The sequence below is a fragment of the Aquarana catesbeiana genome, linkage group LG03 (assembly GCF_042186555.1).
Source record: "Aquarana catesbeiana isolate 2022-GZ linkage group LG03, ASM4218655v1, whole genome shotgun sequence".
In the NCBI taxonomy this organism is placed as follows: Eukaryota; Metazoa; Chordata; class Amphibia; order Anura; family Ranidae; genus Aquarana; species Aquarana catesbeiana.
In genome coordinates this window covers 699,715,475-699,787,563 of record NC_133326.1, presented here as the reverse complement: position 1 = coordinate 699,787,563, position 72,089 = coordinate 699,715,475, and the positions used below count along the sequence as shown (strand labels likewise).

General features: G+C 44.2%; 3 protein-coding genes across 3 annotated transcripts in view; all 3 read right to left on the bottom strand.

Annotated features, from left to right (window-relative positions):
* The window catches only part of LOC141134862 (C-reactive protein-like), a 12,562-nt gene extending 11,980 nt beyond the window's left edge, over positions 1-582 (bottom strand). Inside the window, exon 1 of the mRNA XM_073624296.1 lies at positions 491-582. The gene's annotated coding sequence lies outside the window, so the exon portion shown is untranslated. The remainder of the gene's footprint in view (positions 1-490) is intronic.
* A 37,133-nt stretch (positions 583-37,715) lies between these two features.
* Positions 37,716-38,926, bottom strand: LOC141134861 (olfactory receptor 5AR1-like). The gene has a single exon (XM_073624295.1). It carries the CDS (start codon positions 38,924-38,926, stop codon positions 37,997-37,999), a length of 930 nt encoding a protein of 309 aa, XP_073480396.1. The 3' UTR covers positions 37,716-37,996.
* Positions 38,927-70,220: 31,294 nt separating this feature from the next.
* On the bottom strand, positions 70,221-71,186 carry LOC141134325 (olfactory receptor 5AP2-like). Its single transcript, XM_073623898.1, has one exon. The coding sequence runs from the start codon at positions 71,184-71,186 to the stop codon at positions 70,221-70,223; it is 966 nt and encodes a 321-aa protein (XP_073479999.1).
* Positions 71,187-72,089: the final 903 nt, after the last annotated feature.

Genomic DNA, 72,089 nt, shown 5'->3' with positions numbered 1-72,089 from the left:
TACTGCCCGCTGTCATCCCCTCCACACTCCTCTCCTGTACATACTGCTCACTGTCATCCCTCTACACCCCTCTCCTGTACATACTGCTCACTGTCATCCCTCCACACTCCTCTCCCATACATACTGCCCACTGTCATTCCCTCCACACTCCTCTCCTGTACATACTGCTAACTGTCATCCCTCTACACTCCTCTCCTGTACATACTGCACACTGTCATCCCTCCACACTCCTCTTCTGTACATACTGCTCACTGTTATCCCTCCACACTCCTCTCCTGTACATACTGCACACTGTTATCCCTCCACACTCCTCTCCTGTACATACTGCCCACTGTCATACCCTCCACACTCCTCTCCTGTACATGCTGCCCACTGTCATTCCCTCTACACTCCTTTCCTATACACACTGCCCACTGTCATACCCTCCACACTCCTCTCCTGTACATACTGCCCATCCTTAATGAATATACATCAAATCTTTGTTATATACCTGCTCTTCTTTATGTGTCAGTCCTCCAATCTGTTCTTTCTCTCCCGACCTTTTCAGAACTCTGCATGTCCTCAGAACACGTTATCTGTTTTTATATGGTAGGTTTGATAGAAACATTGCTCATAAGGAGAGAAGTTATTGCCCGGCCATCAGTTAATCAAATACAATAAACTTTTACTGTGCCATTTATGTCTGCTTTATGATCCCAATATTTTTCTATTACAGTTCTTTTTTTTATATGTAAGCAGAATATTGACGCCTAAAGTGAATGTTTGCATTTTCCTTTAGCAAAGTTTTGTTCCTTTTTTGATGCAATGTGAAACATGCAGAAAAAAAAATTACATTTTTTAGAGATGAAAGGGGCAAATATGCCGGGTTAGCCCCCCCATATCAAAATTTTTGAAAAAATCTTATGCAGTTTGTTAGATCTTTGTTAGATCAGGTTAGATCAATCATTGTTTGCGTTAGATCTCACACAGAAGAAGCAATATTAACAGTTATTTGCTGGGGGGGGCTAACCCGTCATCAGCCCCCCCCTATCAAAAAATTTACCAAACAGTTAGCTATTTTGGAAGCTATTTGTTAGATCCGGTAAGATCAAGTGGTTTTAACGTTAGATCTCACATACTTGGAGACTTATTAAGTGATTAATGAGGGGGGGCTGGCCCCCCCTTATCAAATTTTATGGCCAAAAATCATTCGGGCTAATAGATATTCATTAGATCCGGTAAGATCAAGTGGTTTTAACGTTAGATCTTACATCATTTCAGAGATATTCCACATCAAAATAGAGATATTAGGTGGTACATATGGACGGGTTAGCCTCCCCTTATCAAATTTTCTGGCCAAAAATCATTCAGGCTAATAGATATTTGTTAGATCCGGTAAGATCAAGTGGTTTTAATATTAGATCTCACATCATTTCAGAGATATTCCCCATCAAAATAGAGATATTAGGTCGTATATATGGACGGGTTAGCCCCCACACATGCAATTTTCTGGCCAAAAATCATTCAGGCTAATAGATATTCGTTAGATCCGGTAAGATCAAGTGGTTTTAACGTTAGATCTCACATCATTTCAGAGATTTTCCACATCAAAATAGAGATATTAGGTGGTACATAAGGACAGGTTACCCCCCCCCACATGCATAAGGAGAGAAGTTATTGCCCGGCCATCAGTTAATCAAATACAATAAACTTTTACTGTGCCATTTATGTCTGCTTTATGATCCCAATATTTTTCTATTACAGTTCTTTTTTTATATGTAAGCAGAATATTGACGCCTAAAGTAAATGTTTGCATTTTCCTTTAGCAAAGTTTTGTTCCTTTTTTGATGCAATGTGAAACATGCAGAAAAAAAAATTACATTTTTTAGAGATGAAAGGGGCAAATATGCCGGGTTAGCCCCCCCATATCAAAATTTTTGAAAAAATCTCATGCAGTTTGTTAGATCTTTGTTAGATCAGGTTAGATCAACCGTTGTTTGCGTTAGATCTCACACAGAAGAAGCAATTCTAACAGTTATTTGCTGGGGGGGCTAACCCATCATCAGCCCCTCCTTATCAAAAAATTGACCAAACAGTTAGCTATTTTGGAAGCTATTTGTAAGATCAAGTGGTTTTAACGTTAGATCTCACATAATTAGAGACTTATTAAGTGATTAATGAGTGGGGCTGGCCCCCCCTTATCAAATTTTCTGGCCAAAAATAATTTAGGCTAATAGATATTTGTTAGATCCGGTAGGATCAAGTGGTTTTAACATTAGATCTCACATCATTTCAGAGATATTCCACATAAAAATAGAGATATTAGGTGGTACATAAGGACAGGTTACCCCCCCACATGCATTTTTCTGACCAAAAATCATTCAGGCTAATAGCTATTCATTAGATCCGGTAAGATCAAGTGGTTTTAACTTTAGATCTCACATAATTTCAGAGATATAGCACAAAAAAATAGAGATATTAGGTGGTACATATGGACGGGTTAGCCCTCCTTATCAAATTTTCTGGCCAAAAATCATTCAGGCTAATAGATATTCATTAGATCCGGTAAGATTAAGTGGTTTTAACGTTAGAGCTCACATAATTTCAGAGATATTCCATATAAAAATAGAGATATTAGGTGGTACAGAAGGTACATCCATCTTCAACTGTCTTTGGATGGTCTCTGGAACCTTCTTTGGGTGGTTCTTCAGCGGGTGCCTGTAGTCTCTCCTCACACCTCCGTTCACCTCCCTGCCTCATGGTGATCTCTCCTCAGACCAACAAGTTTAAGTCTTTAGCTAGCCCCCCCTTCTTGCAAAGAAGGCTGGGCTTGGTAGTTCCACCCCCTGTAGAAATCAGTGGGGCTGTAATGTGATAAGACTTCAATTCCTGTGGCCCTCTGCTGCTGCTTGATTGGCTCCCTCTTCCTGCCAATAGGGACACAGGAAGAGGAGAGGGAGGGGGAGAAATCCCCCACAGGGACTGACAGACGTGCTCTCCCTCAGTGAGTGCCTGTGCCAGTGTCAATTTAGTCGTTAGCAGGAATAGCGGGAGGTGCGGGACCACGGGTGATAGAGTAGCCCCCGCTACACACTCCCCCCACCAAAGAACCTTTGGTCCGCTAAAGGAGGTAAAGAGTCTATGACCTGTTGCATGCTTTTGATACAAACACGGAAAAAAAAAACAGGTTAGTGTGCACAGGAAACCATACAATTTACATCTGCATAAAACCCTGGCAGAGGAACATCCCACCAATTAGCATAGGAGGGGAGGTTGTCCTGCCTACAGGCCACCTTAACTGGAATGGCCCAGCTAGATATGCCAATGGGGTGAGTGTCAGAAACCAAGAAATCAGGCCAAGACAGAAGTACAGTTAAATCACACTTGTTTAGTAATAAAAGTAAAAATAACAAACATAGTCAAAACATAGCCAAAGTTCAGTAACCGGAATGGATAGTCAGCCAAACCAGAAGTCAGGGATCAATGTAGTGAATCAGCAAGCAGAATCTGGGGCCAGAAGGGATGTCAGCAAAGCAAGTCTTGAACAGGATCGCAGGAGATTTTTTCTGTGATGTTGACCAAGGCGAAGGCAGAAATCCTCTGGACTGGACGGCTCAAGTAGGCAGGACTGACGAGCAGGATATCATCAACAGCTGAGTAACTGTGGAGAGATAGGAGTTGGCAATTAGCCGACAGCTGAGCGGCCAGCTCAGAGAAGGAAGGGCTGAGCCCAGCCCTGACAGTGAGTTGGGATTGTCCACCACCAAATCTGTGGTGGAAGGATCAGTTACTTCTAGAGTCCTTTTTGCAATGAGCACGACCTCCTCAAAGCTTTAACCCAAAGTATCATATGTTAGTCTTTTGGGTGGATGAATAACCCTTCGCTCTCGCTGTTCTTTAGGTTCTGGGGTTACAGGCACACTGGTCTCTTCTTCTTCCTGCATATCAGCTTCCTCAATGAAGGATGGAAAGTCTTAGGGGTCTGTTGTCAGCAGGGAAGATTGAGGGTCTTCCAACTATTCAAAAGGTAGACTTTGAGGAACAAACTCAGGAGCCTCTGGCCTGAGAGTCACCTCAGTCACCTTCGGAGGAGAAGAAGGGGGGGTGGCAGGCCCTGGCATTTGAGATGGCTACAGGCAATCTTTCTCTTCATCCTCGCTGTTTTCATCTTCAGCAAGGGGTACAGAGTGAGATCTAGTCACTAGCCGGGATCTTTGAGGGGCCGTGGGTGTGGACTGTAAATCTGGCTGCGGTGTCACATGAACTGCTTCTGACAGAGGCAACATATGATTGTGATGCCAAGTCTTCAGAGGGCCTATGCTTCCCTCTGGCCGGATTTGATATACTGGGTGTCCTGGCAGATGCTTGCAAACGACATAGGGCTGCGACTTTCAGCGGTTAGCCAACTTGTGCTTTCCAGGGACACCCAGGTTTCTCAACAGTACCTTGTCATCCGGCTGTAGGTCCTGCACTCGTACCCTGAGGTCAAAGTTTATTTTGTTTCTCTGTCCTCGGGCATATGAGGCATCTTAAGCCTTATCATAGGTGGTTTTCAGACGTCTCTGCGGGCGATCCACATACCCTCTGTGGGAAGTTGCTGAGGTATGGTCGAGGCATGTGCCGAAGGCCAAGTCTACTGGCAGCCGGGCCTACGGTTCGAACATCAAACTATAGGGAGAGTAACCTGTGGCATCATTGGCGGTGCTGTTATAAGCATGCACAATAGCCACTATATGCTTGATACAGTGCTTCTTTTGTTCTGAATTTAGAGTTCCAAGCATATCCAGGAGGGTTTGGTTGAATCTCTCTGGTTGAGGGTCTCCTTGAGGATGATACGGGGTGGTTTTAGACTTCCTGGTGCCCAACAGGTCTAAAAGTCTCTTGATGAGACTACTCTTGAAATCTCTCCCTTGGTCAGAGTGGATGCGTTGGGACAGACCATAGTGCACAAAGAATTTCTCAGTGAAGATCTTGGCCACCATGGATGCTTGTTGGTCCCTCGTGGAAAATGCCTGGGCATACCGAGTGAAATGGTCAGTCACTACCAGGATATTTTCCTGCCCGCTCAGATCAGGCTCCAAGCGCAGAATGTCAATGCACACCAGCTCCATGGGTTCCTGACTCTGAAGATGGTCCATTGGGGCAGCTCGGTGAGGCAAAGTCTTCCTTTGGATACATCTGATGCAGGAGTGGCAATAGTCCTCAACTTCAGCCTGCATGCAGGGCCAGCAAAACCGGTCCCTTACCAGGTGAAAAGTCATCTTGGGCCCTAGGTGGCCATGGTTGTTGTGTAGGGCAGTTAATACTGTCTCCGTGTGTTTTTCAGGTAGGAATAGCTGCCATTTTTCTTCAGAATCGTCAGAGGGGCCCCATCGGTAGACCAACCCTCTGTGCACTTGAAACCTATCCCACTCTCGGTGCAGCAGATGGGTTTCCTTTGGGGAGTCAGTGAGGAGAAAGTCAGGGCATTGGCTTTCCAAGGCCTTCAATGCCAAGCTACAGGAGGGTCCTCCAACTGGTCACTCTGCAGGTCTTTGACAGCTTGGGCAGACCTTCATCCCCGACTTGAGCGACATTGCAATAACATCTGGGGACACCAGTGGCTGACACTCCAACCTCTTCAGGCCTGGATCCTACTCCAGATTGATGTTCTGCTCCTTGACATAAGGCTTGTACCCTTCAGGTGTCAGCTGAGCCTATTCTTCTGGAGGGTCTCTGGAACAATGGGGCCTTCTTGACAAAGCATCCAAGTCTTGTTTCCCGACCCTGGTCGATACTTCAGGCTGAAAATAAACCTTGATAGAGCAGCCAACCATCTGTGACCCGTGGCGTCCAACTTGGTGGTAGTGAGGATGTAGGTGAGAGCATTGCTGTTGGTCTTGATCACAAACTCTGCTTCATACAGGTAATCCCTCAGCTTATCCACCGCCGCCCACTTCAAGGCCAGGAACTCAAGTTTGTGCAAGTTCCGACTCACGTAGGCAACAGGCCGTAGATGGCAGTCATGCTCTTGATATAGTACCCCACCTAACACATCTCTACTGGCCTCAAAGTGTAGCTCATATGGCTTAGTTGGATCTGCATAGGCCACGACTGGAGCGGCTGTTAGGCTTCACTTCAGCTGCCTAAAACCTCTTCACACTTCGGAGTCCATTGTTCCTGAATGGACTCTCTGGGTTTTCTGGGCCCTCCAGCTGGTCTGACAGGCTACCCCAGACCAGGGTCAGCGTCTTAGCGAACCCTGGGACTCTCGGATGATACCTGCCCTCTTCAACTCTGCCAGTTGTTCATGCAGATCCTCCAAGTCCCCTAAAGGAATCCATCAAACTCTTTCCCTGAACGGCTTATGCACTCGAAGAGATGGATCTGGTATTGGGCACTTTTGCACACCCCACATGAAATTCACTCTTGAAGAATGTAGCCTGCCATCTCAGGAGCTGAATCTTGGCCCTTTCTTTCCATTCAGGCAAAAGGGGAGTATTCTTCGGATAGAGCTCCTCCACACAGATCCCATCCTTTGCTCCCCCCATCAAATCAGACGGCGGGACTGGGGTGGCCAAATTCACTTGTCCCAGCAACATCTGAGCTGGCATCTTCACTGGTGAGGCTGTTATGTTGCGGACACTAACCAAGATCTTCCCGTGACTTCTTTACAACCCTTTCTCACACTGGTCCAAGCGCCAGATCTTTCCCTTCTGTTTTTGTACCATGTGCTGGTAGGCTTGTCTCAGCATGGGGTGCACACTTGTAGTTGAAGTGCCCGGCTCCAGAACAAGAGGTGTCAACAGCATTCTGACAAGATCAGTATTGGTCCCTATGATGAGAGAACTCTTACTGGCCCCTGGTGGGCGAGGACAGACCACTGCCTGAGTTTCAAAAGTCTCGACTTTCCCAGCCATGGAGGGATCGAAGGTCAGCTTGACCGGTAGATAGCCATCATAGGGGAAGTTCTGAGTCACAATGCCCCATATCTGCAGCTCTTCCAACTTCAGCCATGGAGGGATCGAAGGTCAGCTTGACCGGTAGATAGCCATCATAGGGGAAGTTCTAAGTCACAATGCCCCATATCTGCAGCTCTTCCAACTTCTGCAAAGGCAGGTGCTTGAGGTGCCTGTCATAGAAGTCTCTGTAGAGAAGGGTCACTTAAGCTCCAGTATCCAGAAGGGCCTTGGTGTAGACTCCCTATACTTGGATGGGAACAACAGGAGAAGGTCCCACCAGCTTGTCAGGGAGCATGGAGGAAGTGGTGGCCCTGGCCTGTTTGGTGGTTTGTATCCACGCTCCTCTCTGCAAGGTTCTGATCGGGCTTAAGTCTGCGCTAAGTTCTGGGAGTCTTGTGTGCACTGACTCTCCGACACCAGGCAGCATTTGTCAAAAGAAACAGGACACTGGGTTGGAGGCTGCTTGGAGGCAACAACGGGGGGCCCTCTGCAAGGGTTTGGACTTTCGTTGCTGTCTCTTCGTGTCATTGGTTTTGAGCCAGCTACCGTAGATGGGCACCCGGTTGGCTCCTTCACCAGAGCCCTCCGAAGTTTCCCTCTGGCTTCTGGCACTGTGCTTCAGGCTTCACTGGGCTTGGACACACCTGTCGATTAATGTCCCACATAATTTCAGCATACCTCGGTATGCTCAATGGCACTCCTCACTGGTACACGTGAAAATGCTCATCACCGGCTCCGATATAGACACTAGTATGGATATCCGTGCATCGCTATCAAATATCCATAATATCCCTGTAATTATGGATAATCAAACATTAAAATCACCTGATCTTACCAAATCTAATGAATATCAATTAGCCGGGGTGATTTTTTTGCCAGAAAATTTGATAAGAGGAGGCCAGCCCCCCTCATTAATCACTTAATAAATCTCTAATTATGTGAGATCTAATCTCATCCTTATGTACTACCACCTAATATCTCTAACGTTAAAACCACTTGATCTTACCGGATCTAACGAATATCTATTAGCCTGAATGATTTTTGGCCAGACTTAATAAGTCTATAATTATGTGAGATCTAACGTTAAAACCACTTGATCTTACCGGATCTAACAAATAGCTTCCAAAATAGCTAACTGTTTGGTCAATTTTTTGATAAGGGTGGGCTGATGTTGGGTTAGCCCCCCAGCAAATAACTGCTAATATTGTTTCTTCTGTGTGAGATCTAACGCAAACAACGGTTGATCTAACCTGATCTAACAAAGATCTAACAAACTGCATAAGATTTTTTTCAAAAATTTTGATATGGGGGCTAACCTGGCAGAGGTCAAATTCGCCTATATTACAAATTCACATTCGCTGGAAACTAGCAAATTTTTGCCCACACTCATAATTTTCAGCATATCTTTATTTTCCAGTCCTGTTCTATAAAAAAAAGGGGGGCTGAGAGCAGCCATAGTGTCAATGTATTGGAAGCTGCATAGGGAGTGTCACAAACATGGTACCAGCCGTCAGGCTAAGATGGGTTGTCTGGCTAATCCGCATGCTCATAGGTTCAAGGAAGGAAGGGTGACCTCTGGAAGTCGCACATCTATAGTGTCCTGCTGCGGTGAATGGAGTGGCAACCTCAGCCTGGACTCTGACCAGGCCACGCCCCAACCCATTTCACTCCCCCCCCCCCCCCGAACATAGCCATGCTCATAGGAGTAGGCGTGCACAGTTTTATGAGCATAGAACACGGACTGCACATGTATCATTGCCACTACTGCCAAGTAGCCTGTTTACAGCCTAAAAGTTTTGAGAATGACACAAATATTAATTTTCACAAAGTTTTTTGTTTCAGTGTTTTTAGATCTTTCTGTCAGATGGGTCACTATGGTATACTGAAATATAATTACAAATATTTCATAAGTGTCAAAAGCTTTTACTGACAAAAGCTTTTACTGATAAATTACATTTATGCAAAGAGGCAATATTTACACTGTTGACCCTTCTTTTTCAAGACCTCTGCAATTCGCCCTGGCATGCTGTCAATCAACTTCTGGGCCACATCCTGACTGATGGCAGCTCATTCTTGCATTATCAATGCTTGAAGCTTGTCAGAATGTGTGTTTTTTTTCACCCACCTCTTGAGGTTTTATCCAAGTTCTCAATGGGATTAAGGTCTGGTGGGGGGGGTTACCTGGCCAAGGACCCAAAATTTCGATGTTTTGTTCCCCAAGCCACTTTGTTATCAATTTTTCCTTATGGCAAGGTGCTCCATCATGCTAGAAAAGGCATTGTTCCTCACCAAACTGGATGATTGAGAGAAGTTGTTCTTGGAGGATGTTTTTGTACCACTCTTTATTCATGGCTGTGTTTTTAGGTAATATTGTGAGTGAGCACACTCCCTTGTTTGAGAAGCAACCCCGCACATGAATGGCCTCAGGTTGCTTTGCTGTTAGCATGATGCAGGACTGATGATACTGCTCACCTGTTCTTCTCCGGACAAGGTTTTTTACAGATGTCCCAAAGAATCGGAAAAGGGGATTCATCAGAGAAAATGACTTTACCCCAGTCCTCAGCAGTCCAATCCCTGTACCTTTTCCAGAATATCAGTCTGTCCCGGATGTTTTCCTGGAGAGAAGTGGCTTCTTTGCTGCCCTTCTTAACACCAGGCCATCCTCCAAAAGTCATCTCCTCACTGTGCATGCAGATGTACTCACACCTGCCTGCTGCCGTTCCTGAGTAAGTTCTGCGCTGGTGGTGCCCCGATCCCGCAGCCGAATCCACCGTAGGAGACGGTCCTGACGCTTGCTGGACTTTCTTTGGCGCCCTGAAGCCTTCTTCACAAATGCAGTGGGAATTTTTTTTATGGGATTAAGTTCATTTTCATGGCAAAGAGGGACTTTGCAATTAATTGCAATTGATCTGATCCCTATTCATAACATTCTGGAGTAAATGTAAATTGCCACAATAAAAAATGAGGCAGCAGACTTTGTGAAAATTAATATTTGTGTCATTCTCAAAACTTTCGGCCACAGCTGTAAACTGAATACTGCACTAGTTCTTTTCTGCATGGTCCTGAGCCTGGTTCCTCTTGATGTGCATCTTTGATCCTGTTACTGATCTGGCTTCCTCTCTGACCTTGCACCAGGGATGGATTTAGCCTGTCTGATGTGGGGGGTGCAATAAAAAATGTCAGGGGGCAGAGGATGGGAGGTCAGAAGAGCAGTTGTACAGGGCATCAGCAGGGCAGAAGTTTGTAAGGCAGTGTACAGAGGCTATGTTTTTTTAGGGCAGTGTACAGGGGTCCCCAAGGGAGAGGACAGGAGGTAGCAGGGCAGTGTACAGGGAGTCAGCAGGGCAAAGGATTAAAGGTAAAACAAAAGAAGAAGCGCCTCTAAGTGCAGTAGGACTGGTAAATTGAATATACCCCAATTAAGGACTACAGTTTCAACGTAGATGGTGGTCCGGGGCATCAGGTGGAAGAGAAGACAAGAGAGACTGTGGAATATCTCACTGTGAAGCCCCAGGGAAGAGGAGAAAGGCGGCCTCTGTCCCCATCGATCCGGTGGATAGCAATGTGGAATGCAGTGCTGGGAGCCACGTGCTGCGGAATGGCGTCAGCAGGACCAAAAAGCAATGTGGTATGTTTTGGAGCATGCGCTGTACTGTTTTGGAATAAGTGCGCATCCATCATCCCGCCACATTCCGCTCCCAGCTCTGTGCTCCACACTACAGACATCGTCCCGCCGCATGCTGCTCCCAGCGCTGCGCTTCAGGCTGCTGACATCATTCAGCCGCACACTGCTCCCAGCACTGCGCTCCACACTGCTGATGTCATCTCGCCGCATGCCGCTCTCAGTGCTGCGCTCCATGCTGCTATACACTCCTCATCTCTGGGGCTTCACAGTGGGATATCCCGAAGTCTCTATTGGCTTCTCTTCCACCTGGCTTCCCAGACCACCATCAATAATGAGATGTTTTTTATGTACCATGTGAGTAGCCCTTAATTGGGGTATATTACATTTACCAGTCCTACTGCACTTAGAGGCACTTCACCTTTTGTTTTATCGTCCATGTCTCTAGAGCTAGCTTCAGTACTTGGATTAGTCTGCCCGAGTGTTGGACTTTTTGGACTCTATTAACCTCCTTTTAATCAATTGCTGCTTTTACATGTGATAATCAGCCTCAGTGCCTACCACCTCCCTTTTTCTCCTTGTTTTCAAAGGATGGACACGAGCTGAGGGCAGGGTAAGCAGGATGGAGGACAGGGGTCAGTGTTGGCAGGGCAGATGACAGGGTCACTGCTGGAGAAGCAGAGGTCAAGGATAACCACTGGCAGGACAGAGGACAGGGGTCACCATTGGCAGGCCAGAAGACAGGGGTCACCAGGGGAGAGGCAGAGAACAGGGAACACTGCTGGCAGGGAAGAGGACAGGGATCACTGCTGAAGAGGCAGAGGACATGGATCACCAACTTTCAGACACTCGGGGGGTTATTTACTAAAGGAAAATCCACTTTGCAGTGCAAGTGCACTTGGAAGTAAGGTCAATGTAGATCCGAGGGGGACATGCCAGGAAAATAAAAAACAGCATTTTAGCTTACACAGGATTGGATGATAAAATCAGCAGAGCTTCCACTCATTTCAGATCTACCCCTTAGATTTAGAGCCACTGCACTTCCAAGTGCACTTTCAGTGCACTTTCAAGTGCACTTGTGGTGCAAAGTGGATTTGCCTTTTGTAAATAACCCCCTTTGTTTGTGATATTTACAGGATCTCACAAAAGTAAGTACACCCCTCACATTTTATATTTTATTATATTTTTTCATGTGACAACACTGAAGAAATTACACTTTGCTACAATGTAAAGTAGTGAGTGTACAGCTTGTATAACAGTGTCAATTTGCTGTCCCCTCAAAACAACTCAACACGCAGCTATTAATATAAGTAAAGTCTAAACCGCTGGCAACAAAAGCGAGTACACCCCTAAGTGTCCAAATTGGGCCCAAAGTGTCCATATTTTGTGTGGCCACCATTATTTTCCAGCACTGCCTTAACCCTCTTGGGCATGGAGTTCACCAGAGCTTCACAGGTTGCCACTGGAGTCCTCTTCCACTCCTCCATGACGACATCACGGAGCTGGTGGATGTTAGAGACCTTGCGCTCCTCCGCCTTCCGTTTGAGGATGCCCCACAGGTGCTCAAAAGGGTTTAGTTCTGGAGACATGCTTGGCCAGTCCATCACCATTACCCTCTGCTTCTTTAGCAAGGCAGTGGTCATCTTGGAGGTGTGTTTGGGGTCGTTACCATGTTGGAATATTGCCCTGCGGCCCAGTCTCCGGCGGGAGGGGATCATGCTTGGCTTCAGTATGTCACAGTACATGTTGACATTCATGGTTCCCTCAATGAACTGTAGCTCCCCAGTGCCGGTAGTACTTATGCAGCCCCAGACCATGACACTGCCACCACCATGTTTGACTGTAGGCAAGACACACTTGTCTTTGTACTCCTCCCCTGGGTGCCGACACACGCTTGACACCATCTGAACCAAATACATTTATCTTGGTCTCATCAGACCACAGGACATGAGAATGGGCAAAAAAACTGCGCTCTAAAGAAGAAAAAAGGGGAGGACAATAAGCAGCAGCATACGTTGTGACAAACAACTGTGAATAAAGGTAAAAAATGCAGCGCTAAACAGTGTTATAGCTGGGAAACTAAAACATATGTGAGTCCATATAAACATGAAAATAGAAAATGTGATAACACAACATGAGTCCAAATAAAACAATGGTGAATGAATAGAGTATTAACTCATGTCCATACATTAAAGACAGGACGGAAATGAATAGTTGGAGCCCCAAAGGACTGATGGATAGATGTAGATCCGTGAGGTTAGGTTGACATCAATGATGATAAACTTCAAATGAATGAATAAAGGTGGATACTCTTACCAAAAAAGGTGGACTCCCCTGCCAGCGACATGGAGTCATTCAGGCAATGAGCCCCACGGGGCTGGAAAGGGAATCCGGAATGTAGAAACACCAAAGATGAACTTCAAGCAACAGGAACTCCCAGGAACAGGAGATAGGTGCCAAAGATGGAAATTTCCAGATGTTGAATGGTATACCAGCAGTGGTCATCCAAAGGGAAGATGTTCTTATCCAGAGATTATGTAAAAGAAAAAATTACCGCTTCCGCATAGTGTAGGTAAAAAACAGGAGGATTTTTATTGCTAAAAAGCCATAAACAATAAAATGGTGATCACAAAGTTACAAACTGAAACAGCATTGAGGAGGGGTACCGCCCGACGCGTTTCGACCCAATGGTCTTCAACTGGGGCATGGACCCCCTGCTCCACACTGCTCATATTTATAAATAATGATAGATACATAATTGATAAGGAAGGTGGTCAAATCTCATCTCATTGGATTAGCAGCAACCTGTTACACCGGAAGTGAATAGCCCAATTGAGGGCATAATTAAAGACAAGCAGGTCTGCTCTCCAATGAATGAAAGGCCGGAAGGGAGCTATTCCTTGGGATCTTCCGCCCGCATGTCAAACAAAGGACATGACGTAGCGGTAAGCAGCACGCCAAAGAGTGTGTCCTATCAGGTGATCAGGGAGGAGGCGGCGTCACGTGACCGCGCGTCAGAGCTACGAGCGCGCTGACGTCAATATGTAAACAAAGGAAGCCACGTGGAGCCATCCGGCTCATCACATCCGCCTCTGAGTCACCTGATCCTGAAGGACAATTTCTCTGAGCGGCTGAGGAGACAGACAACGCAGTACATTGCACATCTGTCATACAGTAGTTCAAATAAATAAATCTCTGACCGTAAGGGGAAACTAAATACAGAATCATAAATATCTGCAACAAAATAATCGCTCAATAAATATTAGACAATCATATGAAGCAAAATAACTCGAATTAGTTCCTAATATGAAACATAAACAATGCAAAAGAAGATCCAGCAAAAATTCCATCAATACTGGATATTCCATACACAGTATGTATTGTATAAATGGCGGGCCCGTTGCCTGAAACCATATTCCTAATGGGACATATATTATCAGACATGAATAGTCAAATGAGTGTAAGCTAATGTGTATGATGAATAAGAAAGTTTTGTATAGGGCACTTTGGGACAAGTTCAACCATTTCTGGCCGACTATGGCTTGTGGTTTCAGTAATCCATGTCCTTAGTCTGCTTGTCTTCAGCAAACTGTTTGCGGGCTTTCTTGTGCATCATCTTTAGAAGAGGCTTCCTTCTGGGACAACAGCCATGCAGACCAATTTGATGCAGTGTGTGGTGTATGGTCTGAGCACTGACAGGCTGACCCCCACCCCTTTAACCTCTGCAGCAATGCTGGCAGCACTCATATGTCAATTTCCCAAAGACAACCTCTGGATATGACACTGAGCACGTACACTCAACCTCTTTGGTCGACCATGGCGAGGCCTGTACTGAATGGAATCTGTCTGTTAAACTGCTGTATGGTCTTGGCCACCGTGCTGCAGCTCAGTTTCAGGGTCTTGTCAATCTTCTTATAGCCTAGGCCATCTTTATGTAGAGCAACAATTATTTTTCAGATCCTCAGAGAGTTCTTTGCCATTAGGTGCCATGTTGAACTTCCAGGGACCAGTCTGAGAGTGAAAGCGATATTTAACACACCTGCTCCCCATTCACACCTGAGACCTTGTAACACTAACGAGACACAGGACACCAGGGAGGGAAATTAATAGCTGTGTGTTGTTATTTTGAGGGGACAACAAATTTACACTTTTATACAAGCTGTACACTCACTAATTTACATTGTAGCTAAATGTCATTTCTTCAGTGTTGACATGAAAAGATATAATAAAGTATTTACAAAAATGTGAGGGGTGTAGTCACTTTTGTGAGATACTGTATGTATGTATATATATATATATATATATATATATATATATATATATATGTAGCAGTGTAGTTGCCACTAGTAACAAACATTCACCAAATCACCCTGCTGCCAGACCTTCATATCACCTCAGAGACAATGAACAGTCATTTGCTTTGTTTTGTTTTGTTTTTTGTTTATTGGGGGGTATAACTTGGTTGGAGAAAGGGCTATATGGGATGCCCATAGATCAAATACTTTGCCATCATATTTATAGATCAGAACATAGTTTGAGCCTGATGAAATGATGCGCATGTAGAACAACTACAGTCTTTTCCCTGCATCAACATGCAGACTATTGCTCCTCCTCTGCGTAACTCCTGCAGACTATTGCTTCCAGAAACTCCTTATCAATGACCGTGTAAAGATAAAGACTTTACTATTACCATTACCATGTAAGGGTGAAGTTAACAAAAATCCTTCCCTCCTGCACTAAACTTATACTATAGCACATTAAGTTCTTGTCACATCTTCTCCAATGTGCAAAAGATCCCACTCTGAATAGTCAATTATGCTGACTCTGATAGGTTGCTGCTACTAGGCCAGAGGCCTGCAGTACCTCACCCCAGAGGCCTAGTCGTTTAATAGCATGCGTTGAATGGTGGACTACTGTTTCCAGCCATCCCAGCTTGCAAATCCTGCGCCCTCAGGCCACATCGATTTGACACTATTCCCCAGTCTCTCCTCTGATCCAGGACTCCTCATCAATGACCGTGTAATGATGAGGACTTCACCAATGACCGTGTAAAGGTGAAGTTCCCTCACAGACTTCCTGGCATGTCTCCACATCTAGCCCTCCACTGTGGTACACTCACCGACCTTTCTCTGCCCTGAGTCCATGATTGAGAACTTAAGCGGACCGTACATTCCGATAGCTTCACCTGCCCCTCTACTCCAGGAGTTTCTCATCAATGACCGTGTAAAGGTGAAGTTCCCACACAGTTCTCCCCGGGCCTCCTCCTGTGATCAGCACACATTCTCCACTTCTCTCAGCTGACAACTCCCCTCAGTGCCCTGTTACCTCAGCTTATATAGGAGGTCCGCCCCCTGCCAATTCCAGTTGGGTATTGGTCAGGGCTCTCACATGAGCTGCCTGCCACTCCCATCCTAGGCCCTGCCCCTCTTCCAGAACATTCTCCTTGGAAGCAGGGGAGGCGTCTCAGAACTAGAGCACAGGTGGTCACACCCACTGCTACACTAACCACTCCCTGCCCTCAGATCAAAACAGACAGGCCTAGCATAGGCCTGCCTAAATATACCTATGCTGACAGTTTCCCTAGCAAAAATCTTATGCTAGCATAGGATTCTATGGTAGCAAAAATCCTATGGTAGAGGGTACTACACACGTACTTACCATTTGGGGATGGGAAGGTGGGCTTGTGCCGCATGCAACGGTTTTTATTAACTCTAACTATGTGACACAAGCCCACCTTCCCATCCCCAAATGGTAAGTACTTCGCCATATGTATGGAGATGTACTTTCAAAACCTTTAAAATATCATGAAATGATCTATTATGTTTTGTATATTGTAAAAAATCCTTAATGGAACGTTTTGATGTATCTCTTTAGAATTTAAAATCCCCCCGAAGAAGACCAGAAGAGGAAAAAGGGTCGAAATGCATTGGGGTATTCATGGGGATTCATATGGATAGTATTGATACAATGTAACTGTTCAAGTAGAACTTTTTAATGAATTGATTGCCATGGGAGATGGTCCTTTGTTGTTGCTCGTGTCGACTACTGGAAATTTTATGTGATATTGATTGTATCTATGTAATGCATTCTATGTCTGAATTAAATAATATTTTTACTAACATGGTTTCAGAAATATTTTGCTGCTTAAAACCCCCCTGGGGAAACTTTTCCACTAATTTTGAAATGCTTTTTGGGGTGTGCAGCTGTGCCAACTCCTGCATGTGTTACTTCACTTTGCAGAGCCTAATATTCCATTACCAGGTATCATCCTGAAATAAGGAAACATATAATGTATGAGTGTTACTCCATTTCTTTGCTGTTACTATCACTCTGTAAATAGTCATCAAAACTAAATCCTTGTGAACACATTCATTAAAAAAAGTGTAGCCACAATGTTTGTCCAAGAAGTGACTCTAATATCCTAAGGAAAATTAAATCCCATATGGCATGCACTCCCCATTTCCCCTAGAAGGAAGTTGGCTAAAAGTATGGTGTGGAACAAGAACTCCAAACAATTAATCTAATCTCTAATATATACAGTTATTTTAAATAATAGGCACCCATAAAACAAATTCACTATCCAACCACGGAGTGGCTTTCCTGTACAATTGTGTTGTAAGTAACCTTTCATCAGTGAGGCTGATCGACAGATCCCAAAAACTACTTTCTGGGCATCCTCAATAAATGTCATTTTTCAGTTATTTGCTTTTAAAACCTGAATACATTTCTTTATCTCTCTTACAGTCCCTGTCCAAAAGAAGAGGAAGAGCAGATCCTTGTTATACCTGTGCCAAATATTTGTTGTTTCCAGTCCCCAGAGGCAGATTTGCATATGCTGGAGCACATGTAGTGCCCATAGCAGAACCCTGTTTCTGTTAGAAATGGGAAAACACAAACATGAACTCATTATAAGTAAGCAAAAATATACTGTTGGGAATGCTCAAATAGAGATCTTCAATGTCCCACACTGCTGCCATGGCACCCAAGACGTTGGAGGACCTCTAAGATCTACATCTATACATCCATACATCCATAGTCGGGTCAGAAGATTGGAGCACAACAACGAAGAGTTGAAAGCCAGAGCAGAGGTTTTTTTTCCAAATATGTAATACACTTGATAGTCAATGTGTTTTGGGTCCCTTGCATTGCCCCCTTCATCAGTGCGTAAAGGGATCTAGTAAAGTCTTTAGTGCCCATCAGAAGCTTTGGAGTATCTCAAAGCCTCCCCTTGCACCCCAACCAAGTTCAACAAGCATTAAAGCATAAAAATACACTCCTTGTCTGGTCACTGAGTAGTGAGACTGCTCGAGTGGTTGTGTGCCTGGCTGTTTGTGCACCGGAATGGCAAGAGAATCTGGGGCAAATCAGTTGGACCTGTGGGAGGTCTGTGCTACATACAAAAAAAAAAGGTGGAATGTAGTTGGATAAAAGGTGATGGAACTTTGGTTTAGTATTGTCTAAGGAAGCGTGGGGTGGATTAAGCCTTGTTTTTTGAAGAGTGGGATTAGAAGATGTCATTTTTTTAAGTGGGCATGCAGGAATGAGCTTCATGGTTTCCCACCACATTGCAACCATCAAACTGCAGACCCAGTGTTGGGGGCTTCATACCTCATAAATCTCAACAAAACCATCGGTTTTACCTATCTGTCAGAAGAAGCCCTCGTTCCGGTCAGGTCGTTTCTCACGCATTCCCCGCGGAATGGCGTTCCGGCGCATGCGCGTTCGTGGCTCGGCGCTACGGCGCTCGCGCATGCGCATTGGTGCACACCCAACGTGATTCCCTGGGCGGCCTATAAAAGGCGCTCAGAGAATCACCCAAGTTGCTGGTTTGTCTCAGCTTCCTGTGTTACCTGAACCTGTATCCTGTATCTCTGCTTGACTACCCGTTGTGACCCGGATTTGCCTTTGGACTTCTCTTTGCCTCTCTCCTGGACCTGACCTCGGCCTGTTTATCGGATTCCCACCAATCTCCTGTGTTTGACCCTCGGCCTGTTACCTGGACTGTCTCCTGTCTCCTAGCCTGACCTTATTGCTTGTACCTGGACTCTATTTATCTTGTCATCCTACCTTGCAGATCCTGCAGTGCCATAGCACCATCCCGGTGTTTGATCCTCAGCCTGGTTCTGGACTTTCCACCTGTGGTCTCCGGCTGCACCTTGTCTACTAGTACCTGCACAGCGGCTCTTCCCTGCCAAAGACTCCACAAGCAAGTCATCCGCAGTCCATTGGGGAGCCTGTGCCTCTTCATGCCGTTCCCTCCCTGTACCAACTCCAGGGGGCGAGCTGCGCTTAGTCGCAAAGGCGAAACTGCTCTCGGCATCTCGGCCTCGGTGAGTACTATCAGTGACACTATCCCTGAAAAAATTATATGACACAGGCACCCTGGAGTCCAACAGCCTGCCTATGTGATTACCTTGGGTGATACAAAGCCTTTTTAATACACAGTGACAGGGTACCATATTGCTTTTACTCAAGGTTGGATTTAACATTAGGAACTGTAGGCTTTTGCCTATAGGTAGTAAAGAGGCATTTTTTCCTGCAGTTTTTTTTTTTAACCATAATGTTCTGCCTTTCCTTTGAATTTAGGTCAGTTGGCTTAGAAGGTCCAGTAAGGGGCCTTTGGGATAAGCTATCCCCCTCACTATGAAAGGATGATGTCAAAGCAGTCATAACGACAATGTGCTCTATCTGTAGCATCTAAAGCATAGGGAGCACTGCTAATACAATGCATAAGGAGAGAATTATTTAAGGCTCATAAGCACTATTAGGTCTGTTAAAGTAGATGTAAAACCTTATTGAAGGTCACTTAGGTAGAAAAATGCTGTGTATCTTGGAGAATTTAGGGGTGGGGGAGGGAAAGGTTTTACACCCAAATGCTGCTGTTAAGCTGCAACCTTTTTACAGGTGGTCCTTGTCCACATGCACTACAGGGATAACAGTCTTCATGTGTTTTTTTCACAGGGCATATTTCCTAGCTTTTGCTGGCTGCAATTGTTTTTCCACAGGCCTTTTTCTTTTTAAGTGGACCTTCCATGTAAATGGAAGGTCTTTTCTTTTGAAAGCCCACCGCCCTCAAGTCAAATCATCTACAAAAGTGATTTAAAAAAAAGTTTTTACTAAAAAAAAATAGAAAGAATACTTACTAGACATGTGCACTGCCAAAAATATGTTTGTTTTTGTTTCATTCGTTTTTTGTTTTTTTTTCTTTTTACGGGTCATTAGTTATGATCGCAATTCGTAAATTTGAAAATTCGTAAATTCAAAAAAATTTGTAAATTCGAAATTGGAAAATCCGAAAATCTGAAATAATAACTAACTCATAATAACTTAACTTTTATTAACTATTAAATTATAGGTATGGAATTTCCTTTCAAATTTGGCTGTTAGTGAACGTAACGAATACGAATTTATCCAAAGTTATGAATTATCCGAAATAATGAATGCTGCATCTAAACAGATGGAATGGAATGAATTAATAATAATAAATAACAATAATATTAAAAAGGCATTATTATTATTATTTGTTATTAATTTGTTCCGTTCCATTTGTTTAGATGCGGCATTCATTATTTTGGATAATTCGTAACTTTGGATAAATTCATATTCTTTACATTCACTAACAGCTAAATTTGAAAGGAAATTCCAATACCTATAATTAAATAGTTAGCAATAGTTAAGTTATTATTAGCTAGTTATTACTTAAGATTTTAGAATTTTTGGGTTTTCAGATTTTAGAATTTCCAATTCCGAATTTCCAATTTTTTTCGAATTTACCATATTTTTCGAATTTATGAATATTCGGAAAAGTTCGTTAAACGTGTTTTTGTTAATTCTGATATTTCTGAATTAACGAATTTGACAAAATTTGTTGAAAAACAAATTCAGAACGAAAACGAATTGCACATGTCTAATACTTACCTCATCTTTGGTTTCTGACATTTCTGGGAGTCTCAAGTGACTTTCCCATGTCTCATTAACTGGGCACTCAAAATCCTTTGAGAATGCACTCAAAGGAGCGGCATGTCCTTTGGGATTTATAGCATCCAGATGTAGCACCCTCCTAGCATAGGATACCTACCAAATTACATTTTTTGCTCCTTTTGTAATCAAGGAAGCAGTGATTGTTTGCTCTGATCTGTTCAGGGTTTCACAGACTGGGAATTTGATTGTTTCCCCTGCCTCTGGGAGAAGCTTCCAGACCATAGAGAGGAAAAGTCAAATTACTAGCCTTCATATTTATCATGGCCTAACCAATCCCTGTAGAAGTGTGCCCAGATGGGCAGATTTATCAGCTTTCCAGGTGACTGGAAAGCTGATAAATAGTCTGACAGCCTGAAGAGTATTGTCTTTCCCCAGAAAGGAGAGTTCCAAGCTCAAGGGGGCTGTTGCCCCTGAAGCAGCTTATGGGCTGTGCTGTTATTCTGTAAGGTCTCAGTGGTGGTGGGGCTGGGATTTGGAGCTGATCTGGAACTGATTGCAGGACTTCACCAAAAGGGTGCTGTCTCACTCACTGGGCTGTGTAAGGAGGAAGCTGGAAACTGGAAGCTGTCCTGGGGACTTGTGAGTAAAGACCACATAGTGATTCCTTTGACTGTGTAGTATCCCGGAGACTGCACTGGGTACCGGCATTTATGCATAGGTGCAAGGTAAACAGATGCCAAAAACTTGATCATGGTCTTCAGCTGTGAAGCCTTAGACTGTTGAGAGACAAGCCTCATGGTCTTCAGCTATGAGGCACTAGACTGCCCAGCATCCAGAATTATTTAAGGTAAAGATTGTCCTCTAATTGCTCACTAGCAATCATTTTGGAGTATTCCATGACCTAACCTCTCTCCTGTTACAAGTTTCTACAAGCAATAAATCTAAGAAAGACAAAACCTAGACTGTTTATTAGAGCCGGAGTTAATGGACTGCTGCTTAGGTGACTGGCGGCCTCTATACTGTTTGGGGAAGGAACAGTTAATATCAGCGGCCCCTATGGGGGTAGCGCTACACAGCTATTCCAGGATGCAGCTGTAAGGTGTGATGACATACCCTTTGTCTCCTGGTGGCATTCGGAGCAAGGGGTCACGGTAATTATGTTTTGTATTTATTTTCAGGGATATAGGGTTTTTTAATAGATTTTTTTTGTGGGAGGTCTGCTTTAAATGGTGACAACAGTGGAATATGCCTGGACTCTGTGTATCAGTATAGAAGCGTATAATATTTTGGGAGAGCATGTGACAGCTATTTACGAGGAAGACAGCAGCAAAGCACTTCAATTTGGGGCCTTAAGAAATATTCTAGCTCCCGGTGTACTGGACCTGCCTATTAAAGGGACACTTCCACCTTTTTTAACTGGCTTCTACTCGTGTGGTAGGTGTTTGGCTTGTAAGACTACAAAAGGAAGTAATGTTAAAAAGCGTAAAGATTTATTGGCCACAGCCACAGGAAGAATCCATAAGATAAAATAATTCATCACATGTTCATCAGAGGGGGTTGTTTATGTGTTGGAGTGCCCGTGCAAGCTCCAGTATGTGAGACGTAATTTGGGACCACTGCTGGTTAGGGTACAAAAACAAATAAACAACATTAAATAAAGAAAGAAATATCATAGTGTTCCCAAACATTTCAGAGAGAAGTGTTTGAAATTCTGGGGGGGTGGAAAAAGTGAAACAACATTGGAGAGGGGGGAAATACATCAGAGGTCTTAGTCAGCGTGAGTCTTTCTGGGTGTATGAGACTAAGGTCTTGGCACCCAGGGGTCTCAATGTTGACTCTGACCTGAATTGCTTCATCAGAAACAGTTGATGGTAGCAAAGTAATGATCCCCCTGATGGCAGTGGAATTTATTAATATTAATAAGAATGACTGTATATATTCCCTGCCATAGGTAGAAATTAGGGATGAGCACCCCCCGGTTCGGTTTGCGGCAGATCATGCAAACAGGCAAAAAATTTGTGCAAACTCGAACGTGAAAAATCAAAAGTGCTAATTTTAAAGGCTAATATGCAAGTTATTGTCATAAAAAGTGTTTGGGGACGCAGGTCCTACCACAGTGGACATGCATCAATGCAAAAAAAAGTTTTTAAAACGGCCGTTTTTTCTGGAGTAGTGATTTTAATAATGCTTAAAGTGAAACAATAAAAGTTTAATATTCCTTTAAATATCATACCTAGGGGGTGTCTATAGTATGCCTGTAAAGTGGTGCTTTTTTCCAGTGTTTAGAACAGTCCCTGCACAAAATTACATTCCTAAAGGAATAAAAGTAATTTAAAACTGCTTCTTGCGGTTGTAATGTAATGTCGGGTCCCGGCAATATAGATGAAAATCATTGAAAAAAACAGCATGGGTTCCTCCCCCCAGCCCATTACCAGGCCCTTTGGGTCTGGTATGGATATTAAGGGGAACCCCGCACCCAAATTACAAAATAAAGGCGTGGGGCCCCCAGGCCCTATATACTCTGAACAACAGTATACAGGCGGTCCCCGGGTTACAAACAAGATAGGGACTGTAGGTTTGTTCTGAAGTTGAATCTGTTTGTAATTTGGAACAGGTACATTTTTAAAGTGTAGCTCCAGCCAAAAAATCTATTTTTAAGCTTTTTGGATAACATAGGGAAGGGTTATCACCTCTGTAACATTTCTTTTGCTGTCTGTGCCCCTGTTCAGAAGATTTCACCTCACTTTCTGTCCCAATGACAATTGGATTTTGAAAATTTTGGGTTATTAGGGAAACTAGGATTGGTGATAAAGCATCAATGGAGACACCTTTTTCCCATATTAACTCTTACAGGAGAAAATTTTCCCTTCCTAGGGGTAGATTTCCTCTCACTTCCTGTTGTCTCCCTCCGTTTGTAAGTAGGAGTCGTTTGTAAGACGGATGTTTGAAAATAGGGGACCGCCTGTATATATTATACGGCCTGCCCTATATACTCTGCGGAAAATTAGGTCTTAGGTGTTGGTGGTACCCGAACACTGTAAGCCCTCACAGTTACTCTTGGTGGGCGCAGGAAAGGGCCCTGCTGTGAAATATTAAATCAAGAATTGTAATTACATGCCCCTGTTAAACAGGGGCAGAAAAATTGGGCCTTAGGTGGTGGTGGTGGCACAACACTGTAAAGCCTCACAGATACTTTTGTTGAGCGCAGGAACGGGCCCTGCTGTGAAATATTAGATCAAAAATTGTAATTACGCGCCCCTGTTAAACAGGGCAGAAAAATTGGGCCTTAAGCAGTGGTGGTGCTGCCACAACACCGTAACCCTTCAAGGATTCTCTTGTTGAGCGCAGGAACGGGCCCTGCTGTGAAATATTAGAGCAAAAATTGTAATTACATGCCCCTGTTAAATAGGGGCAGAAAAATTGGGCCTTAAGCGGTGGTGGTGGTGGCACAACACTGTAAAGCCTCACAGATACTTTTGTTGAGCGCAGGAACGGGCCCTGCTGTGAAATATTAGATCAAAAATTGTAATTACGCGCCCCTGTTAAACAGGGGCAGAAAAATTGGGCCTTAGGCAGTGGTGGTGGTGCTGGTGGCACAACACTGTAAAGCCTCACAGATACTTTTGTTGAGCGCAGGAACGGGCCCTGCTGTGAAATATTGGATCAAATATTGTAATTACACAGCCTTGTTAAACAGGGGCAGAAAAATTGGGCCTTAGGCAGTGGTGGTGGTGCCACAACACTGCAACCCCTCACAGATACTCTTGTTGAGCACAGGAATGAGCCCTGCTGTTAAATATTTGATAAAAAATTGTAATTACACGCCCCTGTTAAACAGGGGAAGAAAAATTGGGCCTTAGGCAGTGGTGGTGGTGCCCTGAACCAAACTTATTCTTAGAAGCTATCATCATGAAGATTGAGGAGGAATAGGATAGTGACTCAGCATAATAGGATAGTCACTCAGCATATGCAGTCTTCAAGGGATCCCACAACCATAGAAAAATCAATCGGTAACATCAACATCAGGTACTTGGTAGTTGGTGATCCAAGACTGATTCATTTTTATGAATGTGAGCCGATCAACAGAGTCTGTGGACAGGTGAACTCTGTGATCGGTTACAAAGCCTCCAGCAGCACTTAATGTGCGTTCCGAAAGAACGCTGGATGCAGGACAGGCCAGTAGCTTAATTGCATATTGAGCAAGCTCTGGCCAGTGGTCTATCCTCAAGACCCAGTAACCCAGTGGATGTTCTATTGGAAAGGTCTCCAAGTCTGATCTTGCCCCTAGATATTCCTGCACCATGTAATTCAGACGCTGGCAATGGTTGCTGGAACCGATCAGACCTTGGCGCTGAGGACTGAAGAATTGACTGAAGGCAACGGTCAGCCGGCCACCTTCTCCACCGCTCTTTCTGTGACTGAACGAAACCTCAGCAACACGTTGTCCAGCACCAGGAAATTGTAACCTCCCAGGCTCTAGAAACGCATTGCAAAAACCTTTCTGCAAGGCCTCCCGAAGATGTTTCATCCTCTGCTCCCTCTGCGAAGGCTGGATAAGTTCTGCAACCTTACCCTTATAACGTGGATTAAGAAGTGTTGCCAGACAGTAATGATCCCTCTCCTTGATACCACGAATCCTAGGGTCCTTTTGCAGGCTTTGCAGGATCAGGGAGGTCATGCAGCGTAGGTTTGCAGAGGCATTCGATCTTGAGTCCTCTGGGTCACTAAGGATCACATGATCCTCAACCACCTCCTCCCAGCCACGTAGAACTCCATGGGTTTCTGGGGACTGAAAACGATCCCTTGAAGACTGCTGCTGTTGCTGAGTGTTATCCCCCACCTCCATACTGACACAATCCTCCTCCTCCTCCTCTTCATCTTCCTGTGTGATCGGCGGGCCCGCAGGAATACTATCTGGATAAAGGGGGCCTTGAGAGGTAAGGAAATCCTCCTCTTCCTCCCGCTGTTCTGCCTCAAGTACCCTATCCATTATTCCATGAAGCGTGTGCTCCAACAGGAAGACAAGAGGGACAGTACCACTGATGCATGCACTGTCACTGCTCACCATCTTTGTGGCCTCCTCAAGTGGTGACAGGACAGTGCATGCATCCTTCATCAGTAGCCACTGGCGTGGCGGAAAAAAGCCACGCTCCCCTGACCCTGTCCTGGTGCTCATTGATGGCCCTCTGCTGCATGTGCAGCAGCTGCAGCATTGCCAATGTTGAGATCCACCTGGTGGGCATGTCACAAATGAGGAGGTTCTTGGGCAGGTTGCATTCTCTTTGAATGTCAGCCAGCCGAGCATTGGCATTATATGACCGTCGGAAATGACCACAGACTTTCCTGGCCTGCCTCAGGACATCCTGTAAGCCCGGGTAGCTGCTCAAGAACTGCTGTACCACCAAATTTAGGATCTGAGCCAAACAGGGAACATGGGTCAAGTGTCCCTGTCGGAGGGCGGAGAGGAGGTTGGTGCCATTGTCGCATACAACCATTCCTGGCTGAAGCTGGCGTGGCGTCAACCACCTCTGAGCCTGCCCCTACAGAGCTGACAGAATCTCTGCCCCAGTGTGGCTCCTGTGCCCTAAGCATACCAACTCAAGCACCACATGGCATATTTTTGCCTGAGTGCTTGCGTAGCCCCTTGAACGCCTACGGAGCACCGCTGGTTCAGAGGACAAATCTGCAGAGGAAGAGGCCATAGAGGAAGAAAAAGAGGAGGGGGTGGAGAAGAGAGCTCTGGCAGAATCACCACTACTAGCATTTTGGAGGCGTGGTGGCGGAACAGGCTCCAGTAATACTGAACCCTGTCCTGCATCCTTCCCAGCTGCCAGCAGAGTTACCCAGTGCGCCATGAAAGAAAGGTAACATCCCTGTCCATGCCTGCTGGACCATGAGTCAGCGGTAATATGCACCTTACCGCTGTCCAACGAGGCCAAGACATTGCTTTCCACATGCTGGTAGAGAGCCGGAATGGCCTTCCATGAAAAGATATGGTGTTTGGGAACCTGCCACTAAGGTACCACACATGCCACAAATTCACGACGGGGGCAGAGTCTACCAGCTGAAAAGGCAGCAGTTGCAGTGCTAGTAATTTAGCCAAGCTAGCATTCAGACGCTGAGCATGTGGATGGCTTGGACCGAATTTTTTTTGACGGTTTAGCAACTTGGGTAGGGAAATTTGCCTGCTAAAATAGGATGTTGGTGTACCGCTAGCATATTGGCCGCAAGTACTTGGGACACCTAATTCTATATCTTCATTCCTCTCAGTGCAGGTTTCTGAGAGGACTGGAGGTATAGTGGGGTTGGAGATCCCAGCTGATGAGGAGCAAGGAGAGGTCCGCCTTGTTCTTTGATGTGGGTCTTTTAAGTGCTGTTGCCAACGCACTGCATGGGAGGTCATGATATGTCTGGTCAAGCATGTGGTGCCCAAGTGGCTGCTGTTTTGGCGACGCTTGATACGCTTCAGACATATGTTGCAAACAGCAACGGTGCGATTTACTGCACATGTGTCAAAAAAGGCCCGCACCAAAGAACTTATGTGGGGAGTCAGCAGTTCCCTGCACCTGCTTAGCTCTGCAGTGTGATGCAATAGGGTGGCTGTCCTTAAGCTGCCCCCTGGAGGGCATCCTGCCTCGTTGGAGATGTGCCTCCTCCTCCTCTCTTCTATCAGGCACCCAACTAGAGTCAGTGACCTCATCATCCCCTCCCTCCTCATCACTGGAGCAGTATGCTGCAGCTGGGAGAACATGATTGCCAGTTTCTTGACCTTTTTGGGCACCCCCTCTCTCTAGGCTCACGTTACTCCCTTCCTCAACCTGGGTACCATCATCAGAGCCTTCAAATCGCTGCACATCCTCCTGCAGCATGTACCCGACACTGTGGTCAAATAGTTCGGGGGACTCCTCTGTGCATGATGGTGGGGCTAGGGAAGGACTGACTGTTGACATGGAGCCAATGGAATAGGCTGCTTTGGCAGCTGCATTGGCAGGCAAACTACTGTGAGCTTGGTGGACAGAGGATGAGGAGGATGAGGATGGCTTTGTTATCCATTTCACCAACTCTTCTGCATGTTGTGGCTCAATAACACGGCCATCTGCAGGAAAAAATGGACAAGCATGCCCCAAGGCCACATGCTGAGGATGCACCGTGTTCAGGACCAGCACTTGTCCACTGTAGACGCAGAGCCTGCTTGCCCTCTTTTAGTGGCCTGTGGGTGTCTGCCTCTCCTTGGTGGCTTTCCGGACATGCTGTAAATTTTGTTTAGCAAAACCACACTACACTGTATTGTGTACTGTGTACACCACCAGAAAAGTAGTAGCAACTGCACTATGGGTGCACGGTACTGTGTACACCAACAAAAGTGAAATAACAACTATGGATGTTCTGTATGTATTGTGTACTGTGTACACCACTGGAAAAGTAGTAGTAACTGCACTAGGGGTGCACAGTACTGTGTACACCAACAAAAGTGTAATAACTATGTGTGAACTGTATGTATTGTGTACACCACCAGAAAAGTAGTAGCAACTGCACTAGGGGTGAACGGTATTGTGTACACCACCAGAAGTCTAATAGCAACTATGGGTGCACTGTATGTATTGTGTACTGTATACACCACCAGAAAAGTAGTAGCAACTGCACTAGGGGTGCACAGCACTGTGTACACCAACAGACGTGTAATAACTATGGGTGAACTATATGTATTATGTACACCACCACAACACTGTAAGTCCTCACTCGCTTTTGGTGGGCACAGAAACGGGCCCTGCTGTGAAATATTAGATCAAGAATTGTAATTACATGCCCCTGTTGAACAGGGGCTGAAAAATTGGGCCTTTGGTGGTGGTGCTGGTGCCACAACACTGTAAGTCCTCACTCGCTCTTGGTGGGCGCAGAAATGGGTCCTGCTGTGAAATATTAGATCAAGAATTGTAATTACATGAAAAATTGGGCCTTAGGCACTGGTGCCACAACACTGCAACCCCTCACAGATACTCTAGTTGGAACGCAGGAACGAGCCCTGCTGCAAAGTATTGCATCAAAAATTGTAATTACACGCCCCTGTTAAACAGGGGCTGAAAAATTGGGCCTTAGGCACTGGTGCTGGTGCCACAACACTGCAACCCCTCACAGAAACTCTAGTTGGAATGCAGGAACGAGCCCTGCTGTAAAGTATTGCATCAAAAATTGTAATTACACGCCCCTGTTAAATAGGGGCTGAAAAATTGGGCCTTAGGCACTGGTGGCGGCGCCCAGAACCAAAAATGTTCTTACAAGCTATCAGCGTGATCATTGAGGAGGAAGAGGATAATTACTCAGGATAGTCACTCAGCATCAGCATAGGTAGTCTTTGAAGGGATCTGAGATTTCAAAAAAAATTATTCGGTTACATCAGCATCAGGTGCTTGGTAGCTGGTGGTGATCCAAGACTGATTCATCTTTATGAAGGTCAGTCGATCGACCGAGTCGGTGGACAGACGCACCCTGTGTTCGGTTACAAGCCTCCAGCAGCACTGGACAGGCCAGAAGCTCAATTGCATACTGTGCAAGCTCTGGCCAGTGATCCATCCTCAAGACCCAGTAACCCAGAGGATTTTCGGTGGGAAAGGTGTCCAAGTCAGATCTTGCCCCTAGGTATTCCTGCACCATGTAAAACAGACGCTGGCGATGGTTGCTGGAAACGATCATACCTTGGGGCTGTGGACTAAAAAATTGTCTTAATGCATCGGTCAGACGGCCACCTTCTCCACTGCTCCTTCTTTGACTGACCGAAGCCTCAGCAACACGTTGTCCAGAAACAGGAGTTTGTAACCTCCTAGTCTCTGGGAATGCATTGCACAGACCTTTCTGCAAGGCCTCCTGAAGATGTTTCATCCTCTGCAAGATAAGGACCGCAACGTTACCCTTGTAACGTGGATCATGGAGGGTTGCCAGCCAGTATTGGTCCTTCTCTTTGATACCACGAATACGAGGATCCTTACGCAGGCTTTGCAGGATCAGGGAGGCCATGCAGCGTAGGTTTGCTGAGGCATTCGGTCCAGAGTCCTCTGGGTCACTAAGGACGACATGGTCTGCAGCCACCTCCTCCCAGCCACGTACAAGTCCATGTGTTTCTTGGGACTGATCCCTTAAAGACTGCTGCTGATGCTGAGTGCCAGGCTCCACCTCCATACTGACACAATCCTCCTCCTCCTCGTCCTCTTCCTGTGTGATCGGTAGGCACGCAGGAACACTGTCTGGATAAAGGGGGCCTTGAGAGCTAAGGAAGTCCTCCTCTTCCTGCCTCTGTTCTGCCTCAAGTGCCCTGTCCATTATTCCATGCAGCGTGTGCTCCAACAGGTGGACAAGGGGGACAGTGTCACTGATGCATGCACTGTCACTGCTCACCATCCTCGTGGCCTCCTCAAATGGTGACAGGACAGTGCATGCATCCCCTGACCCTGTCCTGGTGCCATAGTCGTACAGGTACTCATTGATGGCCCTCTGCTGCGTGTGCAGCCGCTGCAGCATGGCCAACGTTGCGTTCCACCTGGTGGGCATGTCACAGATTAGGCGGTTCTTGGGCACTGGCACTGGCATTATATGACCGGCGGAAATGCACAGACTTTCCTGGCCTGCCTCAGGACATCCTGTAAGCCTGGGTACCTGCCCAAGAACCGCTGCACCACCAAGTTAAGGACGTAAGCCAAACAGGGCACATGGGTCATTTGTCCCTGTCGGAGGGCAGAGAGGAGGTTGGTGCCATTGTCGCAAACCATCATTCCTGCCTTAAGTTGGCGTGGCGTCAACCACCTCTAAACCTGCCCCTGCAGAGCTGACAGAACCTCTGCCCCAGTGTGGCTCCTGTCCCCCAAGCACACCAGCTCAAGCACCGCATGGCATCTTTTGGCCTGCATACTTGCGTAGCCCCTTGAACGCCTACGGAGCACCGCTGGTTCCGAGGACAAATCACAGGAAGAGGCCATGGAGGAAGAAGAAGAGGAAGGGGTGGAGGAGAGAGGTGTGTCACAATCATTAGTAGTGGCATTTTGGAGGCGTGGTGGCGGAACAACCTCCAACACTACTGTACCTTGTCCTGCATCCTTCCCAGTTGCCAGCAGAGTCTCCCAATGCGCGGTGAAACTTAGGTAACCTCCCTGTTCATGCCTGCTGGACCATGAGTCAGCGGTAATATGCACCTTACCACTGACCGCCCTGTCCAGCGAGGCATGGACATTGCCTTCCACATGCCGGTAGAGAGCCAGAATCGCCTTCCGTGAGAAAAAGTGGCGTTTGGGTACCTGCCACTGAGGAACTGCACATTCCACAAACTCATGGAAGGGGGCAGAGTCTACCAGCTGAAAAGGCAGCAGTTGAAGTGCTAGCAATTTTGCCAAGCTAGCATTCAACCGCTAGGCATGTGGATGGCTGGGAGCGAACTTCTTTCGGCGGTGCAGCAGCTGGGGCAGGGAAATTTGCCTGGTACAATCTGACGTCGGTGTACCGAAAGCAGATTGCCCACAAGTACTTGGCTGTGACACACCTAATTCTACACCTTCATTCCTCTCAGTGCAGGTCTCAAAGAGGACTGAAGGTATAGTGGGGTTGGAGATCTCAGCTGATGAGGAGCAAGGAGAGGTCCTCTTTGTTCTTTGGTGTGGGTCTTTTAGATACGCTTGCCAACGAACTGCATGGCATGTCAACATATGTCTGGTCAAGCATGTGGTGCCCAAGCAGGAGATGTTTTGGCCACGCGAGATGCGCTTGAAACATATGTTGCAAATAGCAGTGGTGCGATCTGATGCACTCGTCTCAAAAAAGGCCCACACCAAAGAACTTTTCGAATAACGGGCAGAGACTGCAGCGCCCTGCACATGCGGAGCTTTGGGGTGTGATGCAGTCAGTGTGCTGCCCTTAGGCTGGCCCCTGGAGGGCATCCTGCCTCGTTGGTGATGTGCCTCCTCCTCCTCTCTCCTATCAGGCACCCATGTTGAGTCAGTGACCTCATCATCCCCTCCCTCCTCATCACTGGAGCAAACCTGGCAGTATGCTGCAGCAGGGGGAGCATGACTGCCAGATTGCTATCCTTCTTGGGCACCCCCTCTGTCCGTGCTCACGTTACTACCTTCATCTAGCTCAGTATCATCATCAGAGCCTTCCAAACGCTGGGCATCCTCCTGGAGCATGTACCCAACAATGTGGTCAAACAGTTCGAGGAACTCCTCAGGAGGACATGGTGGGGATAGGGAAGGAGTCACTGATGACATTGAGCCGAGGGAAGAGGCCGCTGCTTTGCCAAAGTACCCTGAGCATGGGTGAGAGAAGATGAGGAGGATGAGGACGGCTTGGTCATCCACTGGACCAAGTCTTCGACATGTTGCGGCTCAACACGACCAGCTGCCGAAAAAAAGGCCAAGCGTGTCCCACGGCCACATGCTGATAAGGATGCACTGTCTCCACGACCAGCACTGTTGCCTCTAGACACAGAGCCTGCTTGCCCTCTTTTATTGGCTTGTGACTGTCTGCCTCTCCTTGTTGGCCTTCCAGACATACTAATGGCCTGTAGCTGCACTAAGCTGGGATATATATATATATATATATATATATATATATATATATATATATATATATATATATATATATATATATATATATATATATATACACTGATACTGCAGCTAGCAAAATCAACTGCCTGCCTGTAGTATGAGAACACCACCAACCTTCTACAGGTAGCTTTAGCTGAACACTGTGCAGAGCTCGCAAAAAACTAACTTGCAGCTTATTTAGCTGCCTGCGGTAGTGATAAGATCAGGAAAACACCACCAACCTTCTACAGGTAGCTTTAGGTGAACACTGTGCAGAGCTCACCAAAAAATAACTTGTAGCTTATTTAGCTGCCTGCGGTAGTGATAGGATCAGGAAAACACCACCAACCTTCTACAGGTAGCTTTAGGTGAACACTGTGCAGAGCTTGCCAAAAAATTACTTGTAGCTTATTTAGCTGCCTGTGGTAGTAATAGGATCAGGAAAACACCACCAACCTTCTACAGGTAGCTTTAGGTGAACACTGTGCAGAGGTCTCACTACACTAAACTTGTAGTTTTAGCTGAACACTGTGAGGAGGTCGCACTATACTAACTTGTAGCTTTAGCTGAACACTGTGCAAAGGTCTCACTACACTAACTTGTAGTTTTAGCTGAACACTGTGAGGAGGACGCACTACACTAACTTTTGCTTTAGCTGAACACTGTGCAGAGGTCTCACTACACTAACTTGTAGTTTTAGCTGAACACTGTGAGGAGGACGCACTACACTAACTTGTAGCTTTAGCTGAACACTGTGCAGAGGTCTCACTACACTAACTTGTAGTTTTAGCTGAACACTGTGAGGAGGACGCACTACCCTAACTTGTAGCTTTAGCTGAACACTGTGCAGAGGTCACACTAAACTAACTTGTAGCTTTAGCTGAACACTGTGAGGAGGACGCACTACCCTAACTTGTAGCTTTAGCTGAACACTGTGCACTACACTAACTTGTAGTTTTAGCTGAACACTGTGCAGAGGTCACACTAAACTAACTTGTAGCTTTAACTGAACACTGTGAGGAGGACGCACTACACTAACTGTAAATAGTCTAGCTGCCTGACTGTGGTACTAATAGGATCAAAAGAACACCAGCAATTTTCTTCAGGTAGCTGTAAATACTGTAACAAGACAAGCCTGCCTGTCCGTAGGAAGATAACAGGAACGGATCTAGCTAAACTGAATACAGTGTATATATATATATATATATATATATATATATATGCAACACCTGGGATGCATATATATACACAATACACTGTAAGTGCAGCTAACTCACTGACTGTCCTGCCTAATCTAGCTAACTCAAATGAAATGACACTGTCTCTCTCTCTCTCTCTAAGCACGCCGGAACACACTACACAGGGCCACTGTGCAGGCGGCCTTATATAGTGTGGGGCGTGTTCTAAACCCCCTGAGCCATAATTGGCCAAAGCCACCCTAGCTTTGGCCAATTACAGCTCTCTCTACCGACGGCGCTGTGATTGGCCAAGCATGCGGGTCATAGTGCATGCTTGGCCAATCATCAGCCAGCAATGCACTGCGATGCCGCAGTGAATTATGGGCCGTGATGCGCCACACGAATTTGGCGCGAATGGCCCATATCGTTCGCAATTCGACGAACAAACGAACAGCCGATGTTCGAGTCGAACATGGGTTTGACTCGAACACGAAGCTCATCCCTAGTATTGTGCACACCACCAGAAAAGTAGTAGCAACTGCACTATGGGTGCACGGTATTGTGTACACCACCAGAAGTCTAATAGCAACTATGGGTGCACTGTATGTATTGTGTACTGTGTACACCACCAGAAAAATAGTAGCAACTGCATTAGGGGTGCACGGTACTGTGTACACCAACAGAAGTGTAATAACAACTATGGGTGCACTGTATGTATTGTGCACACCACCAGAAAAGTAGTAGCAAGTGCACTAGGGGTGCACGGTATTGTGTACACCACCAGAAGTCTAATAGCAACTATGGGTGCACTGTATGTATTGTGTAGTGTGTACACCACCAGAAAGGCTATCTGTATATATATATATTGCATACACTGCAGCTAACTGAATAACCTGCCTGCCTGAAGTATGTTAGAAAAAGTACACCAGGAATGGCCTGCAGTCAGCTAAACTGGATGCAGTGGATATATATATATATATATATATATATATATATATATATATATATATATATATACGAGACTGTCTGTAAAAATATATTAAATACATTGCAGCTAACTGAATAACCTGCCTGCCTGAATTATAATAGAAAAAGTACACAGGAATGGCCTGCAGTCAGATATAGCTAAACTGGATGCAGTGGATATATACAGTACCTCACAAAAGTGAGTACACCCCTCACATTTTTGTAAATATTTTATTATATTTTTTCATGTGACAACACTAAAGAAATGACACTTTGCTACAATGTAAAGTAGTGAGTGTAAAGCTTGTATAACTGTACATTTGCTGTCCCCTCAAAATAACTCGACACACAGCCATTAATGTCTAAACCGCTGGCAACAAAAATGAGTACACCCCTTAAATGAAAATGTCTAAATTGTGCTTTAAAGTGTCAATATTTTGTGTGGCCACCATTATTTTCCAGCACTGCCTTAACCCTCTTGGGCATGGAGTTCACCAGAGCTTCACAGGTTGCCACTGGAGTCCTCTTCCGCTCCTCCATGACGACATCACGGAACTGGTGGATGTTAGAGACCTTGCGCTCCTCCACCTTCCATTTGAGCATGCCCCGCAGATGCTCAATAGGGTTTAGGCCTGGAAACAAGCTTGCCCAGCATCACCTTTACCCTCAGCTTCTTTAGAATGGCAGTGGTCATCTTGGAGGTGTGTTTGGGGTCCTTATCATGTTGGAATACTGCACTGCAGCCCAGTCTCCAAAGGGAGGGGATCATGCTCTGCTTCAGTATGTCACAGCACATGTTGGCATGCATTGTTCCCTCAATGAACTGTAGCTCCCCAGTGCCGGCAGCACTCATGCAGCCCCAGACCTTGACACTCCCACCACCATGCTTGACTGTAGGCAAGACACTTGTCTTTGTACTCCTCACCTGGTTGCCGCCACACACGCTTGAGACCATCTGAACCAAATAAGTTTATTTTGGTCTCATCAGACCACAGGACATAGTTCCAGTAATCCATGTCCTTAGTCTGCTTGTCTTCAGCAAACTGTTTGTGGGCTTTCTTGTGCATCATCTTTAGAAGAGACTTCCTTCTGGGATGACAGCCGTGCAGACCAATTTGATGCAGTGTGCGGCGTATGCTCTAAGGACTGACAGGCTGACCCCCCCACCACTTCAACCTCTGCAGCAATGCTGTCAGCACTCATATGTCTATTTCCCAAAGATAACCTCTGGATATGACGCTGAGGACGTGCACTCAACTTCTTTGGTCGACCATGGCTAGGCCTGTTCTAAATGGAACCTGTCATGTTAAACCGCTGCATGGTCTTGCCCACCATGCTGCAGCTCAATTTCAGGGTCTTGCCAATCTTCTTATAGCCTAGGACTTCTTAATGTAGAGCAACAATTCTTTTTTTAGATCCTCAGAGAGTTCTTTGCCATGAGGTGCCATGTTGAACTTCCAGTGACCAGTATGAGAGAGTGAGAGCGATAACGCCAAATTTAACACACCTGCTCCCCATTCACACCTGAGACCTTGTAACACTAATAAGTCACATGACACGGGGAGGGAAAATGGCTAATTGGGCCCAATTTGGACATTTTCACTCAGGGATGTACTCACTTTTTTCGGTTTACACATTAATGGCTGTGTGTTGAGTTATTTTTAGGGGACAGCAAATATACACTGTTATACAAGCTGTACACTCACTACTTTACACTGTAACAAAGTGTCATTACTTCAGTGTTGTCACATGAAAATATATAATAAAATATTTATAAAAATGTAAGGGGTGTACTCACTGTGAGATACTGTATATATACGAGACTGTCTGTATATATATATATATATATATATATATATATATATATATATATATATATATATATATATATATATTAAATACACTGCAGCTAACTGAATAACCTTCCTGCCTGGCTGCTCAAGCTATGACACTCTCTCTCCGTCCACGCCAACAACACACTACACAGGGCCGATGTGCAAGCAGCCTTATATAGTGTGGGGCGTGGACTTAGTCCTCCTGAGCCATGATTGGCCAAAGGCACCCTGTCTTTGGCCAATTATGGCTCTCTTAGCTGAGGGCGCTGGGATTGGCTAAAGCATGCAGGTCATGGTGCATGCTTTGGCCAATCACCATACAGCAATGCACTGCGCTCCCGCAGTGCATTATGGGGCATTATGCGGCACTCGAATTTGGCGCGAGCGCCCCATAATGTTCGATTTTCGACAAACAGGCGAACAGCCAATGTTCGAGTCGAACTCCTGTTTAACCCGAACATAAAGCTCATCCCTACTTCTGTGTAAGCTGATTGAGTGGCTTAGTGAAATGTGTAATTTATTACTCACATTATTTACAACTGAACCTCATGAACATTAGACTGTGTTATTATGATAGTCAGCCACTTGGAATCTGTCTTCTAACCAAACTCTCTGAGTGGTAATATGATAAATTTACTTTCCAGTAACTCGTGTAGCACCCTCTACCTAGTGTAGGTGCTAGAGTGAGATTTTTTTGTATTGCAGGAAAATTTAAGCAGGCCTAGCCAAAAGCTAGGCCTGTTTGTTTTCATCTGTGGGCTGGGAGTGGCCTAGAGTAGGCTGGTGACTCACATTGAGTTTCACCTTTCAGTTACCTCCCTTCTGCTTCTCGAGGCTTCTAGAAGGAAGGTGGGGAAGAGAGGTGGAGCTGTCTGAGGTGATCTAAGAAGCCCGGACCAATCCCCAATCAGGATTGGCTGGGGGGCAGGCCTCCTTAAATACCCAGGTTCAACTCAACTGGGAGAGAGTTGTTCGGGTGGAAGAACTGGAGATGGAGTGTTAGGCTGTCTGGGCCGTTGTGGAAGCCTGGTGGGGGGTGACCTTGGGCCAGGGGGCTCAGAGCTAAACAGAAACCCCACACAACCCAATGGGTGTCCTGAACAGAAGCAGGAGAGGATAGCAGGGAATACTGCCGGGCAAGTCTTCGGGAGGGATCCATCAGGTGTCAGTGAGTGACAGGCACAGTCGGGAGAGCTGGAAGAGGCATGCCGGAGCAGACTGGAAGTGTGCAGTCTGAGATGGATGTAGAGCCAGTGGGAGAGACTGTGATGTTACTGTCAGTGAAGTCGAGCTGCTGCAGTTGGGAGGGCTATCAGGGTCTGAAAAGGGCTGACTGGGATCAATAGTCCACCAAAGGGGACAGCTAGCATCAGAACTTTCTTTTGCTACACCATAGGGGCCCGTGGTCCCGCCTGTAATAAGGAACTTTTGCTAAGGCCTGGCTGAAACCATTGTTAGGCCTAACCATGTGCTAGCTGCTCCTGAAGAATTGTGCTGGAGGGAAAAGAAGAGATAGTCTGCAGCAAGTGTTGTGCAGGAGGAGAGTATTTAAATTGTCCCAAGCCAAGCAAGAATCTTTTCTGGGCCTCAAATGAACCCCTAACCCCATCCAAGTTCTAATCTCTCAATAAAAACACAAAAACAAACCTGATGGACTTTTCATTGTCTTGGAGTGTCTGGAAGTGAATACCGGGTTGGGCAGGGTGACAGGTGGGCCACATCACTCAGCAGCCCCTACAGGGGTTCCACTACACTCATCTTGTGCCTGATTTTAAACAGTTATTATTGTGTTTTGTGGAGTTTTTTTTTTTTTACTGTGATTACCTGTTTTGCTGATTCAATCTGATGTGTCAGAGGGGTTGAGGTTTTGAGAAGTTTGAGGACCCATCTTAACCAGCGGCTTCTTAAGGATTGGAATTACAGACATTTCAGAAATGTATTATGTTTCTCAGACACTTTACAGAAAAGGTATTCTATATCTACATTAAAAAGATTTTCGAATTGCTTGGACAAGGAGTCTCTTCACCTCTTGGTTCCTCAGGCTGTAAATAAGAGGATTCAGCATTGGAGTCACTGCTGTATAGAAAACAGAGGTCACCTTGTCTTGTATCTTAAAGCTTCCTGAGTAAGGGCGCAAATATGTGAAGAAAACAGCTGTAATGTACATTGAGACACAAATAATATGTGAGGAACATGTACTAAAGGCCTTCTGCCTGCTCTTTGTACTTGTCATCCTAAAAATTAAAAGAAATATGAAAATGTATGACAGGAAGATTGTTGTCAATGTATATGTTCCAAAGATTGCTATAAGGACACCACTGACCATATCACAATGAAGAGTATGCGAACAAGATAGACTAATAAGTGGTGGGATGTCACAGCAGAAATGGACAATAAGGTTTGATCCACAGAATGGAAGACTGAACACACAAGTGGTCTGCACAATCGACTGTAAGAAACTAATGGAGGAGGAATAAAGGACCAAGCCAAAACATTTCTTCTTGGTCATTATCAAGGTGTAGTGTAAAGGGTGGCAGATAGCCACATAGCGATCATAAGACATGGTGGAGAGAAGGATAGCCTCAGTGCACCCTAGAGCACAAAAGAAGTAAAGTTGGACAGCGCAACCAAGAAATGAAATAGACTTCTTAGGGGAAAGGAAGTGAGACAACATATTTGGAGTGGTAACTGAAGAGTACAAAAGGTCCACCAGAGAGAGGCTACTCAAGAAGTAGTACATTGGGGTGTGAAGGCTGGGGAATACACAGACAAGGGCTATCATCCCCACATTTCCTATAATGGTCATCACATAAACCAAAAAAATTAACATGAAAATAAATGGGGCAAGTTCTTTATCATCAGTTAATCCGGAAAACTCAAACATGGTCGCTTGTGTTTTGTTTTTGATATCCATTGGCGTCTCTTTTTATAATGATGAAATAGAACATCTCATGGATTCAAACATCAGGCTGTCTCCAAATCCTGGTGAAACATGAAATCAATATGTGAACTAAAAAAATTAACATCTTGCATGAAGGATAGTGCAGGTGTTAACACAATGTAATAAATCACCTTTCAAATGTGATCAAGCTGAAACAATAAATTGTAAAAAAATATTATGTTCTAGAACCCACTTTTAGTAAATAAACCAAAAATTCACATGCACATTAGCTGTCCACACATAATCCAACCAATAAAAATGGCGAGCCACCTGGCTCACTTGTTGGCAGCAACACTGTTCCCCTTAGCAGTCCTTCTGACTGTGTTATCCAGCTCTCCTGGATCACTTTGGCTCTGTTAGCCTTTAGTTGCAGCATCCTGCTGCTTTACCCACTCCTGGCCTATGAATTGGGGAGCTGACCCAACTCCTGGAATGAGACCTTCTGTCTCTTTTCCTCTGGCTGGAGCTCCTCTGACCACTCAGTGAGACCCGCTTTCTCTTGGCTTCTGGCTGGGGCCCTCTGACCCCTGGCCCTGGGTGAGATGCTCTGTCTTCTGTCTGGGGTCCCTATGACCCCTCAGTGAGACCCTCTGTCTCTTGGTTTTTGGCTGGGGCACCTCTGAGCCCTGGGTGAGACCCTCTGTCTCTTGGCTTATGGCTGAGATTCCTCTGACCCCTGAATGAGACCCTCTGTCTCTTTGCTTCTGGCCGGGGCTCCTCTTACCTCTCGGTGAGACCCTCTGTCTCTATGCTTTAGGCTGGTGCCCTCTGGCCCCTGGATGAGACTTTCAGTATCCCACACTGGGAGCGGTCTCCAACTGGGTGCTCTGAGCCAGTGGTTCTCAACGTCAGTCCTCAAGTACCCCTTAGTACCTCAAGTACCTGTTTTTGGAAGTTCCCTTAGATAAAATAGCTCTTTTCAATACCATGTCATTGCGATTGTTTTAAAGCATCTGTGCAAAGTAAAGGAAAAACTGAAAATATGGCCCGTTGGGGTACTTGAGGACTGAGGTTGAAAACCATTGCTCTGAGCTATCCTCAGACCTGAGTATATAATGACTCTGCAGGCACCTGGTAAAACCCAGACACAAGACGGAAAGTTTCGATCCAGAACTACCAAATCCAGAGAGAGCCAAATACACAGTTTTCTTTGCTCAGAAACAGTTGTCTGGAACTTCGCATTAACCCTAAAGGGAATCTTGTGTCACATTTACCCATATTCTTACAGTGACAGGGCCTCTCACTGTCGCATATCATGGGAATTGACTCCTGGTATCAGTAGTAGCCCAAGGAGTTCTTTTCGCCTGAGAGAAACACTTGTCCTTACTACTTGGTTAGTTCTGGGGTTTAGCCAAGACCTAAAAATTACTTAAGGACTCCTTTGGAGTAATGTTGAGAAAGACTTCTATAGATGCTTAATGTATTTTTAATTGCAAGAACAGAAATGTAATATATTGCAGCTTAACCCTCCTTACATGTGGTAGCTATATTATATTTTTTGCTCCATAGCTTTAGTGAGCTAATGAAGGATGAAGGATGTCCCATGTCATGCAGGCAGCTGGATTTTGGAGAAGTGATTGCTGTACTGCCCTGTCCTCTTCCTGTGGCTGAACTTCAGGCAGGCAGCGTGGCAATAGCTTCAGGTCGAGCTGCTGTGAAAAAATTCTTGACAAGCACCTGACCCTTGTTACGTCCTCCTCCATTCAGGACAGTTCATTGGTTGCCTTTACTTCCTCTAACACAATCTCTGAATGATGGAGAGAAGTTCCACAACCACAGAAAGAGGACTGGACATCCACGGAGTGAGGCTTTCTACAGGATCCAGCTGTTTGCCCAACACCATGGCACATTTTTTATTACTGGTAAGTAATGTGACTAAAGCTGTAGAGCAAAAAAATAAATAAAAAATAGCCGTGCAGTGGGTGACAACACTGCTCCTCCATAGATACAGTGCAGTAAGTGAGTGTTGCCATACTAGAACATGAATTGTATTACTTGCAGGATCAAAAAAGGGAAAAAAAAGCCTTGGAAACCTTGAGGTTCCTTCAGAGGGCGGTATAGAGGTGGCTGACAGGCATTCAGTTGGTGCTACAGCCACCTCCTGGCGCCTGTGTTTTTTTTTTTTACTTTTTTCAATTGTTTAAGGGCAATTTAACATTGTAGGACCGCGCTACAGCTGAAAGCAAAGCACTTGGAGGAAGGTTACTGTTTGGCCCCATTGATTTCAATGAGCAAGTATGACAGGCGGTGCCTCCTGTCAACCTCTTCAACCCGATTAAAAAATGATGTGGCCATGAAACAAAACATCACAGCTGCTGCATGTGCACAACCCTATCAGGCTATAATGTTAGAATTGAGGTGGGCGACCAGGAGGCAGTAAAACCATGGCTCAGCTTCCTGATTTTATAACCCCTTCCCCCCCCCCCCAGGCCACCCATGTGAAATAGCCCTCAGAAAACGAATGCAGCCACCAGTGTTGGGACAAGGTCACCTAGAGCCCAGGGTGAACATGCCAAATTGCGCCCCCCCTTCCAAACATGTATGAGCATTATGTGTCAACTAAAAGCCCCGCCCCCCAAAAATTGACCTCTAATTTACATGCTTAGCTCAAACCCTTGCATTCCGCATATGCTCGCAGCACAACCCCCCCCCCCCCCCCCGCAAATAAAAAAAAAACCTTCCTAGGATAAATCCTCTACCCCTCAAATTTCCCCTCCAAGCACAAACCCCCTTCCCTCCACTCCAAATCCCCTTCCCAGCACAAATCCCCCCCCAATCCTCCATCCTAGCACAAGTCCCCCCCCCAAAAAAAATCCCTCTCCCAGCACATATTCCCCCCCACCAATCCTCCATCCTAGCACAAGTCCCTCCCCCGGAATCTCCCTTCTAGCACAAATGTTCCCCAATCATCCCTAATAGCACAAATCCCCTTCCCAAAAAAACACAAATCCCCCTCCCCCCCAAATCAACACTCCTAGCACACCTCCCCAAATTTCCCCTCCTAGAACAATTGTTCCCCCTCCCAATACAAATCCTCTTTCCCCCATCTCCTTGTCATGCCCCCGCACCTCATATGAGATCACAGAGCCTCCTGCCCACCCCTTGTCTGGCCCTGGCAGCCACCACATCTAAGAACTGATACACTGCGATATATTACATTTTTGTTCTTGGGTTTAGATATACTTTAAAAAAGCCAAATAAATGGTACTTAATACCACAATGGTCTTTTTTTCTTCCTGACTTGTTTGATTGCTGCTGAACAATTCCTGCTTTTTGTATGGACATATCTTCAGCTGCAGATTTACACATAAAACGATCTCAAGTTATAACCGAGCTTTAAAGGAATATCAATCTCTCAACTGCTGCAGAATCTAATTGTCTTATCTCAATAAAGCAATCTCCCTTTTATATTAAACCCAGAAATCGCAGCGCGCAATTCTGTACACTCCGGGGTAATCATTATAATCAGTGAGAGCCCAACCGGGGAATCCTTCCATGTGATGTACTCCACTGAAAATAGATTGATGGATATTGTTTAATATAATTAAAATTAATATAGAATACATATGATAATGAATAATTAATAATATTTATTATAAAAAAATATATGATTATGGAAAAGAAGGGCACTTCCTAGTTTCTTGTAAGTGGTACTGTGGGGTTCTGGCACACATCTAGTGGGCACGCTATATATTATTATATATTAAAATAAATTTATAATACATTTAATAAAATGAATAATCAATAATATTTAATATACCTGTAAAATAATACAGTGGATATAGAAAAGAATCCCCTCCCCCTTTAAAATAGTCACATTTTGTTGTTTTGTAGCCTGAAATGAAGACAGACATAGTTTTTGTTTTATCCAGCTGTATTTACTCAGTGAAACTTATAACATCCGAGTGACAGAAATAACAACATGTCAGAAAAAAAATAAAAAACAGAATCACTGAGTTGGAAAAAGAATCACCCCCTCCTAAAAATGACTTGTAAACTCAATTAGGTGTAGCTAATAACCTTCTCAATGGCACACAAAACCATTTGACTTTCAACTGCGATCAGCTGTGGTCATTGATTAGATCAACATGAAAAGAGCTTTCCTGGAGCATTATATTCCCTGGTACTGCAACTGAAGTGAGAAATCAATTATGGGTGGCAAGACACTGTCAAAAGATAAAGTTGTGGAAAGGTACAAGTCAGGAGATGGATACAAATGTCAAAGGCTTTATCAATGCCTAGAAGCACAATGAAGTCTATTAATAAGAAGTGGAAGGTATTTGGAGAACACAGACCCTCCCTGGACCAGGACGTCGCTTCAAACTGGATGAAAGAGCCAGGAGGAAACTGGTCAGAAAGGCTGCCAAGAGGCCTACAGCAACTCTGAAGCAGTTGCAGGAATTTATAACAAAGAGTGGTCATTGTGTGCATGTGATAACAATATCACAAATTCTTCACAAATGTGGCTTGTATGGGAGGGTTGCAAGGAAAAAGCCACTCCTCAAGAAAGGCCACATGCAGTAACCACTGAGCTTTGTCAAAATGCACCTTGAAGATTACTTGAAAAAAGTTGTTATGGTCAGATGAGACTAAAATGTAATTATTTGGCCTCAACACCAAAGGATATGTCTGGCGGAAATCCAATACAGCTCACCATCCAAATAACACCATTCATATAGCATGTCAGATGGTGACTGTATCCATGAAATTAATAGACGCTTTATCTTCTGGGGAGGAAAGCAATGGCAAACCTAGACAACATTATTAAAAGCAGAGACATCCCCCTACTGACAAAGTGCCTGTGATGGGAGTCACTTTGGGCAGGGGGCTGGTGGAACCCAGAATGCCTTGGAGAGGTTGGGAAACCCTTGCTTTAGCTCCCCATGCACCTCTTATGTGTAAGTTATTCTGTGTCTATTAGGGGCACAGGTGGACCAAAATGTGGCTTGGTATACTTAAAATGAAACAGTAATATTTATCCACCATATCTCCCAGGAAATATACAACGACTATTCCTGGTTTATTTGATTCTCAACTATAAGTGTTAATTGAAAGAGCTGATCACATTGGCCTCTGTACAGTGTAGGAGACGGTCCGTCTACTACTAGGGGCTCCTGCTATTATGTGAAGGTGTCCTGTGTTAATGTTTATGATGATGTGTGTTATGTCTTCTGAGCTAAAAGACGGCAAGTCTGCCCTGAAAGGTCATACCTCTGAGTCAACTAGGCTGTTTAAATGATAGTTTCTGTTTCTGGTAACAGTATAGAAAGGGGGGAGGTGGGGAAATGTCCTCCTGGTGTATATATTTGTGTGAGTTTGTCCAATAAACGATTCCGTGTTCCTGCAAGCTAGTGTCGGCTAGTGTTGTACGTTTGGCTGTAATATCTGATATCTGATGTTCAGACTGGAGGAGGCTGTATACTGACGAAAGCACTCAAGCGGAGTGCGACAGGGTTCCATGACATTGGTGGCAGGCAGTGGGATCCTTCCTGCAGTCTGGGACATCCAAACCTCCACCGCGATCCAAGGTCTGGATAACAGAAGAGGAGATAAGTATCTGGCATCAGAGTTGCAAGGGCTGCTGCAGTGTGCCCTTTCAGCAATCCCCAGGTCTGTGTCTGTGGATCAGTAACTGGAGATCAGGCAGCAGATCTTGATTGGAGCCCTCCAGGTCGCTGGTAGTCACCAGAGCAAGTGCTTTCCAACCCCAGAGCAACGAGTCAGTTACCAATGGGAGTTACAGATTCCATTCCTGGGGGAGCGGCCCCAGGACCAATGGGTGTCTGAGTTGGACAGGCTGGTCCAGCGGGAGATAGAGCTGGACAGTCGATATTGGGCTCTGCAATGGAAGGCAGAGCAGGGATATTTAGGGGAGACAAAAGAATGCTCTCCGGAGGCATATGACTTTGGCGGCCCTGGATTGCTGTGGGAGAGCTTTGTGTTTGTCTATGAAGGGGAACCTACCCTTGAGAACCTGTGAGAAAACAGTCTTGCAGGGGTCTCAGAGCTTAAACCAGGCCTGAAATATTTACTAAGGAAGGAATAGCATCTGGAATGGGTATACTGGGAACTGTTAGAACACGTTCAGCAGCATGCCCTAGGATTAGCAGCGCAAACTCTGGAGATGGCCCCCCAAAGCTGAAGTGCTGACAACAGGGCTTTGCTAACCTCTGCCCAGCACCGATAACATCCTCTGGGTTCCACAGACAGGAGATGATGAACCTCTGTCCCCAGACACCAGTTCCAGAGACTGGGGATTTAATAGACTTCTCTGCTGAGGAAGAACAACCTGGTGAGCCTTCAGCAGAAGAGCTGGCATCAGGACCAAACATCACTGAGCTTTGCCCAGCACCAATAGCAGCATCTGTGGAGTTACCAGAAACTTCTCCAGTTGATCGCTGACAACTGGACAGAGGGTCCAAGACCTCTGCCCTACACCTGCGGCAGTTCCGGAGGCCCAGGGTGAAAAGGTGGCGGTCACTCCCCAGCAGCAGATCAAGATCCAGGGAGAGGAGGTGTTTGTCCTCCCTCCCCAACAGTCAGCCATGGTGGAGGAAGCAGTCTTTCCTTCCCAGCAAGGATCCATGCACCTGGGAGACAGTACCAGAGACATGTCGTCCCAGCAGCCAGATGAGGGTAAGGGAGATGAAGCAGCCGGCTTCCCTTCCCAGCAGCAGATGGAACCCCAGAATGATGCCAGCAACCCAGAAAAAGGGCTGGTGACAGGGCAGAATGCTGCTGGCCTCTGCCCTCAACTAACAGAAGATGGAGTTTCTGTGAAAGTGGATGGGACTTTGGCCACTGACACAACCCCAGAAAATGGTCCGGCACTGAGACAGGAGGATGTCAGCCATGCTTTGCAAACATGTGGCTTGGATTACTTAAAATGAAACAGTAATATTTATCCACCATATCTCTCAGGAAATATACAAAGACTATTCCTGGTTTATTTAATTCTCAACTGTACATGTTAATTAAAAGAGCTGATCACATTGGCCTCTGTACAATATAGGAGACGGTCCGTCTCCTACTAGGGGCTCCTGTTATTATGTGAAGGTGTCCTGTGTTTATGATAATGTGTGTTGTGTCTTCTAAGCTAAAAGATGGCAAATCTGCCCTGAAAGGTTATACCTCTGGGTCACCTAGGGTGTTTGAATGATTAGTTAATTAGCTATGTTCATTCTGTTTCTGGTTACAGTTTGCTAGTTAATATGATCAGAGGGGGGGATGTCCTCCTGGTGTATATATTTGTGTGAGTTTGTCCAATAAATGATTCCATGTTCCTGCAAGCTGGTGTTGGCTAGTGTTGTACGTTTGGCTGTAATATCTGATGTTCAGACTGTTGAAGGCTGTATACTGACGGATGCACTCAAGCGGAGTGCGACAGGGTTCTGTGACAGTGTCGTATAATCAAAGCTTATTCCCAGCGTATTCCCAGTAGTAACCTATGGTTGTGAAAGTTGTACCATAAGGAAGTTTGAACACCGAAGAATTGATGCTTTTGAACTATGGTGTTGGAGAAGTCTCTTGAAAGTCCCTTGGACGGCAAGAAGATCAAACCACTCAATCTTGAAGGAATCAACCCTGAATATTCACTGGAAGGACAGATCCTGAAGCTGAAACTCAAATACTCTGGCCACCTAATTTGAAGAGAGGAGTCATTGGAAAAAACCCTCATCATGTATGTTCTTCCCCCTTTTTTTCATTGTGATACGGCAGTGGTCGTTATTATGTTGCATTCGAGTATTACTTCCAAGCTCAACCAGCATACATTTTCCTTCATTTTACAAGAAAATACACTAGTGTGGTTATACATCAAAGTGCATATACATTACGCATACATATTTCCCATTTTAATTTATATTCTATAATTACAATCTGGTAATTATTTACTAGTCATGTAATAACAATTGCACTTATTATTATCATTCCAATATCACAAGAATTCCAGAATATTGCCAGAACCATTTTTATTTAGATTTATTGTTATTATTTGTACAACCCCATTTTCCATTTCTACAGCTACTCTCATTTTCATTTTCATTTTTACAATTTATGCGTATTTATTTAATTCTTTTTACCCATATTATTCACATATTCTTATTTTTATTTTTATTTTTATTCTTATTTTTTCCATTTCTATTTTCATATCTATATTGTTACATTTACACAATTTTTATTTTTTATATATTTTTTATTTTTCACTTTCGTTCTATATTATATCATATTATTTTATTATCCATACATTTACCCGCTTCAATACAGTTATTTTCATTTTTTTCTATCATGTATTCCCTTTTTTCAACATAATTATTATTTTTCAATAATAATACCAACATCCATATCATTTCATTATACATTGTTATTTTTATTTTTAATTTTATTTCCATTTTTCCTTTTTGGTTTATCATTGCCCATTTCATTTCCTCATTCTTCCTATTTTTTTTTTTTATACTAGGCATCCACACTCCCTATTTCATATCATTGCCATTATAGTCAGTCAATTTTTTTCTATTTTCATCCATTTTAGTATTTCTAGTTGCACATCTCACCCATATATTTTTATTCATTTTTTCCCACAGACCATAGCATCAGAATAAAATATATATAGAATGTATTTTTTAATAAACTCTTCCACACATATAGCGCTGTTTTCATCAAGATTCGTTACAGCTTAGACACAAACACTACTCTATCTACTTCTACATCAGACACACCAGCACACAACTTGCAGTACATAGCCTGTGCCTGAGTTTGACAGATGGTTTTCTCCTCCAATCCCAGCCCTTGATAGACTATAACAGTTTTGACCAATCACAGGTCACGTTAGGCCTGAGGAAGGAGCGTAGCTGCGCAAATGCGTCGCCTATCTGCTATCCCTGCACGGAAGTGTTTTCGTTCCCCTAGATCACACAAAGTGCGTTCCAGCGGCCGGACATGCCGACAATCCATCAGCGCAGCCTGTCGAATGAAGCAGAACGCTACCACATGATGTGACTGGACTCTACTCCTGGGACACCTGGCACTACCTATATATCATCCACATGCCTGTTTACATGTACCCTTGTGAGTACCTGCTTTTAAGATGTATCAAATTTGTTTTTAAATATTGCACTTAGAGTGACGCCCTTGTTGTTCTTCTCCTACAGTACCCAGAGGATTGCTTCTTCCTAATCTACAGGGCTGCCTTCAACAGTTGCTCTTATTGGACTATAATTTAGTTCTTTTTGGACTTTAGCAGCTCAGAGTCTGTTGTTCTGATTACCCATTTATTATTATAGTTCCAGATTGTTAATTATTGTTATTAGTTGTGTATTAACCTTCCCAACCACCCCATTTTTCCTTCATTAAAAGAATTTAGTTTCTGGGGGGTTACAACTTTTTCTAATTGTACTGAACTTAGCGAACCCTGATGCTGGGAAACATGGAAGGAAAAAAGAGAAGAGGATGACAGAAAACAAGATGGATAGATAGTATCATCGAAACAATGAACATGAAGTTAAGAAAGCTCCGGGAGGCAGTGGAGGACAGAGAAGCCTGGAACGTTATGGTCCTTGAGGTCATGAAGAGTCAGAACAACTAAACAACTGAACAACAACAACAATAGACATAACGAGGAGGTGGTAATATCCTGTTATGGGGGTGTTTCTCTGCAGCAGAGACTGGAGCACTTGTCACGATAGAAGGAAAAATGGATGGGACAAAATAATCTGCTGTCCTCTGCCAGAAAGTTTTCAATGGAAAGAAGATTTACCTTCCAACATAACAATGACCCAAAGCACACAGCAAAAATGACCAAACAACGGTTGAAGGAGAAAAAGGTGAATGTCCTTGCATTAGACATGTGCAGAACTTAAAAATTAGTTTTGTTTAGTTTCGGATAGAATTTATATAGTGCCAACAGTTCGCACAGCGCTTTACAACATGAGGGCAGACAGTACAGTTACAATACAATACAATACAGGAGAAATCAGAGGGCCCTGCTCATTCGAGCTTACAATCTAAAACTGTGGGGGATGTTCTAATGGAGAAAATAAAAGTACCGTTGTTAGGTGGAGGCAGGATAGGCTACTCTGAAGAGAAAAGTTTTCAGGTATTGTCTAAAAGCAAACAGAGTAGGAGATAGTTGGACAGATTGGGGTGGGGAGCTGCATAGGATAGGAGAGGCTCTGGAGAAGTCCTGGAGGCAAACATGGGAGGAGCTGATGAGGAAACTAGAGAGCAGGAGGTCTTGAGGGGGAACGAAGGGAATGAGTAGGTTGGTATTTTGAGACTAGGCTAGTGATGTAATTTCATCTCATTGATTGATTTTGGAATTCATTTAGTTTAGTTTCATTCAGTTTATTAATTTTCTAATGAATTCCAAATTTTCAGAACGATTTGAATAGCTGGTTGTCAAGGAGCAGCCCGGGAAGCCGGCTGCCACGACCTTGATAACCGATGCCTTATCACACCGACACCGGCAAAAAAAAAGCCAGAAAAAAAACAGCAAGAGGTCCCCTGCCAATCCATACCAGGCCCTTTCGGTCTGGTATGGATTCTAAGGGGAACCCCATGCCAAAATTGAAAAAAAAAAAGCTCGAAACCCCGGTCCGGCGGTGTGGTGGGTGGCAAGCTTAACCACTTAAGGGCCAGAAGGATTTGCCCCCTTAATGGCCAGACCATTTTTTGCGATATGGCACTGCGTCAATTTAACTGACAATTGCGCAGTCATGCAACGCTGTACCCAAAGAAAATTGATGTCCTTTTTTTCCCACAAATAGAGCATTCTTTTGATGGTATTTGATCACCTCTGCAGTTTTATTTTTTGCGCTATAAACAAATAAAGAGCAACAATTACAAAAAACAATTTTTTTTAACTTTTTGCTATAATACATATTCAAAAACAAAAATATAAAAAAACTAAATGTATTCATTAGTTTAGGCCGATATATATTCTTCTACATGTTTTTGGTAAAGAAAACCGCAATAGGCATATATTGATTGGTTTGCGCAAAAGTTATCGCGTCTACAAACTATGGGAAAGATTTGGGGACTTTTTAATTTTTTTATTGTTTCTACTGGTTATGGCGGTGATCCGCGACATTGTGGCGGACAAATCTGACCCCAAATGGCACTTTTTGGGGACCAGTGACATTATTGCATTGATCAGTGTTATAAAAATGCACTGATCAATGTAAAAATGACACTGGCAAGGAAGGGGTTAACACTAGGGGGCAATCAAGGGGTTAACTATGTTCTCTCAGTGTATTCTAACTGTAGGGGGATGGGCTGTCAGAGATCGCTGTTCCCGATCACTGGGAACAGTAGATCTTTGTCATGTCATATGTCAGAATGGGGATCCGCCTTTTTTTTACAAAGGCAAATCCCCATTCTGCCTCTCCTCACTGTGATCGCGGGTAGCTGGTGGACACTGAGTCCGTCCGACCCGCAGGCATGCTCCCGCAGCATTCCATGCCAAATGTCAGGGAGCCGGAGATCAGCGTAGTAAAACAGCAAGCAGGATCTGGAGCAAGAAGGGATGTCAGCAAAGCAAGTCTTTTAACAGGAATGCAGGAGATAGTCACTGTGATGTTGACTAAGGCGGAGGCAGAAATCCTCTGGGCTGGACGGCTCAAGTAGGCAGGACTGACGAGCAGGATATTATCAACAGCTGAGTAACTGTGGAGAGATAGGAGCTGGCAATTAGCCAACAGCTGAGCGACCATCTCAGAGAAGGAAGGGCTGAGCCCAGCCCTGACAAACAGTTTTTGGAATATCCCATTTAATTTCCTAACCCTATCCAAGTTACCCAAAAAATAAAAAACAACAAGAAAAGCCCCGGACTGTTCACTGAGCCGAAGACTGACTGTGACTGTGTGCCTGACTGCATGGCAATTGTTGGGAAAAGGAACCCTGGGCATCTTTCTAACAGCTCCTATGGGGGTAATGCTACACTAAAAAAGACCTGCGCTATAGAGTGGGCATTCACTGGGGACAGCAGGATGACTATTCCCTCCGATGCACTGCAGGCTGCCCCTGTCTCTGGACAAAATGCTCCTATGCTGCTGTTCTGACTCTCTACTCTTCTACAATCAGTGGCAACCACGGATGGTTTGCCATCTCATTATCCACCTCCTCCTCATCGCTGGAGCCCACTTTGCAGTACGGTCCAACTGCTGGAACATCATTGCCTCTTTCTGCTCTTTCTGCCCCCCCCCGCCTAGCATCCAGTGTGGCTGAACCCTCCTCTCCCTCTATGATCATGGCATTCTCTTCATCATCCTCAATATCTGAACAGAAGGAATGCTTGCATATGACCAAGATTATCCTCCCGTAGCAAGATAGCAATTGTGATCAAACAAATCAGTTTGCAGGGCTAAGGTGGGATTAGCAATAGAGGAGGAGAAGGTTGCACTAGAAGCACTTGAAGACAACTGGTTGTGCCAGGGAGGAGATAAAAGAGGAAGACTTGGTCAGCCATTCAACTATCTCTTGCATGTGTGGAAGAAAAAGGCCAGCTTTGCCAGGTCAAGTAAAAAGTGTACACTGTGCATGCCGAAATAAAAAAAGGACCCTAGCAATAAAAAAAATGAATAGCAATGAACCCCAAACCATTTTTAAATAAAGAAATATATAGAGGAAGATAAGGTGTAGGATGAAGAGAAGGAGGCGTAGAGAGAAGAGGGGGTAGAGATGAGGGAAGAAATAGAGGAAGTAGGGAAATAGGGGGAGGGGAGGGGAAAGAAGAAATCACATTAGCACTGCTCAGAGCTACCCCCATGTGTCAGCACCTCTACCTCTCTATTTGGGTTTGCCAACATTTTAATAGTCATATCAAAGAAGGAAACTGCCACTCACGCAAGCCGAATCTAGTTAGAATGTGTACATGTGAAAGCCTCAGTCAATGTCGTTCCACAGACCAGGCATCCAGAATTTCTAGTTCCTCAGACCTCTATGACCTCTATGATTAAGCCCCCAGTATGTGGGGTATACCGTGGCAGGGGGATTCCATTTGGGGAACCATTGACATGAGTGGAAGGATGCATTCATGTGTGTTTTTTTGTCATTTTATTTTTATTTCTGTAATATATCAATGTATGTGAAATTATATATGTTGTTATATACATGTTTGTAATTATAGTAGGTGAGGTTGAAAAAAGACACAAGTCCATCAAGTCCAACCCATGTGTGTGATTATATGTCAGTATTATATTGTATACCTCTGTATGTTGTGGTCGTTCAGGAACTTATGTAATAGTTTCTTGAAACTATCGATGCCCCCCGCTGAGACCACCGCCTTTGGAAGGGAATTCCACATCCTTGCCGCTCTTACAGTAAATAACCCTCTGCATAGTTTAAGGTTAAACCTCTTTTCTTCTAATTTTAATGAGTGGCCATGTGTCTTGTTGAACTCCCTTCCGCAAAAATGTTTTATCCCTATTGTGGGGTCATCAGTACGGTATTTGTAAATTGAAATTGTATGCCCTCTTAAGCGTCTCTTCTCCAGAGAGAATAAGTTCAGTGCTCGCAACCTTTACTCATAACTAAGGTCCTCCAGTCCCTTTATTCATTTTGTTGCCCTTCTCTGTACTCGCTCCATTTCCAGCACATCTTTCCTGAGGACTGGTGCCCAGAACTGGACAGCATACTCCAGGTGAGGCCAGACCAGAGTCTTGTAGAGCGGGAAAATTATCATTTTATCTCTGGAGTTAATCCCCTTTATAATGCATGCCAATATTCTGTTTGCTTTATTTGCAGCAGCTTGGCATTGTATGCCATTGCTTAGCCTATCATCTACTAGGACCCCCAGGTCCTTTTCCATCCTAGATTCCCCCAGAGGTTCTCCCCCCAGTGAGTAGATTGCATTCATATTTTTGCCACTCAAATGCATTATTTTACAATTGAGACACCCGTGTTGGTGAATAGCAAGGTGAGCCTACACATAGCATGACGTATTCCGGCAGCAGCAGCCAGGCTGGGAGACGCAGAGACCGCAGCGGGGAGGACGATGCAATAGACAAAGTAAACAGAGAGCGGAGGCAGCGCTGCTGAGTCCCGAGCCCTCTGCACTTGGATTGGGAACAATGAAGCCTGCCTGTCCCTTACACCTGCAAAGTATGAGCCGGGACCGATCTCCGAGACACCCCCAGAGCGGCTTCCACCGGAGGATTTAACCTGTCAGAATCTGGACCAGGAGATCCCCAAGCGATGTGGTGATTGGACCGACATTTAGAAACCTCACTGAGGAAAAGGCCCTGGCTGGGTGTTAGCCACAGGCAAATCTTGTCTCTGCAGCTGGTAAGCACACACTTCTTATGGTAGTGGGTTTGATAAGAAAAGTCACCTGTGGAATTTATCACAAAATATTCATTAATTTGCCACTTATTCATTGACTGGATATCATACTAATTGTCTTTCTACATCAACAATTGAATATTTTATTTAGATTTTTAACATTTTTTTTGATTAATTTTTTGGGGACTTATTTATTATTATAACTTTGATCACTGAATATCACGTTTATATGGTTTTGGGTATAGAGCGCAACCACATTTGTTTCTATTTGTATTTGTGTGTATTCTACTTTTGTGTTGCAGCTTTCTTAGGTTTTTATTTCCAGCGCAGTTTTCTCTTTTTTACTAATTAGAGTTCTACCGCCGGCTAAAAAATGGCACCTTACGGTTGCCACCTCCTGAGGAGAATGTGGAGGGCCTCAACTTTGTGTTTGTTGCGGATGAGGCCTTTGCTCTGGGGGAACATGTCATGAGGCCGTTCCCCATGAGGAACCTGACCCCAGAGCAGAGGATTTTCAACTACTGGCTGTCTCGTGCCCGAAGAGTGGTGAAGAATGCGTTTGGCATCATGTTAAGTCGGTTCCGGCTTTCCCTTACAGCGATGAACCTGGCAGAATATAAACTCAATCATGTGGTGTTGTGCTGCTGCATTCTTCACAATTATTTAAGGGGGAATGCAGCCAGCTATCTGGTCTCAGTTTCGACTGAGGTGGATTTTGCAGCTGAATCAACAGTGCTGATGGCTCTGGAAAGTGGCCGTGCTGGCTTACCTGCCCAAAGTGCCTGAGAAGTCCGCCAAAAATATCTGGAGTACTTTGTGGGTAGAGGCGCAGTTGCTTTACAGCAAAATTTGGCAGATGTACAATAATTTTTTTTTGAAAACTAAACTCATATTTCATTTGAATTGCTGTTTGTGTTTCTTAGGTTCTCAAATGGCCTTTTAATTTTGGCCATTTTCTTTAATAGTGCAAACGTAACTTATTTGCTCCATGAGGTGACAATCTCATGGAGCAAAATAACAATGTTATTGTTGTTAATGTATGTAATGCATTCATGATAAAAAATATTCAGCCTTTTCAACTCCTTGAATGAATTGCTTGGAGTCTCTAAAATTGCCTGAGTTTGGCACATTTTAGAGCACATGTCACTGTAACTACACCAATTTAACAAATACACTGGTATTGAGCATTGAAATAAGAAGACACACATTGTTGAGTATAAAACATTTTACTCCAAGCACATTCACATGTGCATTATAAATGTTTTTTTAACAAACCAACATCTTGGTGTTTGACAGTATTTTGCCTTTTTTGTGGCTAAACAGGCATGTTTAAAAACATAAGATACACATCCCCAAATCAGGAACTTACAAAGTTCGACTTAGTAAAAGAAAAATTGGAGTCCCAATTTGTGTTCATCCTCAAAATTTGGCTTTGGGATTCATTTAAAACTGTACAGCATGTAAAACATAACGACTACTCTAAAATTTTGTGATTTTTTTTTTATTTTCCCTAAAATATCTATGATGTTGCTAAGTCTGTTTTGTACATCATGGATGTTTTGTTTCATTTTTTTCCAAATCACGATTGCACACCATGAGCTCACTGATCAGGATTTGTACACTTGCACTGCTGAAGTGATTTTCTTCTTCCACAACATCAACATGACCTGAAAAAAAAAACAAAAAAAAACACGTATTAAAAATATGGAGACACTGAATAAAGTTGACATTTCATTATAGTTTCAAACACATCTAAACAACAATCTAATAAACTTATTTTAATCAAAATAGGCCTGAACAAATGCATTTAACCTTCATCTTCCAAAAACTAAGTATTAGTGGTCGAAGGAACGATGTTTAATGTCCCACAAACAATTCCTGTGTCCACGAACATAAAACTTGGCATTTTAAACTGTACAACAGTAAAGAAAAGAACATGGACCAGCATGAAAGTAATAATAATAATAGGAACACACAACAAATACTTTTTTTTGCAGCACTTTCCTGATCTTTCTATACTGATCTTCCTCTCTCAATTTAAGGTCTGACCAGCGTTTTCTCAACTCATCCTTGGATTGTCGTAAAATTCCTGTGCAGTCTTTTTAAAACTTTAGCCATGATCTTGGCCTTTCTGGAATTTGGGTTTCTGTAAGGTCCACGATTCCCATCATAGTCTGTCCTCAATAATTGGAATTTGGAATTGGGTTTCTGTAAGGTCCATGATTCCCATCATAGTCTGTCCACAATACGATGTCCAACATCTTCACCATTTCTTCAAAAGTCATATTTGAGGCCATATATCTCCTATTGGATCTGGAGCTGGCTTACTCCGGGATTTCCTCATTGCTGCTCTCAGCACAAACCTACTGTCTCTCTGCCATGTGCTCTCCCACTGCCCCGAAAGAGAAGAGGCAGAGAATACAGTAGAAAGAAGGACAGGGGCGGTGTTTGTAATATGAGCAGTGTATATAAAGCCATAACGCGCGGTCACTGTAACGGCCGTAGGAACGATCTGTGAGTGGAGGACATAAGATCGTTATCGCACAAAGGAACGTTCAGGCGAACGTACAATTGTAAATTGGGGCATCAGTGGTTAGTGGCCTATACTGCTTATAGATTGAGGCCTATATTGGGACTATGATTATGAGATTATGAGAGTTTAGCCTGACATTAGGGTTTGTCTTGTGTTGTGTCTTGCAGGCAAAATGGTGGATACATTTACAGCCCCTGATTTTTTTACCAGAATTTATCCAACAATACCAGGAGATGCCATGTCTATGGCAAAATAAATGCAGGGATTATTCCAACAAAATCAAGAGGAAGGCAGCGATGGAGAAACTATTGGAATTGGTGAAGTCTGTGTATCCCATGGCAGACAGCAATTATCCGAAGGCCAAAATTGGTAGCCTGTGTAGTACATATAATAGGGAGTGCAAGAAGGTCATGGATTCCCAGAGATCCGATCAGCAGCAGAGGATATATATGTACCCAGGCTGTGGTACTACTATAGCCTGCATTTTTTGTCAGACCAAAGTGAACCACACCCATCACTCTCAATGCTTCCTTCCACATCGGCTGAGGACACAGCTCCTGAGGTCCACCCTGGTCCTTCGACACAGGAAGAAGATGTGGAGGAGCCCAGCTTGACCCAGGTATAGCAGTGTTGAACATATTTGTGGGCAAAAATTGAATGAGGTTAACTAGACGTTATTGATCCCAAATTTCTGATTTAACAAAGTGGTTTACATATCAATAGACAGTAGTGGCCAAAAATAATTGGGACAAGAATGAAAAAGGCTGGGGTCAGAATGATAGTCTTTTCAATTTCTTAACATTCCATTTGCAACAGTCATGAGCTTAAAATTGTGTGTGATTGATAACCAAAAACCTAAGAATATGTACAATTTTCATGCACAGGAAAGTCTCAGCCAAAAGCCCAGCAGCCAGACTAAATCCCAGCTTTTGGATGCATGACGGGCAACAAATTAAAAGAGATGGAGGAGGACCAGCGCAGTATGTGCGAAGAGCTCATCCTTCAGCTCCTCAACAAGGGGAGTAGGAGCCAAATCACCACCGAAATGCATGCAAAATCGACCATACTTCTCCACCACCTCCACCAACACCACAGCCACCCCACAGACCACAGCAGCATGGCGGACTGTGGCCAATGCAGCCACAACACCCCCAACAAGGCCGCTGGGCTGGGGATTATCAGCACTATAATTTATAATTTTCTTTTGGTTTAATTTGAGTTTTTCTTTTTTTTTCTTTTTGGTGCAGAGAATGCATTTTTGAGTGGAAGGAAGTGTTGAGAGCGATGGCCTGGGTTCGGTCTGGTCTGGCAAAAAACGCAGGCTGTTGGAAGACCACAGCCTGGGGACATATATGTCATCTGCTGATGCTCCCGACCTCTCAGAGTCCAGGACCGTATTATGCTCCCTATTAAATGGACTCCTCAGGTTACCAATTTTGAAATGCAAATAATTGATGTCTGCCCTGGGGTACAAATGCTTCACCAATTCCAACTGTTTCTCCGTCATTGCCTTCCTTTTGATTGTTTTATGACCTTGTGCTCCCTATTTAATAAAAAATTTTGTTTTTGCACAACTCTTGCAAAAAAAAATGTGCATTCTGGTATCCATATGCCATTGATAAATATATTAATAATATGCACAACATTAAATATATATATATATTTTTTTCATTCACATGCCTTTATTTGTAATTTCCTCCACATTAATAAAGTAACTGAACTGTCAACAAAAAGGACAGACCACATTCCCGAGGCATGCGTATGTGTCTCTGTAGGTGGGGTGTAGCACGGTGCGGCGGTAATATTACACTCAGTCCCAGGGTAATGAAAGAACTTGTTTTAAAATAATATAAAGACAGTTCAGAAATAACCCGGCCTACTACAGGGATTTTCAGCTTCCACAGGGATCCCACAGGTATGGCATTTACAGTACATCCGGAAAGTATTCACAGCGCTTCGCTTTTTACACATTTTATTATTTTACAGCCTTATTTCAAAATGGAATACATTCATTATTTTCCTCAAAACAATACCCCATAATGCCAATGTGAAAGAAGTTTGTTTGAAATCTTTGCAAATTTATTAAAAATAAAAAAATGAAAGAAAATCCCATATACATAAGTATTCACAGCCTTTGCCATGAAACAATTGAGCTTAGGTGCATCCTGTTTCCACTGATCATCCTTGAGATGTTTCTACAACTAGATTGGAGTCCACCTGTGGTAAATTCAGTTGATTGGACATGATTTGGAAAGGCACACACCTGTCTATAAAGGGTCCTACAGTTATCAGTGCATGTCAGAGCACAAACCAAGCCATGAAGTCCAAGGAATTGTTTTTAGACCTCTGAGACAGGATTGTATGGAGGTATAGATCTGGGGGAGGGTACAGAAACATTTCTGCAGCATTGAAGTTCCCAATGAGCACAGTGGCCTCCATCATCTGTAAGTGGAAGAAGTTTGGAACCACCAGGACTTTTCATAAAGTTGGCCCGCCTGCCAAACTGTGGGATTGGGGGAGAAGGGCCTTAGTCAGGGAGGTGACCGAGAACCCGATGGTCACCAGCGTTTCTTTGTGGAGAGAGAAGTTTCCAGAAGAACAACCATCTCTGCAGCACTCCACTAATCAGGCCTGTATAGTAGAGAGACCAGACATAAGCCACTTCTCAGTAACAGGCACATGACAGCCCGCCTGGAGTTTGCCAAAAGGCACCTGAAGGACTTTCAGACCATGAGAAACAAAATTCTCTGGTCTGATGTAACAAAGATTGAACTCTTTGGCCTGAATGGCCAGCGTCATGGAGGAAACCAGACACCGCTCATCACCTGGCCAATACCATCCCTACAGTGAAGCATGGTGGCGGCAGCATCATGCAATAGGGATGTTTTTCAGCGGCATGAACTGGGAGACTGGTCAGGATAGAGGGAAACCTGCTCCAGAGCGCTGTGGACCTCAGACTGGAGCAAAGGTTCATCTTCCAACAGGACAATGTCCAAATAATTAACAGGTCATGTACGTGTACAGGATACCCTCGATCTCCCATTTAGCATACAGGAGGCCGAGGGTATCCTGTACAATAGGGATCCTAGCATTATACAATACAGACGTTTTATTGATGACCTGTTAATTATTTGGAAGTGGAACGTGGTTTCTTTGGAAGAAATATTACAGACAATGAATGATAATGATCAGAATATCAACCTGACATGGAACATCAATAAATATATGGTACACTTTTTAGATCTGGAAATTTGTAATACTCCACGAGTTATAGAGAAAAGAACGTATTTCAAGGTGATCGACCGTAACTCTTATATCCCCACCATGACCTGCCATTTTAGACCTTGGTTGGATAACATCCCACGTGGCCAATATATGAGAATTAAGGAAAAAATTGGACACAAGAAGTAGACTTTGAGCTACAATCACAACAGCTGACCAACATGTTCAAACAAAAGGGGTATCGAGATGACTTTCTAGAAAAAGAGAGAAATAAAATGAAAAGTATGAATAGAGGAGATCTTCTTAAGGATAGTACCAGAAATATTAGCTCCAACAAAGATATGGGCACATGTATTGTCCTGGATTTTAATCTGCAGATTAAGGAAGTAGAGAAAATTATCTCTAAATATTGGAATATCCTGAAACAAGATGTTCATCTCAAAGGGAACCTGTCAGAAACACCTAATATTGTACATAAAAGAGCACCCAACTTAAGGGATAGACTGGTGCATAATGTGGTGGAACCCCCCCCCCCAAACCCAAAATGTTTCGGGACATTAAGGGTTTCCACAGTTGCGGACGCTGTTACAGTTGCACTAGGGTACCTAAGAATACCAGGAAAGTAAAAGAGTTCACTAACCCATAAAATAATCGAGTGTACACCATTAGGGACTTCATTTTGTGTGACACTGCGGGTGTAGTCTACGCAGTTACAGTGGGGACGGAAACTATTCAGACCCCCTTAAATTTTTCACTCTTTGTTATATTGCAGCCATTTGCTAAAATCATTTAAGTTCATTTTTTTTCCTCATTAATGTACACATAACACCCCATATTGACAGAAAAACACAGAATTGTTGACATTTTTGCAGATTTATTAAAAAAGAAAAACTGAAATATCACATGGTCCTAAGTATTCAGACCCTTTGCTCAGTATTTAGTAGAAGCATCCTTTTGATCTAATACAGCCATGAGTCTTTTTGGGAAAGGTGCAACAAGTTTTTCACACCTGGATTTGGGGATCCTCTGCCATTCCTCCTTGCAGATCCTCTCCAGTTCTGTCAGGTTGGATGGTAAACATTGGTGGACAGCCATTTTTAGGTCTCTCCAGAGATGCTCAATTGGGTTTAAGTCAGGGCTCTGGCTGGGCCATTCAAGAACAGTCACGGAGTTGTTGTGAAGCCACTCCTTCGTTATTTTAGCTGTGTGCTTAGGGTCATTGTCTTGTTGGAAGGTAAACCTTTGGCCCAGTCTGAGGTCCTGAGCACTCTGGAGAAGGTTTTCGTCCAGGATATCCCTGTACTTGGCCGCATTCATCTTTCCCTCGATTGCAACCAGTCGTCCTGTCCCCGCAGCTGAAAAACACCCCCACAGCATGGTGCTGCCACAACCATGCTTCACTGTTGGGACTGTATTGGACAGGTGATGAGCAGTGCCTGGTTTTCTCCACACATACCGCTTAGAATTAAGGCCAAAAAGTTCTATCTTGGTCTCATCAGACCAGAAAATCTTATTTCTCACCATCTTGGAGTCCTTCAGGTGTTTTTTAGCAAACTCCATGCAGGCTTTCATGTGTCTTGCACTGAGGAGAGGCTTCCATCGGGCCACTCTGCCATAAAGCCCCGACTGGTGGAGGGTTGCAGTGATGGTTGACTTTCTACAACTGTGATGGGAGGAGTAGACGTGTGAAGTGAGAGCTCCCTCACACGCCCGGACCACAGAGAAAAAAAGCTGCATCTGATACATCTGATATACTTAATGCAACTGATTGGCAACTGATAGCTGCAGCTTTGGACGTCGGCGTTGCACAGAGGCATCAGGTGAGAGCAGAGGACCATGTGATATTTCAGTTTTTCTTTTTAATAAATCTGCAAAAATATCAACAATTCTGTGTTTTGGGGTGCTGTGTGTACATTAATGAGGAAAAAAAATGAACTTAAACAATTTTAGCAAATGGATGCAATATAACACAAAGTGAAAAATGTAAGGGGGTCTGAATACTTTCCATCCCCACTGTATGTATAGATATTTTATATATTTTTTATAATTAAAATTTTTTTTTTAAGTGCATAGTAAAGTTTATTCCTTTTTTAACTGCAATTATATATTTAAATAATGATAATGTTGGACTATTTCCAGATACAGATATAGGTCCACAATCCCTGCTAATTATTTCAAGAATAAAAAGGGAGAGAGCCTCGGCTGCCTCCTAAAAATTAGGATTTTTATGTGGACCAGATCACCTGTATAATAAGGTAAGCACAAACTTAGGAATTTGATAAAATTACATTTTATTGAATACAAAAACACACATAAGCAAGTGTAATAAAATCATGAACTACAAACAGTCCATAAGAGATACTTAGTATTAATTATTATTAGTCCGTGAATTGCCGGTAAAGATGCTTGAATATGCGATGTGCCAACATGTTTCGCAGATTTCCTGCTTCTTCAAGGGCGTCGCTTGCATCTGTTGGTATCTCTAGATTATATTAGGTACTGTTTTATCGTTACATTATTCAAGTACAGTTTATTAAGCTAATAGAGGTGCTTACCCAATAGAAGTTATCAATGCCTAAAATGGGGCATGCAAAGCCCAACTCACATCATAAGGCTCAGCCCGCTAACAGCCGATCACGATCAATACCCCAGGGCAGTCAGAGCGTATGGGATTGGAGAGTGGAATGTCGGATCACGTACTGACCAGCCTAATAAATAAGTATATCCTGTGTAAAGAAACAATTTACCAACTATTTTTTTCTGCCAAATTCTATTTCTGTCTTTTACAGGGGGAGAGATATTGGTTATTGCAGTTCATATTACTGTTTTATTGGTTCTCACTATTACTGTCCATAGAACCTTAATAGCTATATTGAACCCATGGAGCCATATCCCCTTTGTCATTTTAAAAGAGATGGCCATCCAGATGGATAAAGCTAAATTGTATCTTTCCGAGGATACATAATTAGTTTTCAAAATAAATAGACACACGTGTCTGTGTAGTTGTAAAGTCGGATATGTCAGCTCTTATATAAACAGCCGACATATCCCCATTAATTACTGCGAAATGCACCCATATGAATAAGAATGACATCTGGAGCATTGTATAAGCGCTATACTATGGATTTGTATTGATGTGGATAAAAAAGGGGGGATAGTGCACCATTAAATTAAGTATACCTGGAGCCAACTATTCCCATCTCTCAATGACAAAGGAGCAGGGAGATTGTTATTTTGTTATTTACCTCTAGTTTGGTAGATATAGGAGAGCTTCTGGTCCACCACCCTCCGGATACGATCCACTGCAACCGCTGTTTGTGACTCTGGCTGAATGAGATGCTGAGCGCGTCTCCTTAAATTTCCGTGACCCCCCCGGAAGTAAAAGGTCAGCTGACCCCTGACCTCACTTCCGGGGCGAGAGCCCCTGTGTCGCGCATGCGCGAAGACGGCCGGAACAGGCCGTCGTTGCGTCAACGCACACCGCGCAGCTAATTCGTGCGCGGGGAGGGAGGGAGGGAAAGATGTAATAACACTAGCCTCCCACCAGGGGCGCCCGAACAGTCACACTCATGTCCTGATCGCCGCCGGCCGAGCAGAAGAGCCCCCGCTGTGAGGTGCCATGCAGGCCACCTAGGCATCAATACTATTACATATGTAAATGTAAATGGTACATGTATAGGAACACAAGATCTGTAATAATGCATATAAGCATTCATAATCAACATTTGTGTAAACCTTATTAATACATTAAGCATCATTAATTTTAAAGTGCTACAAAGTCACATAACCATTGTATAGTATCCATTAAGAAGTAGGGGGGGGGGAGAGGAGGAGAAAGGGAAAGGGGAGAAAGATAAGGGCAAAACAAAAAGGAGAAAAGGAAAAGGGAAAGTAACGTATTGAAAAATAATGCTATCTCTGTTGAGAGGAGGGGGGGAGAGAGAGGGGGGAGAGAAATATGGAAAAATTCTAAACCATATCCCCGTAAAAAACATTCTAGCCCCCCTAGTGCCATCCAGTAAGTAAGGTATGTTCTATAATGAGACACATGCCAGTCAATCAAGCAGTCCTAGCCAACAGGCCAAATATAGACATGGTCTGCATTGAGTTTTATGGGACAAGGACGCAAACAAGGACCCCTTGATTAGTTAATGTGTTACTAGGTCCAAGGTGCCAACAAACGGTCTAATCAGAAATTATCACTTAGTGTTGTTAGTTATAAAAATGGTTTAAATGATAAGGCGGTATTGAGGCCTGGTGGGTAGGTGGCTCTTTGACCGAAGATCCATCTAGCCTCAAGTTGTAGGATCCTTTTGTCAAAGTCGCCTCCTCTATCGGATTCAGGAATCACCTCTAATGCAAAAAATGAGATAAACTTGGGATCATAGCTATGGTGCTAGTGCGTGCAATTCACGGACTAATAATAATTAGTACTAAGTATCTCTTATGGACTGTTTGTAGTTCATGATTTTATTACACTTGCTTATGTGTGTTTTTGTATTCAATAAAATGTAATTTTATCAAATTCCTAAGTTTGTGCTTACCTTATTATACAGATGATCTGGTCCACATAAAAATCCTAATTTTTAGGAGGTAGCCGAGGCTCTCTCCCTTAGTTTTTATTCTTGCAATTATATATTACTATTAGTAGCTGTTTTATGCATTTAACACTGCCGGTTAACAAAAGGGATGATAGGCTGGTTTATCTGTGTCCGTCCTGTTAATTTGTATTTTTGTGCACTTATTTGCTGAGCAAAGATGGCTCATGTAGGACACCGTACATCATAGGAAAAATGGTGAATCACGATGGATTGGTATTCACCTAAATGTATCCAAGTAGTTTAATTTGATGTGTTGGTCTCATTGAAGTACATAGACCCAGAACTAGAGTGCCAACAAAATGGCCGCAGACACTCTATTTTAACGGACAGCTTCACCGTCCAATCACATCACCCCCTGAGGAAGATACGAAGTTCCCTTGTGTCGACACATGCAGGGGAAGGGGACAGGACAGCTGGCATACCAGATCAGCTGTTAGGAACGATCAGCATACCATCCCGTTACCGGCCGGTTTCAACCATTCGTTTTTTGCTTGATGTAGAATGGTGCACTGAAGCGCCTGGATATTGTGATTACCCTGTGTGGGACCTGTTTATTTTTGGTTCAATAAATTGCATAAGCATACTACACTATGAGATCCTTTTTTCATTGATTTACTGAGGCACATTGGCGATTGATCCAGGATCCCGGACGCACTGTTGAACCCTGTAGTGGTTCCAAAGCGAGTATTGACCAAGCTTAACAGTAAGGTCACACACCTCAAGGTGAGCCTTCATTACATGGGGGGGGGGGCACCTAAGTGAGAACACAGAGTCTGATTATCGCATCACTTTCACAGCATACTGAATCGCATGGAGTGTGGAGCACCTGTAAATTGGATTATTTGAACTTTGCACAGTGCACTTAAGCACTTTTTTTTAATTCCAGTATTTGGATCTATTTCGATTTCCACTGACTTATTTGCTTTAATATTTTTTATCACTATATGAATGCACATTGTCACCTTATTATTTGGCTATTAAGCACGTGTCATTTTATATATTTTTCATCATATATTTTATACATTATTATTACCACGGTGTAGAGGATATATTTTTACCAGTTCACACCCTTGAGGACCGCTCCATGCATGAAGGTGATAAAAACCTTCTCTGTGTAGCATCCCCCTCAGCCCCCCCAATACTTACCTGGTCCCCATTGCGATCCAGCAATATGCATGAAAGCCTCAGCTCTCCGGGGACTCCCCCTCCTCATTTTTCTCCATTGGCTCCCACTGCTGTCAATTACAGCCAGTAAGCCAATGAGGAGAGAGAGAGGGGGCGGGGCTGAGCCATGGAACGTGTGTGAATGGACACACAGGGCAGTGGCTTGGGATTCAGCCTCCTTGGGAGCCACCATAGCAAGCTTCTTGCTATAGGGGCACTCAGCAGAGGGCAGAAGCCAGGAGCACTGGGGGAAAGGGGAGCAGAAGAGGAAGATCTGGGCTGCTCTGTGCAAAACAATTGCGCAGCGCTAAGTATTTGGTATTTAAAAAAAAAAAAAATCCATTAATATCACTCCAACCTAGTATAAAACCTTTATTATGAAAGAGAAAGTCAGGGAAGATGCTTGAGTTGGCCAGGTACATAAATGGGTGGTTTTATGTATGTATGTAAGTGTATATGCACTATATTACCAAAAGTATTGGGACGCCTGCCTTTACACGCACATGAACTTTATTGGCATCCCAGTCTTATGCGGCGTACACACGGTCGGATTTACCGACGGGAGCTGTTCGATGGGAGCTTGTTGTAGGGAAATTCCGACCATGTATAGGCTCCATCAGACATTTTCCGTCGGAATTTCCGACAAACAAAATTTGAGAACTGGATCTCAAATTTTCCGACAACAAAATCCATTGTCGGAGATTCCGATCGTGTGCACACAATTCCGACGCACAAAGTTCCACGCATGCTCAGAATCAAGCAGAACAGCCGCACCGGCTATTGAACTTCAATTTTCTTGGCTCGTTGTATGTCACCGCGTTCTTGATGTTCGTAATTTCCGACAACATTGTGTGACCGTGTGTATGTAAGACAAGTTTGAGCCATCATCTATCGGAAAATATCCCATGGATTTTGTTGTCGGAATGTGTGATTGTGTGTACGCGGTATTAGTCTGTAGGGTTCAGTAGTGAGTTGGCCCACCCATTGCAGCTGTAACAGCTTCAACTCTTCTGGGAAGGCTGTCCACAAGGTTTAGGAGTGTGTCTATGGGAATGTTTGACCATTCTTCCAGAAGCACATTTGTGAGGTCAAGCACTAATGTTGGACGAGAAGGCCTGGCTCGCAGTCTCCACTCTAATTCATCCCAAAGGGTTGAGGTCAGGACTCATCCATGTCTTTATGGATTGGCTCTAAGCAATCAAAAGACCATTGATCGATCTGTTCTCAGTGCTCCCTGGGCAGAGAGCTGGTGACTGTCAGTCACCTCTATCTGTTCTGACCTCCCCTGCTTACTGGAGCGCTGGGCTGTGGAGGAGGCGAGAATGGCTGGCTTAGGCCTTCAGCGACTGACTGAGAGGCTAAGCCAGGTGTTGGTCCAGGGTTCTGGGTGGATCCCAACCATATGGTTGCGATCTTTCCCCAGCCCGGACCAGCTCTGTGACGTCAGCCGACAGCGGGCTTCAGTCGGCTGTCAGCTGCAAATGGGTCACAGGAGTGCAGAACGAACTGCACTCCTTTGATCCACAGGAGAAGTAAAGCCAAACAAGCTTTGGCTATCTTTTTCTCTTCCGTACCTGTGTACAGACTGGGGACCTCTGCAGTGCTGGTCTGCTCTCATTGCTATGGGAGATGGACCTGCTCATGAAGAAATGGCCAACAACAACTTCTGCAGGAGGCTACCCCACCTGTCACATGTACACGTTTACGACAGGCTGCTTACCCTTGGTAACCACTTGTATCTTCATACTGTATTAACTCTTGTACCACTGATGTCTTTATACCCCAATGTGCTTAGCTGACCTGAACTGTAAACTATATGTTCCGGATACTTACATTACACCCCTTGCGTAACTGCAGACCAGGCAAAGGCAAAGTTTCAAAAGCTTTACTGAAAAATGTGTTCATTCTAAATAACATGAGCAACAGTTTTTTCCTAACATCCCTAGTCCCAAACTCAGGCTTGTGGCTGCCCCAGCATACCTGCGCAGAAAAGAGCCCATCTTTGGTAGAATCCATGATAGGAGTATCCAGGATTGGCATCTTCAAGGCAGACTGCAAGTCCCAGCAGTTCCTCCAGGCTGTAGCAGGATCCTGAGGGCAAGTGTGCATTAATCATCACTCCATATTCAGCATATTTAGCAGGCCAACAGGACAAGGCAGGATAACAGTGGCAACAGCAGACTTTCAATAACCTCTCATGTGCTCCGTACTCTCTGAATCGGATCCCTGTCCCATTTTATACAGCAGAGGATCAGTGGGTCGGACCCAATAAAACTCACAAAGAAAGAACCGAGTAACACAATTAACACTTTCCTCCTGATTGGGGCAGCATAAAACTCTACCTGCCTACACACCTTGTCCCGGCTGTATAACACAACCCAATAATACACATACGTTTATAAAAAATAAGAAACAAAGTAAAACAGCGCAAAACAGTAAACTGGAAAGTGTTTCAACATAACCTTACAGTTCTATTAATATAAAAGTCAGGGTCTAGTAATGATATGGGTTCTCTTGTAATAGGGTGAATACCCTGAATCCCGTGGATGACTGGGAAGCATCCATTCAGCTTAATTATCTCTATCTGGTCCAATGAGATGTCTTCCCCTATTGTAAAACCTGTACAGGCAGTGGAACTCCACCTCAACATACTCATTTTGCTGACAGAAGCTCCGCTGGAGTTTTAGGATTTAGGGATTTTCACATACAACTTGGGTTTCTCCTCTTTGAGTTGCAGGAACAGTTGCTTGGGTACATAAGGGAACACTTGCACCTTATGTCTGCAGGACATAGTGTTCCATATACCACTGGAACATTGCCACTTGGGTGATTCAGGCCTTATAGTGCACCTGACCCTGTGGCAGGTAGGCATCATGTGGGCAAAAGTTATTTATACCCTGTTCTTTCCACCAGAGCTGGATTAGGTTAAGGCGGACGAGGACAAGGCATGTATGGCTCCGGAGGCGGTGGCAGTTCCTCGTCCAAGTCAAAGGTAAGGCTTTCCCAAGAGATGCCCCTGGGCTGGTCACAGAAATGCAGGGTTTGTAACATCATTGGGGCTTCCTTCACCGGAGTATATTCCAGTAATGGAGGATTTATGATGTCTGGTAGTGGAGAATCCAAAAGGGTGGAGCTGATGCAGTCTTTTGTCTGGGATTCCAGGATCGGTGGTAGTTGCTTAAAGAGAAGCTTGAGGGAACCCCAATCTTCTTCCTGAGAGGGGGTGGGCTCCATTTTGGTGATGCGGGATGGCAGCTAGACCCCAGGAGAAGGGGGGAGGCCATCCCAGAGGTGGTTTTGACATGGCTTAAAATGGTACTAAACTTTTTTTTACTTGTACCTACAGGAAAGCCTATAATAAGGCTTACCTGTAGGTACAATAAATATCTCCTAAACTTGCACCATTTAGGAAAAATTCATACTGCATGCAGCCAGTGGTGTCCCTGGTGCATGCGCTCTGAAGGTCTGGCATACCGTGCTGGGTCTTCAGAGCTCGTGCCATAAATGAGGGCTCCAGCGCATGCGTGAGAGTGATGCCATTGCGGCTCCGGCCACTTACGTAGCCGGATGCTGCGAACCAGGAAGGAAGACCGGGTGAAAAAGGAAGCCCTTTCAGAGGTGACAGCGCACCAGTAGAGGTCTTTGTTTTAAGGTAAGTCTCATATAATGTGCTAGTATACAATGCATACTAACACATTATGCATTTGTCTTACAGGGGAAAGTTTTTTTCTTTTGCAGCAGCAGCAGCAGCAGTCTATCGTTTTAAGGATCTTTGCAGAAGGTTCGGCTGAAGTAGCATCTCAGCAGGTAACAGCTTGGGCAGGTCATCCAGGCCAATCTTACTGGTGGGTTCTTTCTTCAAAAACGCACTGGAAAAGTGGCATTTTGCACATGTAACAGTGAGCCCAAGGCATAAGTGCAGCCAGGCACCTCTTGCAGGTTGGGCAGTAGACTCTGAACTCTTCCCAGGTGCCAGAACAGCAGAGGGCAAACCGGTGCACTGGTTGGTATCGTTTCCTGGTATCGCAGACTGAAGGAATCTATTTCCACAGAAGCTGCTGGCTGCTGGATGCAATGCATGTGGAGCATCTGAGTGTTTTTTGCAGAGTCTGGTTGCTATATACGCCCCTTATCAGGACATCCAGCAATCTGATGCTTGGACCATATACAGGAGCCAAATAAGAAGAAAACATGTGTAGATCATGTGGACTACTGTTGGGCAAGCCTGGGCAAGTTCTAACTCGCTAACTATTGCCATGGTCCCTTTAGAAGTGGTCTTCAGATGCATGCAGTAGGCGTAGCCCTACATTGGGCAACAAATATGTAGGGTTAGGGTGCATGGGGTGCTGATCACGTCCTTCGTGTTCCCTTCCTCTTTGGGCACCAAGTAAGGGTCACATGAGATGCTGTTGACAAAAGTAATCCGTGGTCTGAAATCTACCACAAAATAAAGTTAAAGCTGAATTCCAGGGAAAACAAAAAACCCTTCTTTGCAGTTGTGCTGCCCCCACACTGCAAGTATTAAATGATCATTTATATCTAGGGGGCTGGGAAAAGCACTTTTATCTATAGTCTCGGCAGCCCCATCTCCCCTATGCTTTGGTGGTTGCATGCACCCCGACTTCATCAGTTACAGTGCAGGGCTATGCCGAGGGACACTCCACCACTGGAGTTTAAGGGAAAAGAGGAAAGAGGAGAGCCTCAGCCGCTGGGGGAATAACAATGGCAACAACTTCCAAAACACTGACATTATGACTACTATGCCCTCCCAACCTTATAAAGTGAGGGTGCTGGAACATAACAAAGACCCCATTATTGGACAAAGACCCCATTATTGGTCCTTCAAACCCAGCTGAAATAAAAGCCCTTGTAGTGCGCTATGATTACAAAAAATGTGTCACTGCTATATTCACCATAAGTTGACTTTGTACCACAAATCCTGAACCTACCTCAAACCCATGGTAGCACAAAACCTTAGCTGTCCATGGTTTATTCTTATGCTGGTTGTTAATGGAGATGGTCCCCTTACACTGGTTGTCAGTGGAGACAGTCCCCTTATACTGGTTGTCAGTGGAGATGGTCCCCTTACACTGGTTGTCAGTGTGGATGGTACCCTTAGACTGGTTGTCAGTGGAGATGAACATTGCTGGTCACTGGTTCCAGGAGAAAATTCGACCCCCCCTGTTCAAAGGACTAGCAACCTCTAAAGGAACAATAATGTTCCACAGAATGATGGCTGAGAAACTGGTTTAATAAGTTGGGGAGGGGGGGGGGGGATTATGGTGGTTATCTTAATCGTCAGTTAGGCAGAGAGTGGATGAGGCTTAATTTGACCAATTGAAAGTTGTCAGAATGGTTTTAAACTGCAAAAACAATATGTTCTGATACTTGTTTATAAAGATATAGTTTACAGCAATAAATGTAGTTTTAGAAAGCATAATTCTATGCTATACTGTCCTGTATTATAAATCTAAGCATGATTTTTTTGCTTTGCCTGGGCAAGGATTTTCTTCACCTCTTGGTTCCTTAGGCTGTAGATAAGAGGATTCAGCATTGGAGTAACTACTGTAAAGAAGACTGAGGTCACTTTGTCTTGTATCTTAAAGACCCCTGAATGAGGATGAAGATAGGTGAAGGAAACAGCTGTGAAGAAAATTGAGACAGTAATAATATGTGAGGAGCACGTACTGAAGGCCTTCTGTCTGCCCTTAGTGGATGTCATCTTAAAAATTGAAAGAAATATAAAAGTATATGACAGGAAGATTGTCACAAATGTATATACTCCATAGGCTATTACAAGGATGCCAGTTACCAGATAACAATGGAGGGTGTTGGAGCAGGACAGTTTCAGCAGCGGTGGGATATCACAGTAGAAATGGTCAATAAGGTTTGATCCACAGAATGGAAGACTGAACACACAATTGGTATGCACAATTGACTGCAAGAAACAAAATAAGGAAGAATAAAGTACCAAACAAAAACATTTCTTCTTGGTTATTATTAGTGTGTAATGGAGAGGATGGCAGATAGCCACATAACGGTCATACGACATGGTAGAGAGGAGAAGAGTCTCAGTGCTTGCTAATGAACAAAAGAAATAAAGCTGGAGGGCACAACCAACAAATGAAATAGACTTCTTAGAGGAAAGGAAGTGAATCAACATATTTGGAGTAATAACTGAGGAGTAAAAAATGTCTACCAAAGAGAGGCTACTCAGGAAGAAGTACATTGGGGTGTGAAGGCTGGAGAAGGCATAGACAAGGGCTATTATCACCAAGTTTCCCGCAATGGTCATCATGTACACCAGTAAAAAGAACATGAAGAGAAATGGGCTAAGTTTTTTATTATCAGATAGTCCGGAAAGCTCAAACATGGTCACTTGGGTCCTGTTTTGATACCCAATGACATTTCTTTGTGTAATGATGGAATTAACCATCTCTTGATTTTTAAAAATAAAACCCCTCACAATATTCTGTCAATATAGAAAAAAATCATGTGAACTAAAAGTTAACAGCAAGAACCTATGGTATGGTTAGTGAGGATATTACCAGGATCATTTAGCCTACTTCTCAAGTGCAATACAGTGAAAATAAGATATTGTAAGCAATATCTTTTAGACTATCAGGAACAACCCGCTTCCCCTGCTCACATCATTCAGTAATGTTAAAAAAAAAACAACCCATCTCTGGGCAAATTTTGAACTCTCACCCACCATGTTCTTAATAATTCACTTAAAAGAAAATCCTCTAATATCCTTTTTAACTTATCTGAGTCTGTCGACCCTTTATGGAGCCTCTACCAGAAGTGAAGACTGATGATCCACTGCCTATCTTGATGTCTTAATGCCACAGCTGGAGTCTTCAGGACCCTGTGAGGATCCCACCAATGGACCCTATGGAAAGGGTCCATGTTACCAGAAGAGGGACACTTACACTCTGCAGTCCAGTGGAAAGATGACTTGGAACGTTCAAACTATTGTCTATTGCTATGACCTGGAAAAAGAAGGATTCCCCTTGGGGTAGGACTTTAACGGCACTTAGATAAATGTCACAAATCAGTTAAATATAAAAAATGGGCATATATTTTATTGAAAATACATAGATAAAAACATAGATCATGGAGTGTACATAGCAGCCATTATTGATAGTGCAAATGGTTTAAGCAGATGGTAAATTAAATTACTCCTTCAACTGATGCGTTTCGGAGTCTACTGGAGATACTTCTTCCTCAGGGGTAGATAGGATAAAGAGCCTCTATGAGATAAGTACAAACAATCAATGCCTATACATGTCATTAACAAATAGTATTACAATGCATAAGTCTATTACATACAACACTT

Coding starts and splice junctions, on each gene's coding strand:
- LOC141134861 (XM_073624295.1), bottom strand. CDS start 38,926: ATGGATATCAAAAACAAAACACAAGCGACCATGTTTGAGTTTTCCGGA.
- LOC141134325 (XM_073623898.1), bottom strand. CDS start 71,186: ATGGTTAATTCCATCATTACACAAAGAAATGTCATTGGGTATCAAAAC.